Source organism: Gossypium hirsutum, chromosome D12 (assembly GCF_007990345.1).
Source record: "Gossypium hirsutum isolate 1008001.06 chromosome D12, Gossypium_hirsutum_v2.1, whole genome shotgun sequence".
NCBI classification, from domain to species: Eukaryota; Viridiplantae; Streptophyta; class Magnoliopsida; order Malvales; family Malvaceae; genus Gossypium; species Gossypium hirsutum.
The window spans coordinates 52,934,616-53,006,704 of NC_053448.1; the positions used below are offsets into that span (position 1 = coordinate 52,934,616).

A 72,089-nucleotide genomic window follows, 5' to 3' on the forward strand; every position below is an offset into this window, starting at 1 on the left:
TTATATAAAAAACCAAAGATGAAAGTTAATCTATCTCCTCTCTCCTCATTATTATTGTACAAGTTAATCCAATTCAGGTAAAAAGGACAAAAATATAATGAAAAAACTCATTTATTATATTATTCCAAAATTCATAATTTTTTTCGGTTCTTTGTCTTTTAAGAGTTCTAGTCGATTTCTTAGTTTTTCAGTCGACCAATCAATTGAAGTTTTATCTTTTTTGAAATAAATAAATTATCATTATTATTATTGTGATTGGGAACGTCAGTAAAGGGTGATAATACCTTCTATAAGCAACAGGAACAATCCCGGCTTTGTAATGGGCGATTCGTTGGAAAACAGGTTGAGAGAGATCAAAATGATGCAGAGGAGGGTTGCACCAGCCGCCAGCATTGTTTGGGAGTGCACTATTTGGTGGGCAGAAGTTGGTGGCAGTGACCACAATCGAGCCAGGCAGGCACCACCGTGGGTCATTCACGCACTTTATCTCGAAACAAGCTCCACAACTCATGCCATTATTGAACAGCGCAGTGCTTAAAGCCGCTGTATTAGTCCCATACCCTTGGATGTATAGGTTCCCATATCCACACGCCCCGCCTTCAAAATTATCAAAACAATTGCTTTACACTTCAAAATTTAACCCCCCCCCAAAAAAAAAAAAAAAAGAAAAACATCATTGACGAAGTTTGATTAGTGTGATACATCCGACATCCTTACTTTAATGTGGAGAACTAAACCAAAATAAAATTTTATCATATGATAAAATCAACATCAAAATTTCACGTTTATAATTAAGAAAAAAATCATATCTGAAACGTACCCATTGTGCCAGAGGCATCACCACCGCCGTAAAATGTGGCATGAGCATCAACCCATCCCCCACCATATCCATAAGCATAGGAGAAAAAATGAAGAAAAACCATGAAAAGTAGAGGAAAAAGTGCCATTTTCGTGGTGAATTTAAGAAATGAAACTTGAAAGATTGGGTATCCTTTAGGCTTTAGGTAGCTTAGGGAGGAAGAAAGGAAGCAGTGGTAAAAATTAAAGACAAGTGTTGTTTTGAGTAGTGAGGGAAGAAGGAGGAGGTGGGGGGATATATAGAAAGGCGACGAGTGGGAACGTCACACCATCTTGGCTAATGAGGTGTGGGGGGTGCAAGCGGTTTCTTCCACCCTGTGGACCCGAACTCAGCTTTCCATTCAAACCACGTTCTTTTCTCTTTTATTACTCTCGACGGTTGATGCATTCGATTTGGGGGAGATGGAGTTCATTATTATAAGGTTTAATAACACCAAAGTTGTTATTCGGGATGTTTGACTGTGTAATATAAGGTTTTATATTTGATGTTCTCTTTAATACTTTTTTCTTAATTATGAGATCTTTTGAATTATTCGATTTTATCATATTGATATACGGTGAAAAAGTTAAAGATAATACATTTAAAACATAAAAAATTAGTCACATCATCCCTTGCTTTTAATTGAAGTAGAGCCAATCTCATAGGTAAAAAGACACATTTAGTAAGTAAAGATTGCTTAGTGGGTGTGACATTTTTCCCTTAAGACAAGGGGATATGTTTCGGCAGCCTTATGATCGATTGAGAGTAGGGTAGGAATGACGACAAGCTATGTTATTAATTTAAAATTATTTATTATCTTCGTTGTATTATTATTTAAATTCAATTTAAATAAATTTATTTATGGATTTTTACATCTACTAAATATAAGTAAAAAAGAATTTTAATAAATAAAGCCCAAATTTAATTCAAACAATGAATTTGAACATTTAAATATGTTATCTGCAAAATGAAGTGAATTTAGATAATATCCTATAATTAATATATGTATTTTGCTTCAAATCCAATATAAATTGTAATTAAAATATTTAAATATAAATCTCATTCGGCTCTATAACTATCCAAAATTATTTTTAAAAAAAATTCAGATTTATACAAATATCCATATCTATATTATCTATTGTCATATCTAATTTTAGTTTTGATAAAATTGGATTTTATAAAAATTAAAATGATTATAAAATATTATCTAAAGTTTCGGGGTTAATATACAATTTTACCACTATACTTTTAAGTGAAAATCCACTTTACTTTATTTTAATGGCTATTTGTCATTATTCTTATAAATTTATCTTTATACTTTAATTTCATGTTTAATTTAAACTAATTTGAAAACAAAACTTAATAATAATTTTTATATTTTACTTTAATATTTAACAACAATAAGCTAATTAATATACTGGAATTAAATAAAATGGTTATTTTATAAAAATAATCATTTTTTTAATTTTTTAAGTTTTTATTTCATTGTATAGAAATTTTAATTTAATTTATTAAGTTTTAATATTTATAAGTCAAATTATTAAAATAAAGTTGTTTGAAATCATAAAAATTAATATTGAGTGGTAAAAATTGAATTTAAAAAAAATAGAGTTGATAGCAAAATTTAATAAACGTTCAAGTTTAGTAGTAAATTTCAATCACATAGTCATATTTTTCAAAATATAATGGGAAATGAGAAAAAAGCAGCCTACCCTATTTATAAGAATAAACAATAAAGGAAGTTATAAATATTAAAAAGGAAAAGGAATAAAGGCTAAAATCGGTAGATGATAAAAGAGAAAGGATTGCACTTGGAATCCCACCCAATTTAAGAAAGAGAGTAGTGTAATGCAAAATAAGGAATGATGTTATCAGTCTTCAATAAAGTTTAGTAGACATAAACCATCGATATGAATCCGTCTCTAGTTACGTACATAACCATTCAATGTCATTTTACCCACATATATATAAATCATTTTAATATACTAAAATTATTTTTTTTAAAAATACATAAAATAGAACAATTTTAGCTTTTGACGACATGCTTTAGTTCTGGCTTTGAAGAAAACTGATAATCGAAATGGAAGACGGGTCAAGTTTTAATTGAATGCCAACAAAATCTGTAAAGGATGAAGCTGACAAGCAGGGGAAAGGGTGAGGCTGCGCATGGGTGGTGCTGGTATCGGGGAAATTAAAAGGTGGTTACATCGGGAGGACCAAAATAACCTCTTTCTCATTTATTATTTTATATTCTTCAAATGCTAACTTACTTCTCAGCTTTCGGAAATTCTTTTTTAAATAACTTAATTTAATTCATTAATTACCAAAATATTTAATTTTACAGTGATAGTAAGTGTAACCTGACATACCGGCGACACCATCTCTCAATGATGATCCAATTATCTTCTTTTTAAATATAAGTATATTTTAAGTGTTCTTATTGTATTAGACGATACTAGTATGTATTTTTTAAAATACTTGTTAAATATACAGGTATTCAGGGAGGAAAACTATTTAATGGGTGTTGCTGGTGTGTCAGGCGGCACCAAGGAAATTTTTGAAACAAAAATTGGTTTTGTCAAACGGTAAAAAAATTCAATTTTTTTTGGTGTTGGCGGTGTGTCAAACGGCACTGATGGTCACGTGAAGCTGTCAGGCAACACCAAAAGCCTATATATACATCATCTTTGGTGCAAAATATGTATATGTTGAAGTAAATGATTTTTTTTCTTAAATTCTATTGAAGAGAAAAAGGAAAAAGAGAAACTTTTGTGATTAATAGTAGGGGATAGAACAAAAAAAAATATCAATGTTCAGAACAAGGGGTGATGAATTTTTTCTTTGTGTTTGTGTTTTAGGGAGAAATTGTGATAGTTTTAAGATATATTTAATTTTACGGTAATCTGGTGGCGCTTAAACACGAATAGATTTCATATGCCGTTTGGGGAGTGCATCATCACCTTAGAAAGTGGTTATGTCGCATTACAACTCGGGTTCCCAGTTGACAGTTATGTGGTCACTGATTTAAATAAAAATAGGGCTCCCAATTGAAAGTGGTTATGCGGTGACAAGTTCAAATTGATTATGTTGTTAAGGGAACCCAGTTTAATGGCACCAAAATAGGATGCTTTATTAACTCCATAATAAGTTTGAAATTATAATCATAGAGAAAATTTAAACTTTGTTTGTTCTCGAGTCAACTCTAAAGCTTAAGTAAACTCATATAAGACTCAGGAAAAGTTTTAAATGATATTACATGATGGAAATGATAAAAGTTAATGAATGGTTTGATCCGAATTAGTGGTGTAATATGATGTGATGAAATGCAATATAATTGAATAAATATTTATAATATTTATAGATGATGATGGATGAAAATTAAATTGTGTATGAATGGTCATGGTAAGTTAGTATGTATATATATTGAATATTGGAACTTATATGAATATAAGCATGTTATATTGTATTGGTCAGTGTTAGAATATAAAATTTGATAATGATATTTAACATGAGTTGCAATTGCGAGAGATTATGCATAGCGGGTTATGATCCGGAAGGTTGGGATGAATTAATCGACTCGATTTGGAATATAGTATGCTAACATGTTATACTCTTGAACTAGTTTATGGAACTTATTTAAATGAACTTAAGTGGAATAAATGAGGTACTTAGTAGTATGTTTTGCATAGGTGTAATTATTGAGTGTTTTTATTAACTTATTTGTGTTGATATTGAATTTGTAGAAATACCATTGAGTTGATAATTCAGCATACGGTTTGTTTTGCATTATAGAACGCCTGGATGAGAGGCGACCTTGCAATCCTATTTGTTTAATTTCACGCCATTGATCCACTACCAACGTTGGTACATGGAGAACGAGTTGCATTATTTATTTAGGGTTTAGGATTCAAGTTTAGGGTTTAGGACTCTAGTTTGGGGTTTAAGGTTTAAGTTTAAGATTTGAGCTTGATGTTTAGTGTTAGGTTTAGGGTTTGGGGTTAGATTTCAATATTTGAGGTTCTGGGTTTGGGGTTTAGGGTAAAAGATTACCAATATTATGTATCAATGACTTGAGAAATTTAGTGAAATATTGTTAAATAATTGAAAAAGGACTATGGATGATGTGGTGGGAAGAGGTCATAAAATAATTTCTCCTGTTTCAAATGCCTTTATTTGATAAGATAATGATAAACTTAGCAACTTAAATATTTCTACTTCTTCAAGTAATAAAAGATGATGCTGATGAGTTTAAAGTGTTAGCTTGAAATGTATCAATATCTGGTTTATCAAGCTACAGTCATAGCCCATAGATGTCAAACATACCAACCAATGAACTTTGTTCTAACATGCTATGAAATATTAGAGTAGACAAAGTCTCCAACAATTATTCTTAGTATTGTTTCAAGTAGGATAAATTGTTTGGTATTTAGAATAATATATAGTTAAATAGAGTAAATTGATTCGTAATTGTTTGTTTATTCTAATAATTAGAACAAGTTAGCATATTAAAGTGATCCCTATGAGAATGAATGATCAAATTTAAGTGAACTGTTGAAAAATATGAAATGACTCAAATGTGTCTGAGGAAGTGCTCACTTCTTAAAACATTACGACAAACTGGCCTGTCTCCATATTTATGTGATCGACAATTTGCTGAACTGGATTTTTTGGGTCGTGGTGACATTGTGTATTGTATCTAATCATCAATAAATATCATATCATTTGAAAACATGTTTAAAGGATCGAATCATGTCTATTTAATTCCTGAGGAAGTTAAATCAATTGAAAAGAATGCTAACCATCCTTGTTTACTTTATTTATTACATTTATTTTTACCTGAATGATTTTATTATATCTTTGTTCATAACATGGTCGTCATATTAGGTGGACAGGCTGAAATGGGAGGGTTTGAGAAAAAAATATAGATTTGATAAATGGGTTTAAGGAAAAAAATAAGACTCATTTAGAAAATGGGCTGGGTTGGGCCTTGGGTAAGATATTTTGGTCTGGGCTCGACCCAACCTGAATTTTTAATTAAAAAATCCTTGTTGTTTTCCCACTTTTTGTCACTATTTGCTATCATTTTACTATTATGTTGCTACTATTTTGTTGTTAATTTTGGATATTGTATAACACTTGTTTTATTGTTAATTTTGTTACTTTAGAGGCATTTACTACTTAAATACTTTTTTTTAAATTTATTTTAAATTTGTTGGGAAACATGTATTCTAATATTTTTAGTGTTTTTGGTGTATTATATTTTTTAAAATTTTTAAATAAAAAATTAAATTAAAAAATCAATACATGTAGGGCCAGACTCGAATTTTAGCATTTTTATTTAGATTGGGTTTGAAAAAAACTAGACCCATTTTTTTGGGTCGAGCCAGACCTAAACTTAATAATCAAGCCTAAATTTTGTTAAGACTTAATCTGACCCGGCCTATAGACAACTCTAAAGCTAAATTTTACATTATTTTGAATGATTTTCATTAGTGTGGTTAACAATTTTACTGACTTACATTATTTTAAAAATACAAAGTTAACTAATATAAATTTCAAGTAAAAGAAAAAGTTATTGCTCACAGGGACCGACTAAATCTGTTGAATCACTTGATATATCAAATTCAACAATCAAAGAGTTAATTTTATTAGAAACTATGATATATCACTCGATGTATCGATATTTAATTTCATCGTTATTGTTATTTTTATATTAATAACAAATAAATGCGATTCAAATCCATATTTAATCTAAAAATTTATGTGTTTGAAAGTTATAAATTGATTAAAATAAATGTGATATTTTTCTATTTTGTTGATATCAATCTGTCCAAATCGTTAAGTAGACATCAAACAATAACCATTGTATTTTAACTTTCTACAATAACAATTCTATCTTATTACTATTATTATTTAAATTCAAAAATAAAAAATAAAAAAATTAGTGTTCCATTCTACTCGGAGGTTGAATACATAGAATGCATTATCATATTCCACTCTTCTATTTGCTGCTTTATTCAGAACAACTCAGTGGCTTCGTTCTAGCCTTTATTCATTTATCGCAAGTAATTAAGCATTTATTTCTTTTAATGGAAGCCAGACGTGAATGAGGAAAATTGATTAAACAACATCCTTAATTTTTGTCCCCAATAAATATTTGTTTGATAGCTTAAATAACTAAAACAATATAAAACCATTATATCCATGAAAAATAATATAACATAAAGTATTACCACATTTATGGTAAATAAACACTAAGGTTTCATTTGGACGGGCGATTGACTGCGGTGTGGTGCGTTTAACTTACTTTTTGTCTCACGCTACAGTATCGCTACAGTATCTAATCTCACCGCCACCGCTGTTTTTACACTAACCGCAGCTAAACGCACCACCCATCCAAACTCACCCTAAATCCATAACTTACAAGCACTAATAACAAAATTTGACCCAAATCACTATCATTTCCCCCATTTTCGTTTGATATAAAGAAAACATGATGAACCAAAAGTCTTTTGTCCCATTCATCTTTTACTGGTTTTACTTTTATCATCACAAAGTGAAGTGAGGCTTCAGCAAACTTTTATCACTAATTTAGACCCAGCAATTCATCTATTTTATTCTATCATAAGTGTATTTGAAAAGATTCATATTTTACTTTAATATTTTTTATTATATAGAGCTTTTATTAATAAAAATAAAAATAAAGAATTACGGGAGTTAAGTGAGATTGTATGAGTCTCTCTTACTTTAACCAGTAGTTGAGAGTTTGATCCTCATTTTAAGTATGAAATAACTTTAAAACTCGTGGCCAAGGTCACTGAGCTCACTCCAATGAATACAAAATTTGAACCCGTGTCATTTAAATATTAGATGAAAACTCATGTCAATAAAATAAAATGATTTTACTATTAAATAATAATTTAAATGAATCAAAATTATATAGAAAAAGAAACCATATTTATGGTCTGAATTCGGATTAGACCTAATCACAAATCTGCAACCAGTGTAACATGAATAAGACAGTGCCGTGAATAAGAAGCCGAAACATAACATCCATTGCTTCTTCCTATTAGTTGCTATCATGATATCTTAAGGATTATGTTTGAAAGATGACATTAAAGATTTCGCTTTCAAAAGGAACTACACAATCAGGCCCTAACCTTTCCTCATTTTGTAATATTACACAATATGTCCCATGGGATGGGGCCTATACCTATCAAAAGCCCCCATCTTGTAACTGGAATCGACCAGGTGAACACCTTTAGATGGGGCCATGGAAGGGGGGGGGTTCAAATATCTGCAGCTCCTTTTGATTTTGGTGGTGAAATAATGTGAATCTGTTCCTGTCCCCGACATGATGGTGATGGAATAAATGTCTTTTTGCTTTACCATTTCCAAATTGCAGCCGTAAACTGAAATGAAAGAAACCTTGCATTAACATGAACCATCAATTTTTTTTATATGCATTTGACAAGAGTTTTAGGACTTACTCTTCTCCTTGGTTTGCTTGTTTTTACAAAAATATTAGATAGGGATATGATCAGGGGCAAAACCAGAACAATTTTTTAGGGTTCGAATGAAATTTTAATTTTTTATAGCCTATATCTTTATAATTTTTAAAAGATTAAATTGAATTTTTATAATATTAGGGTAGCTAAAGTAAAATTTTACTTTTACTAATTTAAACTTTTAAAAAATTTTAGAAAGTCTAAATGATAATTTTTCATTTTAGGGGGGCCAAGGCCATGCCAACCCTTTAGAATTGTCTTTGGATGCGATTTAGGGTTTAATTGTTCATCCATCAAATTGAATTCATAGATTATATCAATATCTTATATATTTGATTAAGTTGAGCTTGATATATAAACCTCAATTTTAGTTCACCAAAATTCATACACAAAACTTGTTTACTCTACTCATAATTTTCTAAAAACACTTCTTTTAACCATTGATAATTTATAATTTTCCTCTTGTCAAGTTCTTAAAGTTCAACTACTCAACATCTCTTTAATATTTAACTATTATATGATTTAAATCATATATAGAATAATATGTACAAATAGAAGTAAAAATATTACATAAAGATATTCTTAAATGTTAAAATAAAAAGTATCTGTTCTTTTCATAAAAGAAATATTAATTATATAAATTTATTTTTTTGAGTTCAAAAATTTTGTCTAGGCTCAAAGAGGTATAAGGTACACAAATAGAGATGATTAAATTGGTTTCGATAAAGTTATGAAAAGGTAAGCAAGTGAGGTCACATCATAGAATTGGAATAGGCCAAATTTAGAAGATGATTCAGCATATGCACAAGGATACAAAAGATTGAGTTTGGTTTAACTCAATGCGTCATTATATTAGATTTGTTGGTCAGTGCTCCATCATCCACTTGGCATTTCTTCAAATTCCTTTTATCTCAGCCTCTACCATGTATATTATGATCCAAACTGAGATTATCATAAATTATTCTAGATACAAAATAGAACCATAGATATCTACTTTCAACACTGGAATAAAATGTGTTAGAATTTTGTTGTTGTTGTTGAAAACTGCTCTCTAATTCAGTAATCATATTTGCACGTTGATTTCCCTTGTGATAGATATGTAAAAGCGAGGCTTTCTCAAATTTAGATACAGGCAACCTACAATCGTTTACATGTGCAACAAGAAATTTATTGTTAGTCCAATCATTTTTAATAAATTTAATCATTGTTTCACTGTCAAGCTCAATCTCTAAATTAGAAATATTCAGTTGTAGTGCTAAGGAAAGTCCATCTTTGGGTGCCCACAACTTAGTCTCAACACTGGTAGCCGATGGAATGTGCCTATACGACACTTAATTTCCTTCCTCATTTCTGATGATGGCATCACCTCCACCTTTTTTGAGGTTACCCATTGATGATTCACCGGTGTTGAGTTTGAATAAGCTCACTACTGGTGCACACCACTTGACTTGGACCATCTTAGGCAAAGATTTAGATAGCAACCTACCAAACAAAGCAAAAAATTCTCTTGTTTTGCTCATAACTTTATTAATTATGTTAAACTTCCTTTGGTTACTCCTAAATACTATAGAATTTCTCGACAATCATATTTCCCAAATAAAGAAGCAAAAAACAATATACTTTTGTATTCTATAGACTATGGTTAACTTGTACTAGTTTTCAAATGCAAGAAATAAAGTATGAGCAAAAGTGATAGTAGAAGTGGGCACTTATGATGACATTATGATAAATAAATAAAAACATAAGACAACAAATTTTTTTACACAATTTGATTTTCCTACATTTGTGGAGCATAGCTTAGTGAGATGAATTCATTATCATTGAACTTAATACAACAAGTAATCCTAGTTCTAGCACACCTTAGTGAAGAATCTTCACTTTTGTACTTTAGCGACTAGACCTCTCACCACTAAATTTCCCCTTGAGATCTTACTTTGTAAAACCAATAACAAAAGGTTTTACAATCTTAAATGCACCCTTACAATAGCTGTAATGGCCCAAATTTAAGGTTATCGGAATAGTGGTTTTGGGACCACAAATCCGATAAGGAAAATTTTATTTTTCTTATATTTTTATGGTCTACAATTTCACAAAATGATTTCGTGAAAATTTCGTTCGAAAATTTTGACGTTTGGGCACTCAATTTAGTCAAAAGGACTAAATTGTAAAAGTGCAAAAGTTGAGTTCTACATGTTAGAGGTGTCCAATTGTTATGAAACTTTAAATTGGAGCTACTTATATGGTAATTAGACCATTGGTTAAGTTGGTAGACAAAAATGGACATGAGATAAGTGAAATAGAAAATTTTTAAGTTAGGGGCAATTTGGTAATCTAGTAATTAAAATGAATTAAAAGGGAAAAGATGACAAATTATGCTCATCTTCTTCATTAGGATGAAATCAGAAAGGGGGGAAGCCATAGTTAGGGTTTTCAAGCTTTCAAGCTCCATAGTAAGTGATCTCAAGCCCCGTTTTTAATGTTCTTTACGTTTTTGGAGTCCCGGTAGCTTAATTTAGCTTATTCTAGCAAAATTTTAACCTAGGGTTTATATTTGGAAAAATACCCATAGGTGAAAAGTGTTTATTTTTATGTTTTATGATAGAATATGAAGTTATAAATTATGTTAAACAACTTTTGCTAAGTGATTTTAAGTGAAAACGAGTAAAACGACATAATCGGTAAAAATACCTAATGTTCATAAGTAAGTGTTAGAGTGGGAATTTGATGTTGCCATAGAAGGGGAAAATGTTCAGCATGTTATAAAACATAAGAATAAGAGATGAAGTTTAATTTCCGAGCCTTGGGGCAAAAATGTAATTATGCAAAAGTTTAGGGGCAAAATTGTAATTGTGACAAAATTAGAGTCGAGGGCTGTTTTGATGAATGTGAGTATTAAATAAGTTAAATTTACTATTTTAGATCAAGAAGAACGAAACTCGAGGTTAGACAAAGGGAAGAATAAAGTTGAAGACTAAGTTGGTGAATTGGGCTATAGTTGGTACCGAGGTAAGTTTACGGTAAATAAATACACTATTTCAATAATTATTATTAATATTTTTATTTTCCAGCAATTATGCATTTATTTTATGAATTTATTTAATGTTGATCCAAGCATAAAATGATAGAGAATTAAAATTAAAAAGTCTCGTTGATACATAAGGATGGTACTGGATATGAATGTCATGACATTTGGGTAAAGAGATCCCATGTAAGACCATGTCTGGGACATGGCGTTGGCACCGAGATGAGAGGTCCCATGTAAGACCATGTTTGGGACATGGTGTTGGCACCGAAATGAGAGGTCCCCTATAAGACCATGTCTGGGACATGGCATGGGCACCGAGATGAGAACATCCCATGTAAGACCATGTCTGGGACATGGCTTTGGCATGTTATTATCAGAAGAGACCTGAGTATCCTTATAATTCCAATGTAGCTCAACGGGCTTGTAAACGAACCGTGTTCATGAAAGTTCAGTTTAAAGCATAAATGGCAAGCTCAGGTAAGTTATAAGAGTTTAAAACTTATTATACTATCAATTGATGTTCAACGATGCAGCAAGAGATGAGTAAGTTATGCACACAAGTATTCTAAGTAAATAAGCAAGAGAACTAGAATGAGATTAACTAAAGAGTAAACTAGAGATTTAGTCACTTGAGTTTAATTATTTGTGCTTAATGTTGTTATTTATTTGCTAGTAAACTTACTAAGCTTTACACTTACTTCTTTTATTTCTCTTCCTCGTATAGTATTGCAAGCTACTTCAAGGATCCTAAAGAAGTCAGAGATCGTCCACACTATCAACCACAACTGCTCGATATTTTATGTCAAAACACGTTTGAGTTATGGCATGTATAGGGATTTAGTTATTTTGCATGTTTGTAATTATGATTTTGCTAAAGAATGATATGTAAGTATTTGATGATGAATGGTTGCTAAAATGGTTAAGTATGAAAGTGTTTGTTGTTATAAAAAGTCTAGGTGGTAAACTATGCATGAAAATCATAGAAGGGTAAAATTTTGCAAATAAATAGAATTCAGGCAGCAATAGTGACGTGAATTTGAAAAATCACCTAGGATAGGACAAAATGAATTAGAGGGTGAATGATATATGGAATTAAAGCTTGTTGAGTCTATTTTCATGGAAAAATAACGGTTTAACAAAAGGAATTTTATATTTTGAGATATGTGAATTTTAGTGAGATAGGGTCAAATCTGTTTTTGGAGTCCTCTGTTTTGAGTTTAGAAAATCATTGAAAATTGTAAAAAAAATAATTATGAGTTATAGTTTATATGTATAGATTCCTTATTGAGTCTATTTTCTGTAGAAATAGGTAAGAACTTCATATGAAAATTCTACAGTGAGAAAACTTATTTTTAGTGACAAGAGGTCAGGACTGTCAGTTGGTGAAACAGGGGATACTTTAACTAATAAACTGTACTAATCGGCTGAACCAAAAATTCTAAAAATTTTATGGCAAGTAGATATATGAGTCTAGTTTCAAGGAAAATTTAAGGAGTTAAATTTTGAGTTTCATAGCTCAAGTTATAATTAATTTAGTGACTGCTGCGCAATTGGACAGCTTTGCTGTAAATAGTGAAATTAATTTGCAAAGTAAATTTTTATGCTCCGAATTAGTAAGATAAGTTAAGTAACGCCTGTGCTCGACTCCGGAAACAGTCTCGGGTAAGGGGTGTTACAATAGCGTTCCTCAATGAATTGATAAGTGCTCTAAAAACTACTTAGTACATAAACCTATTTAGGTTTAGGGATGATTTAATAAAAATTAATTGTTAATATTACATAGATTAACTCTAATAGCCTTCCTTCCATGATTGGTCTATTGGTGAGTTTTAATTTCCGGTACACCTTCACGTTATTAGGCCTATAAAATGTTGAAAAAAATATGAAAACGGTTGTCTTGCACAACAGAAAATCAAAATTTTGAAAATCAACCTAGTTTGTGATATTTATAGCAATAAACCCTAGACCGAAATCGTACCTATGTTTTCGGATAGAAGGATCCTTGTCATTCCCGGCTTTCAACCAAATGATTTACTCCACTATTCTCGTAACATGAATTGCCTCGAGTGTGGGCTCGACCAAATCAAATCAAACACAGAAACTAGAAATAGTTTTCTTTTCTTTTAGTGTGAAAAAGAAAGTTCTCTTCTCAAAATAGAAACCTACAGAATCATTATTCAGGAAAAATATATTTAATAGTTAAGAAGAAATTCTCTCTATTTTTCTACAGAGTAATAACATCTTAAAGTTGTGTCTAAATAGCCTTATTGGTGCCATCTATTTATATGAAGAGAAAGTAGAACTCTTGTTGAATTGTAAAGTTTATTTTCACTAGAGAAACAACTTCTTACATAAAGTAGGAGTAGGGTGAACGACATCCCTTAGTATTCCTACTAGGGTTGCCGTCTCTCCATATTCCATGTAGGGATATTGGAACTCTCTCACGCTGGGTCAAATTTTGAATACTTCTTAAACTTTTCCACCCAACACTTTGTAACTTGATTCAACCAGATTCTGTTTTTCTATTTCCCAATAAACTTCAATATTTATATTCAATTAAATAATTTTTTCATCCCAATTTTACCCCACTAAAATTATGATGATTTTACCCCTGGTAAAATTTTTGAGAAAATATATTTAATATTTTACTATTCAACTTGTTCACTATAATCAAATGATTTATTTTCATTTTCAAACATTAAAATAACTCAAAAACATAAACTTAGTATTCCGATCATTTCTGAGTAATCTATGTTCATTTGTAAATGAATCATTTCTCATTTTCATTTCCATTTCCATTTTGAGAAAACCATATTCATTTCCAAATGATTCTATTTCTCCATTTCAAAGAAATCCATAATCATTTCTGAATGTTTTTCATTTCTCTATTTTACCATTTCTATTCATTTGATTAATCATGCAATTCATTTTTGGTTTCAATGAGCTAGCGAAGGGACCAATTGAATATATATAATTGAGGCTCAAATTATTTATAGTTAAGTTCTAGCTTTTCACCTATTAATTATAAACTCATTTAGTCGTGAAGTCATTCCATTATAGTATCGTGACTGAGCTCTCCCCAATGACATACCATTACGAAAGGAACTTGATTAATGCTCGTCCAATGACCTTGTCATAAGTGTGTTATCCTCATAGGATATCCTTAATCTCTTTGGGATAATATTCATTCTCCCAATATGATCCTATTTTATCTCAAAGTAATCGTTACATCTTCCTTCATGAAAAGTTAATTACTATTAAATAGTGATCAAGTCATCCATCACAAAGACGAATGACCTGTGACCACGTTTACTTTTCATCAACCATGTAATGCCAATAAGAGGATATCATTTACCCATGTTTCGGACTATGAATTTCACTGTTGTGAATGACACTATATACTGTTGAAGTCATACACCAAACACACCAGCTTTCAGTTCCTTATCTATTTGAACTCAGGCTTTTAGTTGCATCAAAGTGTAACGCATGCATATTTCGTCATGCACTCAAGATTTAGGTATGTCACACTATGAATGTCACAAGTGAATAAATCCATAAAGAATTCAGGGTCTATTCTACTTGGGTCCTGTCCGATGTATTGTCATTCCGGTCAGTCACATTTATGTCTTTATCCTCTAGGAGTCATCCGCTCTGATGCACAAGACAAAACATCTCCCCGATTAGTCTTTTAAGCAGTTTGCTCATTCCCAATTAGACTAAGAACATGTTTAGGTTCACCTACTAATATAAGTTATCTTTCTGTATTACGATCCGACCACGTAATACTGCGTAGTATTAGTTAAACATTAAACAACCAATGAGCAAACAATTGCTTCCATTTTGATTTACGTGCAAAAAACATGTGAAGACAATATACAAAGTATTAATGTAATTCACGAATAATTTTATTAACCAATCTTTTTAAAAAATTACAAGTGTACTTAAACGAAAATACTACATAATTTCCATTTGATGTGAGTTGTGACACTGATAACAAATTCTTCTTCATGTCGGGCACATGATACACGTTTTATAATTTCACCTTGTGTGGACTGTAACGAGGGATGTGTTGCCTCTGGTGCCCTAAGTGTAGTATATTTGTTTTGTATACTTATATTTTTCAAACAAATTGGTTTAATAAAAATATTCATTAATTACATTAATACCATTTTTATATTGTCCTCAATGTTTTTGCACGCAAAGCAAAATGGAAACAAATATTGGCTCATTGGTTGTCTAAATTGTAACAGCTCGTTTTCAATGAAATGGAACAGTGGTTTCGGGACCATAAGTCCGAGTCCGAAAAGAATTTTTTTTAATATTATTTTATGGTTTGAATTATGATTGGAAAATCATATGAAAATTTTGTTAAGAAAATTTCACCGATTACATGTTTAATTGATAAAAGGACCAAATTGCATAAGTATCAAATAGATATGGAATTCAAAGTTTTAGGTCCTTATATGGAAAATAGACCATTAAGAGAAGTTAGTAGATAAGGATGATGATTCGTCCATGGGAAATTGAATAAATAAAAGGACTAAATTGGAAATAAAAGATATTAAAAAGACCATAATTAATTAAAAGATGAAAATATCATCTTTTTCATCACCTTTCCCAAATTCATTCCATGGTAACCCTAGCTAAGAGAAAATAAGCTCAAGCAAGCTTTCTTGGTTTAATTAGGTAAGTATTCAAGTCCCGTTTTTGGTAATTTTTATATTCCCGAGATCATAATAACCTAATCTATCTATTTTGGGGATCAATTTGCAAAGTTATTGAGGTTTTAATCCATGGATGAATGTAGATGAATTATGAAGTTTTATGGTAGAAAATGAAAGGTTGTTGATAGATAAACAACTTTTGTTAAAAGAATTTTGATAAAAACATGTTTAGGGACTAAATTGAAACAATGTAAAATCATGAAAAAAATTATAATTTTTGTGAAATACATGGACTGCTGTTAATACATGTAAAATTTGGCTAGGCTTGGAATAAGGATTAAATTGCATGAATTTCATTTTTCGAGTCTAGGGACGAAATCGTCATTAATTAAAAGTATAAGGGAAAAATGATAATTTTGCCCAAGATGTGACTTGGATAGAATTGAATGTAAATTGTATTAAATTGATGTTAAATTTACTCATATAGATCAGGATAGATAAAAAACGGTGTTAGATCGTGGAAAAAAAAAAGTATTGGATTAGTAGTTTGCAAGTCACGAACAATTGTCGAGGTAAGTTCGTATAACTTAATTGTGTAATTATATGTTCAAATTGATTTGAATGATTTGTATGTGAATTGTGTATTGGCCATGTATATGAAATCTGATCACATACCCTGAAATACTCGATAAATGTTAAATTCCGTTTGAATGAATGAAATTCGATTGGATATAGGGTTCTGTTTCCTGAAATGGTAGTGTTCTTACATATGTTGCGGACGTACCATAGCTCGAAAGAGCGTCCCGTTACAAGCCCTCTCAAGCTTCCCGTTATAGTGTTCTTGTGAGCTTCCCGTTAAATGCTCTTCGGAGTATCCCGATCGGTTGTGACCTTACATGTATTGTGGGCACACCGTAGCTTTTATGAGTGTCCCATTATATGAATCTTCGTGAGCTTTCCGATTAAAGGCTCTTTGTGAGCTTCCCGTTAGTGCTCGTTTGAACTTCCCGTTATATGGCTATCTGGTGCTTCCTGATTAAGTGCTCTTCAGAGCTACCTGTTAATTGCTTTTTGGAACTACCCATTATATTGTCTGGATAAGCTTTCCGTTACAAGGCTCAATGAGAATCCCGTTATAGTGCTTGAGAGAGAGCTTTTTGTTTAAGTGCTCATAAAAGCACTCCCAAATATGAATTGACAGATTTATAGTATTATACACTTCAGTTGTACTACCCAAGTATTCATCGAGATTTCAAATGATTCAATGGGTGAAATTTAGACATGAGAACATGTGAAATCAAAATGAAAATATTATGTGTATATGCATGAAATACTTGGAAACTTGATACCTGATAAGCTCATCCTTATTCTTGTTATTCATATGAAATGCATGACTAATATGTTTGTTGAGATTATGTGTTAGGCAAATGGCCAAATTGCTTTGGATGCATTTTGTATACTTTCTTTATGTATAAATGTATGGTAAGTTAATTTCCGTTATACGAACTTACTAAGCACTAAGTGCTTACTCAGTTGTATTTCCTTTGTTTTATAGTATTCGGAAGCTCGTAAGGGTTGGAAGCTTGGCAGAGATCACTCACACTATCCACTGGCCCATTTTCAGTACAAATATGAAACTAATTTTGATTAGAATAGTTGATCGAACTATTCTTTACCATTGCTTGAGCATGTTATTCCCGTGGCTCCTCAATCTATGATATTGTAATTTGTTTTCCAACATCATCTACTATTTCACATAAGGCCTGAAAATCCCACTCTTCCTCACTATCATCTTTTTTAACAGTAGCGACACTTTCATTGTTGGAAGTTGCGATGTTTCCTTAAACTTTTCTTATCCTATAATCTCCAGCAAAGTGTTAGGACTTACCGTAATTATAACAATTCCTTACCTCCTGAGGGTATTTTTATTCTTTCGATTATCTTGCTTTGACTAGCTCTCCCTACATTTGTCTCTTCATCTATTTTGCTATATTTGTTTACGGCCTTGAGATACTTGTACTTTCCTCAAGCTTGCCTTACTTTGTTGACTTTGTTCTCGAACATTTCGTCTTTTACTAAACACGCTTTTCCTCATTTTTAATCAAAACTTTAGACATTTGATTATCTAAAGCCAGTATGATTTCCTACTTGATAATCATCAACTCTTTAGACTAACCTCTAATAGCCGTTAGAAGACCATTATACTTTGGATTTAAGCTATGAATTATTATTCTTCGTAATCTGGCCTCATTGGGCATTTCATCCAGAGCCAATTTTGTAATTCCACTACTAATAAACTAACTTTGGTAAAGTACTGACTTATCGACATGCTTCCTTGGTTCAAAGTCATTCGTTGGCAGAGTGTCCCACATTTCATTTGGTGCCTCGACATCCTGTATGTGCTACAAATATTCATCATCTACTGCAAAGATTAGACTGAACGTCGTCTTCGCAGACTTAACCTCCCACTTTTCCATGTCATTAGCTTCAGTTGATGCTTTAACCTCATTCCCACCAACTACACTCCACAACTCTTTCCTTTTCAGATAAAACTTCATCTAAAGGCTCCACATGTTGTAATTGCTCTCGTTGATCTTCTAAATTGTGTTAGCTTGCGCACCAAAATATGTCATTAAGGATTTATTAACTCTTGTGCTACCTTCGCTATGTTTAGTCCCAAACCATAAATTAATTCCAGCCCTGAACTGTAAAATTAGTAGCACCTCCTCTTATGAGTGATCCTTGATTAAGCTAGCTCATGTTTGCAATGGTCCCAATCGCTATTTAACTAGCTCTGAGATCACTTATTGCAGCAATTGAAGGAGCAATAACACTAAAGGAGACTTAAGAAAGCATATACTCGACTTTGATTGCTTTCTAACTCACATATACATATGAAGAAATTCATAACCTATTTATAAGCTTCCCTAAATCGATTTAAACTTAGATATCTACAAATATTATTATTTTTATTTAGTTATAAATAAACTTATGATCAGATAAGAATAATGATTGATGAAGAAAGATCCATCGAGAGAGAAGCCAATGACTTTAACACATTGTTGTTGTGTCCATAAATTTTTTTAATTTCTTTTATAATTATTTCACTGTTTTTTCTATTTGTAAATTTTAAAAATTTTAAAATTTTTCGGATAATGACATCATTCTAACGTTATGCTCTGATAAGTGGTGAATAATGAGGGACTGGAAGTTGCAATCAACAGTTTTTACACCGATGGATGAATGATAGAAAACATTATGTCTTAAACATAAAAAAGGAAAACTTTAAAGGCCAAAATAGAAATAAACGAAATATCTTACAAATCTTGAGCAAATCTTTAAACCCGATTCCCCAACCCAAGGCTCCAACTTGAATCAAACAGCTTGATTTGTACCTGCACATTTCTGGGCCGAAGAGCTCAAACCAATGTGCAAAATATATGGGCTGCATTATGTACATTAGCCCATCAGTCGTCAAACATAACCATTAACCTTCTCTTCTCACCTCTCTATAAATAACCCACATAAACCTAGAATCTTGCCTTGAAAATAAACCCTAAGTTCTTTGGGTTGTACGACATCCTACTCTACCACTTTCTCTCCCTGCATTTCTTACAAAATCCTAACCTCCATTTCTTTTTATCTTGTTTTATGCTTTTCTCTGTTTGCCTATGATGGTATTAAATATACTTTGAGAGATTCTTTTTCCTCATTGAAAAAAATCAAATCTGAGGCAAAAAAAAAAAAGAAGAGAGGATGCTTTTTAATTCTTGACATTACATTGTGATTTGTTGTTTAGTTTTGATTATCATAAAAAAGGGGGGGTTTATCTCTTTATATATACTGTATACATATGGAAGTGATAGGCAGATGATGATAAGAATAGACAGGGACATCTGCACTCCCTTCTGTGGGTGATTGATGACTTAGTCTTAAATGAGAATCTCTCTGACGCTTTATCTTATTTCTTTTCAGTTACCCTGCTCTTTTTGCTTGTTTTGTTCACTAAAGTTTAAACTTGCTTTGTTTCATAGTTACGAAGACGGGTTTTTATATGTATAAAATCTAAAAATGGTTTCACATCGATTTGTTTTGAATTGGAGTATAGATTTTGGTAAGAGCTCACAATGTTCCGCTTTTTATATATATTTTTAATCTTTTAAAGTAATTTATATATTTGTATTTTTTTGGGAAAAAAATTATCACACCAACACCCAAAATATTTATATTTATAAAAATATATGGGAGTGATAAAATTGTTTTATATGGTATGAAATATTACTTATTATCTAAAGTAAAGAGTATTTAATAATTTTATTGCTGCATGAGCATTGAATAAATTATATATTTGTACGTAATAAAATTATTTAATTTTTTATTTAGTTTTTCACTAATACGTTATCTTTTAAGAAATTAAAAGATTACTTAAAAGGAAAGGAAAGAGGGGTTTTAAGGTAACTTCCTGGTTATAGGTTATGACATTCAATATGAGAGAATTTTTTTACCAAAAAATGGTAAGATTTGAAAATGAATTTGGCTTCATCTAATATTATATTTAAAACAACTTGATCTCAAATCAAAATCTAAAAGCCTAAATTCATTCATCACCTAAAAAGACCTAATGAATTATCTTTACAACATTAACATAACTCTGCGCCGGCACCTTTACTCTCAAACTCTCGTTTCTCTTTTTTATTTGGGTAAATTATATCATATGTCAAATTAAAATAATATTGTTTCTATTTTGGTCATTTTAAATTTTTATTATTACTCTATTTAAGATAATTATTTGAATTGGTCAATATTATAAAAAATTTCTTTAGTCCATTAATGTGTTATTAATGTGGCATTGTTTGACTTTTGACTAAAGTTAAAGGGCCCTTTTATAATTAATTCAAAGCATTTTGTTTGGTTTATTTGCAACATTAGAACCACCAATCTTTCTCACCACTTATCCTCTATGCACCGTCTTTATTGCTCCTCACTCATAGGAATAATGTTTCATCACAAGGGTGTACAAAAAGCATTGGTTGCATTTTGACCATCGTACAAATTACAATCGGACAAACTTTAGGCCGGTTACTACTGGTAAGTTTTAGGTGAAGTTGGACTAAAAAACACGAGTTGTCATGTAAAGAACTTAGGGTGTTGTTGGATCTTGCCTAGCAGTTGATGAGGTGACAAATTTTTCGATTCCGGTGTATTGAAATGATCAATCTCATATATTGCAAAAATGACAGTATGTTTACATTTTATAGACTATGTTTAACAAACTAACTAACTTGTATATAACTGATTCTGCTAACAACTAATTCTGCTAACTACTAACTGTCTTAACACTCCCCCTCAAGTTGAGGGTTGATATATATCTATAACCCCTAACTTGGACACTAAGTACTCATGTTGCTTGATGCTTAAAGCTTTTGTCATCAAATCAGCAAGTTGCTCAGCTGTCCCAATATGCTGCATCTGAATTGTTCCATCCTTGACTTTATCTCGTACAAAATGACAATCTATTTCTATGTGCTTCGTCCGTTCATGAAAAATAGGATTAGCAGCAATTTGCAACGCTGCCTTACTGTCTAAAAAGATCAAGGTTTTCTCAAATTGACTAGGACTAACTTCCTTCAATAAACCATTCAGCCATACAACCTCTGCTACAACCACTGACATACTTCTATATTCAACTTCTACTGATGATCGAGAAACTGTAGTTTGCTTTTTTGACTTCCACGAAACAAGTGATTCTCCAATTTTAACAAAAAACCAATCACTGACCTCCTAGACATGGGACACGAAGCCCAATCAGAATCACAAAAGGCAACCAATTGTGATTTGCTTCGTGAAGATAGTAAAATACCCTGAAAAGCAGCTTCTAAATGTGATTTTTTTGGTCTGTGCATGAACTGACTCAAATGTTGAACCACAAACATTATGCCTGATCGTGTATTTGTCAGATATAATAATCTTCCTAACAACCTTTGATACATCGTAACATCCGTGACTAAATCATCCCCATCAACCTTTGTTTGTACATACTCATCATATTCAACTGATGTAAGTTTCTGATTCTGCTCAAGCGGTGTACACACTGACTTTGCATCCCCTAATCCTAAATCAGCTATCAACTCCAGGGCATATTTTCGCTGATTCAATACAATTCCTTTGTTTGATCTCATCACTTCTATTCCAAGAAAATACTTCAACACACCTAAATCTTTCATCTTAAAATTTTGATGCAAAAGCAATTTTAACTCATTTATCATACTAACACTACTGCCTGTAATTAACAAATCGTCAACATAACTGAGCAAAACAACCATGTTACCTCCATCCCTTTTCGTAAACAAGGAATAATCATGTCTGCTCTGTACATATCTTCCTCGTATTAAGGCCTCGGTTAGCTTCAAATTCCACTGTCGAGAAGCTTGCTTCAAACCATATAACGACATACGCAGACGACATACACGAGACTCCCCCTAGCTGCGAAAACCAACCGGAAGCTCCATATAAACTTCTTCAGATAAGTCCCCTTGAAGAAAAGCATTGTAAACGTCCATCTGAAAAATAGGCCAATCATGAATAACTGTCATGCTGATCACAGTCCTAACCGTGACATGTTTAACCATCGGAGAGAAAGTATCATGAAAATCAATCCCCGCCTTTTGATTATACCCTTTACCAACAAGACGGGCCTTAAAACGCTCCACCGAGCCATCAGAATTGTATTTAATTTTGTAAACCCATTTGCAGCCAATGGGAATAACACTAGCAGGCAACGGAACCACCTCCCATATACCGTTAGCCTCCAAGGTTTGGATTTCTTGTTGCATGCATCAACCCACCAGGAATCCAAGATGGCCTCATCATAAGTGTGGGGTTCAATTAAAGAAGAAACATTGGCAGCAAACAATTGAGTGTGATTAGGCAAATAATAAGAAGAGTAAACACTAGCAATAGGAAACAAACCTGTGGCATAAGAAGTGAACGATTGATTGGAGCAGACGTAATCCTTCATCCAAGTAAGCGGCTTAACAGACTTTGCAGTACATCGTAAAGGGATATCAGAAGGTACAAGAGCCATAGGAGAAGAAGATTCGGGTTCACAAGGTAAAGAAGGGGAAATAGGTATAGAAGAGAAATGTTCAAGTTGAAGGAAAATAGAAGTGTCAGCATCAGGAAAAGATAAGAATGGTTTAGTAGGAAATGTGAAAGGAAATACCGTTTCCTGAAAGACAACATCTCGGTTCACAAAAAAAGTTTTGGTTTCAAGATTGAACAATAAGTATCCCTTTTGTACAAGAGAATAACCCATAAACACAGACGGAATAGCCTTAGGTGAAAATTTATCATTATAGCTAGGAGTAATAGCATAAGCAAGACACCCAAACACTTTCAGTCGAGAAAAATCAGGAGCCTTATGATACAAAAGTTCAAAAGGACATTTCCATTTCAAGAGAGGAGTTGGAAGACGATTAATCAAAAAATAGGTAGTTAAAACATATTCGCCCCAAAATTTACTCGGCATGTGCGATTGAAATTTTAAAGATCGAGCTACTTCAAGTAAATGTCTGTGTTTTCATTCAGCAATTCCGTTTTGCTGCGGAGTGTAAACACAGGAACTCTGATGAACCACTCCGGACATAGTAAAAAATTCAGTACATTCATTATTAAAAAACTCAGACCCATTATCACTACGAACAGTTTTAATCGTAGTAGAAAATTGATTTTTAACAAAACTAAAAAATTGTTTGAGACATATAAACGAATCACTTTTATTTCGTAACAAGTACACCCAAGTCATACATGTGTAATCATCAACAATTGTTAAAAAAACCTATGACCACTATGAGTAGAGACTCTATAAGGTCCCCACAAATCTGTGAATAAGGGAAAAAGCAACAGTAACACGAGAATGATAAATAGGAAATGGAAGTCTAGTTTGTTTAGCCAGTGGACAAACAGAGCACTTATGAATACTGTCAACATTTCTCATTGTACAAGAAAAATGAGGAACCTTATTGAGTCTTGAAACCGATGCATGACCAAGTCTATTGTGCCAAAGAAGAGATGAGTCTGTAGAAGCAACAGCAACAACAGAGGAAGGTAAAATTGCAGAAGTCTGTTGAGACGGATCCAGGATGTAAAGACCACCTCGTACTTTACCAATCCCCCTCATCTTTCCACTGGAGCGATCCTGTATGAGACAGAAATGAGGATAGAATGAAACTAGACAATGAAGATCATTGGTAAGTTTGGAAACAGAAAGTAAATTATAGCGAAAATTGGGAACATAAAGAACTCTTGTTAATGAAAGGTTAGGCAAAACTGTGCAATTTCCAATATGAGTAACCGAGACTGAAGAACCATCTGGAAGTTGAACACTCGGTGATTCTAATGCACATGCAACAAGGGATTCCAAGAGATGAAGGTCTGACAATATATGATCAGTAGCCCCGGTATCAATGATCCATTTGTTACCAATATCCACCATACCTGCTATACTGGTAGCAGCTTCAATCACAGCAGGTTCCTTGTTTAGCAGATGCAGAATCTGATTATACTGTTCTTGTGTAAACACTGGCGCTTGTGAACGAGACCCACGGGAATCCATGACTTCATTGCTACAAGCAGAATCAGGAGTATAAACACTATTTACTGCAGAGGCAGAGTTACTGTTTACCTTATTTTTTGTAAACTTAAAATCTACAGGATAACCGATCAACTTGTAACAGGTTTCCCTTTTATGTCTTTTAACCTTGCAGTGATCACAAATGCCAGTAAATCTTTTTTTCTGTACCATCTGAATTAAAGAAAAAGGAACCAAATCATCCCCAATATTACTCGAGCTATGCTTCCTATGCGACTCCTCTTGCATAATCATCGAATACGCATGATTCACAGATGGTAATGGACTCATCAATAGAATCTGACTACGCACAGTACTATATGACTCATTTAATCCCATAAGAAACTGAAATAAATGCCGCTGTGCAATGTGAGTACCATTTTGCCTAGATTGAACACAACCACAAGAAGATGGAGGTACAAGCGCCTCATACTCGTCCCAAAGCAACCTTAACTTGGTAAAATAGGCAGATATGGAAACAATACCTTGTGAATATGTGGTAATTTCACGATGCAGGAAATAAATCCTAGAACCGTCGACCTTTTTGAACCGTTCACTAAGATCAGTCCATACTGTCGCTGCACTAGATGCAAAGACAATCCCTGCAGAAAGCTCCTTATTAATGGTGTTCAGAATCCACGAGAGAACAATCGCATTGCACCTCTCCCATTGATGACCCATTTCCTCCGGTATCATATCTTTAGAACAAGTTCCATCCATAAACCCCAACTTGTTCTTCGCCAGCAACGCAATTCTCATTGTCTGGCTCCAGACGTTGTAATTCTCGACACCAAGCAATTGATGGGCTACTAACAAAGTACCCAGAGTATCTGAAGGATGAAGATAACATGGATGATTGAAGTCAATAACAGACTCGGAAGGATTCATCGGCTCTGCTGCTAGAAGGACGGAAAAAATAGAATACCCACAAATAGAACCACCGTAGATGCTGGAGAGAAAAAATGAAAAATGCCCTAATTTGCCAACCTAATTCTACTGGACCAACCGAATTTGGGCCACAAAATACCAGCCCAATTAACTATTCTATGAAATTAGAAATCTACCACACAAAGTAGACTTATTTCCAGAAAATCGACTGCCGTAGCTCTGATGCCATGTTAAAATGATCAATCTCATATATTGCAAAAATGACAGTATGTTTACATTTTATAGACTATGTTTAACAAACTAACTAACTTGTATATAACTGATTCTGCTAACAACTAATTCTGCTAACTACTAACTGTCTTAACACGGTGAATAACTTAAACCCAATATCCGTAATCTTTTTTCGATCATCTTTATTGAATAGCTTGGATTTTTCACCACAATTTAAGAGAACCTTTTCAATTGGGACATGGTCAACATCTAGGACAAGGTGAAAGAGATGCAGCAAAGAGGCCTAAATGGTAAAAAGCTTGGGAAATGATTGAGTAGCAAATGAGTTCTTCATAGATTTAGTACAGGATCCAAGGAAGGAAAATATATTCAATCTTTAAGAACAAATGAAAAACCAAAGGAAACCCAGAATTTCCTTGCTAGAAAAGAGCAAATATTCGTGAGATTAAGAGAGAAAACAAGAAACTAGCTAAAGAAAAATAAAGGGGACAAAAGCAAAAGAGAAGAGCTTTGAAATAAATTTACTTATGAGGCTTTGCTAAAAAAAAATGACAACACTTTTACTCAGCAAGTGATTAGAGGCTTAAGGCTCAATTTTAGGCCCATAGACGTGTAAGGCTTACACTACCTCAAGGCCCAATAGCAAGGTCAAAGACAAAGCAAATCAAAGTAAAATTGAACGAGACCATACAAGACTTCGTTACAAAGGCCCGATAGTTAGTTAAGTTAGTTATTTGATAAGTTGTCATGCTTAGTTAGCATACATCCAATCCTATTAGGATTAGGAGACTAGTTAGGGATTGGGAAGCTAAATATAGGGTGTGGTGTCCCCTATTCATTCATTGATCATTCAGTTTTGAGTTAATGAAATTTTCTTTTTCATTTGAAGAATTTCTCCTGAGTTTTTTTTTAGAAGAGTTTAAACAATTTTTTTTAGATTGCGGGAATCATCTTCAAGTTTTGTCTTGCCAATGAGTGTTGCTTGGAGGGGAAATTTGAGTCGTTTGAAAGAGATTGTGGGTTTGTCTTGTTTCCAAGGCTCTCCAGGATTTCTACACGCCACTCTCATTTCTTCCATCTCTCTTCTTTCTTTTCTTTCTTTTCTTTGTTTTTTCTATTCTATTATTTTTACTTTGAACCTAACCTTTGATTTTAGTTAAAAAATATATTTTAAAAATGATTTTATGTTATTTATAAATATATTTTATTTAAAAGTTAATTCTTGTTTAAAATATTAAACTACGTTGGTAAATGTATCATGTTTAATATTTTTAAATATTATTATTTTAATTTCAATTTTATATTAATTTAATATATTGGAATAATAAATTTTAAAAATTTAAATATAAAAGAAAAATTTTATTATTTAATTAAAAAGTAAAATTATTATTTTTAGTAATATTTTAACCAAACAAACAACATTGAAACATTATTACTCTATTCCATTTAATTAATCAAACCATGTATACTAAAAATCTTATCACACACGTATGCGTGTAAAAATTATAAATATAGAACATAAATGTGTATTTAAAAATAGCAAACAATAAATAACGAAATATATGGCTTGAAACTAATTATTAATAATAATTACACATGAAATATGTATGATACTAAATTTAAAAAAATAGATTTAATTTAAGAAAGTAATAAAGTGTGCATAATTAAAATTAAAATGTATAAATATATTAAATTAGGGCTTTAGTTGAGTGGTAAATAGAATGTTTTATTAGTGCAATTGGTTTTGGTTCAAATCTCACCGTATGAACATTTTTATTGGTTTTTTTAAAGAAAAAAACTAAAGTACTGTAACACCCCTTACCCGAGACCGTTGCCGGAGTTGAGCACGAGGCATTACCTAACTTAACTTACTAGTTCGGAAAATTTGCTTTTAAAAAAAATTAATTCACTCACGTTCATTCAATATGTCCCTAAAAAGAAATCTCGAGACCCTAAATCATACAATAGAAACATTTCGAGTCCAAACTGGGAACATTAATAATTTTTTAAAAATTAAAACAATTCATTTCATTATTCACAATAAAACTGTCTACCTGCGCAACAGTCACTAATTTAATTATAACTCAAGTTACGAAACTCGAAATTTAGATTTGTAAATTTTTCCTGAAACTAGACTCATATATCTTCTTACCATAAAATTTTTAGAATTTTTAGTTTATCCAATTAGTACAGTTTATTCTTTAAAATCTCCCCTGTTTCACTATTCGACAGCTCTGACCCCTCTTCACTAAAAATTAATTATCTCACTGTACAGAATTTGGATAAAATTCTAGTTTGCTTTTATTAAAAATAGACTCACTAAGAAATATAACATATAAATTATAACTCCAAATTCTTTCTGTACAATTTTTAATTATTTTCTAAAGTCAGAACAAGGGATTTCAAAAACTATTTTGACTCTGTCTCACTTAAATTAAAATATCTAAAAATATACAACTCTTTTGCTTACTATATTTCTTTCATGTAAAAATAGACTCATTCATCTTTAATTACATATCTCACTCAACTTCTAATTCAATTTCCACCATTTTTAGTGATTTTTCAAAATCACATCAATGCTGCTGTCCAAAAACTGTTCCACTGCAAATTTTTACTCTTTTATAATTTCTTTGCATTAATTATCATTTAAACGTACACAATACCAAAACACAATACCAAAACACATTCTTATATAGCCAATTCAATAGTTAATCATTATCAAATATTTACTTGTTACTTCTTAGTCATATCATAAGAATACACACAAATTGACCAACTCCCGATACATGCCATATAAATCAAAAAGTTGTTTAACAAAATCTATCGGAGTAAATCTAGATAGTGTGATCGTTGATGTAGATCCGATCCTATAAAAATATATATATGTCAATCTACAAGAAATAATAAACACACACAAGTAAGCTTACAAAAGCTTAGTAAGTTCATAGGCTCATAATAAAATCTTACCAAAATTTCACTAACAACATTAATAAACAAATAAAAATTAAACATTTCCTGCCAACCACAATCTCAAACAATGAATCTATCCAATCGAGCTCAGTATCAGATGTCAACTTCTATTCCGACATTTAGCTTCAATTGCACTTACAAATACCTGTCAAATTAAGGATCGTCTTACGGAATTGAGTACATCGTTTGCCCAGTGCCACAATTTGCTTGAATATTTCACAAGGCTATAACTCAGTATGATTTTCTTCACAGAAATACCATACCTACTTTTCACGACTCAGTATGGTTTTCTTTATCGAAATACCATACCTACTTTTCACAACTCAGTATGGTTTTCTTTACCGAAATACCATACCTACTTTTCACAACTTAGTATCGTTTTCTTCACTGGAATACCATACCTACGCTTCAAACTTTGCCATGGATCCACCGTGGACTTATTCGTCAATTCATCACTGGTTTTCGAACGTATGTACTCAATCCTGCATATCCTTTAATTTGAACTAACAATCTCATTTTATTTTCATTTTTACCATAATCATAATTCAACAACAATATATAGATTGATACATTATATCATTCCCACATTAAAAATTAATCATAAAAGTTCAGTCGTATGAACTTACCTGGGCCAATTCGTAGAAGTTGTAAAAGTTCAGAAACTAGTTCGATACTTTCTCTTCTCCGCGTTTATCTTCGGATTCCCGATATGGTATAAAAATATGAGAAACCAGCTTGTTTCAGACCTCCTATGCCGTTTTTGCTGATAAATTATGAAGAAATTTCTAGATTTTTCACTTTTATCTTTGTTTTATATATTTAATTTGTAAAATTTTCAATTTTGCCCTTGTTTCTCCTTACTTTCTTGCTGATTTTTCTTGCCCAACCATCCAGCCCATATAATTTGGGCCTAATTGCATTTTAAATCCCTCCTTATTAGTCACTTAAGCTATTTAATTACAATTTAACAAATTTTACACTATTTTTAATTTAGTCCTTTTTAATTAATTGACTATCCAAACGTTAAAATTTTCTAACGAAACTTTTATACTAACTCAATGACACTCCATAAATATTTATAAAAATATTTATGGCTTGGTTTATGAACTCGAGGTCTCGATACCTCATTTTAGACCCAATTTACCTATTAAATTCTTTTTTAAATCACAAAATTCAATAAGTCACAAAATCCACTAATTCAAAAATTCTTCTAAATCGACAATTGACCCATAATTATTAGTTTATTAAATTTTAAGACTCATTGGTCAGATTTAGTGATCTTAAATCACTGTTTCTAACACCACTGAAAATTAAGTTGTTACAAGTAACCTCAAATACTATAACTTAGTTTAATTAAGAAAGACTATTTTCGTAATTTAACAATTGAATTAATGACCCGATTGTGGGTGACCTAGATAATACATATGATATCTTTTACCTCATTCCCACCAAATTACTATTATTTTCTTACTCTATCCAAATATAGTAAATCAAAATTCTAAAGTGGTGAAAAATTTATCCAATCTGGAGAATTGAGATGGAGTTTTTAAACTTTAAAAATAGAGTTAAGGATTGACAAAAGGTATATAAAAATATAGTAAAATATTAAATAAATAACATAAGACAAAATTTAAAATTTACTTATAAAGTAAAAAATATATATTGTGCCAAAATACAAAGTCTGACATTATTGATGATACAATTAGATAATTATTATCCAAAAAAGAAAAGAAAGGGGGCAAAGGCAATGTCAAGTTGCCGATTCCCATACGCATGGATAAATTGGCAAGTGGGGTCAAACTTTGATTAGGAAACCGAGTAATCCACGTCAGTTCCACGCTTATTTGACTCCTTCCGGATATTGATTGCTTGCTAGGTCTTACATATTTTCCATTCAGATCCCACACTGTTTTCAACTACAATTTTATCTCATATAAATTATCTTTTAAAAACTTTTAAATTATATAATACACATCTCTTTTTTCTCATTTGTAAAATTCAAAATATTAGGTTAAACTTTATTATTAGTCCTTGTACTTTATGAAAGTCGTGAATTTAATCATGTACGTTAATTTTATAAATTTTAATGCATGCACTTTTCGAATTTTAAAACTTCAGTCTTCACTAAACAATAATTGTTAAATTTATTAAATTTTTTTTTATTTTCAAAATCTAATGCAATAAACATATTATTATATATATAATACCACGTCAGCTTGTTATTTTTATACATTACTTACTACAATCCCAGTTAATGAATTAATGATTGTCATTTATGTCAAGATTGAAATTTCAAAACTCAAACAATAATTGGAGAGTATGGACTAAGTCCACAACTTGACACATTGTACAAGATTAGTATTTGAACTTAACCAAACAAATTTAACTACTATTGTTTGAGTTAGGACTAAAATTTCAAAATTCGAAATGTACATGGACTAAATTTAACCAATTCGAAAAGTACATGAATTAAATTTGATCAAATTAAAGTACAAAGACTAAATCCACAACTTTTGAAAAATACAAGGACTAATAGCAAAATTTAACCTTTATATTATCATGTATTAAAATATATGTTTTTGTTAGAACATTTTTAGTCATACTTCTAATATGCAAGTATGTTGCAATAGACTTTCTATTTGTTGTTTGCGTCTGGCCTAAACCAATTTTCATATTTTGAGTGTTACTTATTTTTTATGTGTAAGATATTTATTGAGTGATTTTTGTCACAAATTTTATGCAACGAATTAGGAATTTTTATAGGAGGAAACTAGCATAATTATGTAGTTTTGAGAGTCCTTGAATTATAGGATTTTTTTTTTTTGATTATCCTTTGACTTGAATATGAGACTTTGTAGGAGGTTATTTGGAAAGAGATCTAGATTGTGGAGGATTATTTGGAAAGATATTGAATGTGAGATTACGTAGGAGTTTATTTGGAAAAAAGTTTGTTCCTCCAGAGCGGTGTCGATTGGAGCTAATATTGGAAGGCACTATTTTGTCTATTTTGAAAGGCTTTCTTTGTGCCTTTTGCGAGAGCTTATTATACACATATTTGAGTGTGTTTATTAGCTTTATATAGGGAGATTTGGGTGGAGAGTGAGTGCCCACAATGTAATACCTTGAAAATTTATTACAGTAAGAAAGTAATATATTATCCTTGATATAGTAAAGTAAGAAAATAAAGTGACAAAATAGGAAATTTTGAGTATTTACTCTTGAGTCACAAAACTTTTCTTACTTTTGTGATTTAGTCATTTCTTGAATTAATATATCATAATATACTTCAATGTAACACCCCTAATCCGAATTCGTTGCCAGAATAGGGTTACGGAGCATTATCGAAATTTATAAATCAAACAGACAGAAAATATAAACATTTCATATCATATATCATCCATGTCAAGAACTCATCAAAAGCATACATATTGTCCCTTATATGAGCCTTCAATGCTCAAATTACGCATCAGAAACAAATCGGGACTAAATCATAAACTCAGAAAATTTTTTAAAAACATTTAATATTTTCAACACTGCAAGGGTCACACGCTCATGTGGTCAGGCCGTGTGGAAAATTTAAGCATACTGACTTATGCAAATTAAAAGATACAGGGGGCACACGATTGAGACAGACACCCGTGTCTCTACCCGTGTGGACGAAAATAGACTATTTTACAAGCCATATTTCTCACCCAATTTTGTGTCAACCTACAATCAACTTTGTACATATCTACAAACCATAATTAGCCACCAAAAACAAGTCAAAATCAAGCTTTAAAAATGCACTTTTATCTAACATTTTACCTTTCATCATGCAATCATAAACCAAACCACACATCAAACATTTAAGACAAATATGCACCAAACTAATATGTGCCAAAACACAAGCTAAATAAGTGGCTAGTATTAACAAAACTCATATAGGCCAACATTAACCAGAATACCTATACATGCCATTAGAACCAAATCAAAACATTTAAAAGTACCGATAGAACCGATAGATAGTGTGATATAACTCCGACAAAATTCTAACTCGATCGAGCTTCCGATAATCTAAAAAGTAAAGGAAAACAACCACGTAAGCAACGAATGCTTAGTAAGCTCGTATAAACTTTAATCATATTAATTCATTTCAAATATGAAATCTATATGTATCAAGAATAACCCAATATTGATACCACAATACTCATGAAGCTATATTCATCAATTCACAAGGTGAATAAATCCTCAGTATCACATATACATATCATCCCAAGCATAGTAGGATTTTATATAACTTTAACTTTTTCAGATTTCTTTATTTTCATTTGCATTTATTTACTTTCCACATTTATTCCATATGCATGACACACAAGTCATAAACATATCATTCAACTATGGTACAAGTTAGTGCATTTAACCAAAACATTTTTCAAATTGATCACATGATAAGTCATTTCATAAGAAATTTCATAATTTAAAACCTTACCACTTTTTCATGAGCACTAGCATATTTTCACTTAAATACTTACCAATTCAATACATCTTATAAATAATCATATTACCATTCAACCAATAGCTTGACACTTGCCTAAGCATCAAGCAACAACACTAATTAGCGTACTTACACATATTACATATAAATTCAAGATTGATAAACTTTTTTTTTCTCGACATGCCACACTTGAGTTTATTACTAGTCTCAACATACATAATTTCCTTGTTGCATGTGATTAAAGAGCCAGTTTTAAAATCCTTTGTGACTATGTATATTTCACATGATTTTCATCTAATTCGTTTTTGTTGTTATCCTTGAAAGGGGTGACAACCAAAATTCGATAACACCCATATTTCACATTGATGGTGCTAGACCCCTATGATGATTTTACAACCCCTTAAATTTGATACCCATAAATATCAAAATAACCTTAAAACAATATATTCTAATAAATAACTTTTGGTTATTTGCATAAATAATATTAAAAAAACACTATATTTGGGTAAAATAAACTACACTCTTACGAGTTCCAAGAGCTTATTTTAACAAAAGCAAATGAATAAAAAGAGAAGAAGTAAAAACATAATAATATTTTGATTTCATCCGATGTGAATGGAACATTAAAAAGACACTTATTATTAATGTATTGATTTTTTTGGTTTTACCTTTTAGCCTAAAGTATGTTATATTTATTACCAATTTTGATACATTAAATCGTATTTTCTTTTAATGTTATATTTAATATTTTATTATAATTTTTTGGGGATTCACTCGTAAAAGGTTGGATACATTTGAAGTAAAATTTCAGTTTCTATTACAAAAAAATTTATGGTGTTTGAAGTACTTAAAAGAACAGTTGAAACTTTACGTGAGACAAAAGATTTTGGTTTTGTGTAAATTTGTGGTATGTACATTCACAGCCACATGAAAACCAAGTGGGCTCAAACAAAGACTAGGATCCCACTACATCTACTCACTGCCACGGCATCTGGGACCTGCCTCTTTTGTTCCTTAGCTGCTATGGTAATCAATTAAGCAAATCTATGTTGTTATTTATTGTTATTGTTATTAAAGAGAAATTTATCTATTTTTATTTTTTTATTTAAAAAATTAAAAAAATGTTTAATAAATAAAAATAAAAATTTATTCTTCATAATGAAAGATATTACGTGCTCAAGTGCACTTACAACTTTAAGAAATCTACAAAAATTTCAGACTCAATTCAAATACTTATCAATGAAAAATGCTTTTGCCATCAACGGTAAAAGCATGTAGATATTAATTTTGAAGTCTGTACACCCAATGCAAAGACTACTAGTGCTTATTAAAAAATATTTGTTTTATTTATGGTGCATTTTCCTCTCATTCTTACTTAAAATTAATGAAAATTTAATTATGTTAAAGTGTTATAAAATTAAATTATGTTTAAATTCAAGTAAAATTAAGTATTTTGAACTTGATGAATTCATTAAAATAATTGTATATGAGTATATCAAAATAATTTTATAAAAATTATTGATTAAAAATAATACAAAAACAAAATTGAAGTACTGATTTGAAAAAAGAAAAGAACCAAAAAACAGATCCCAAATTAATGTTTTCTTCCTTCACAAATTTGTGGTGGTTGATTTTAAATTTATTGAATGTATCTTTCGAATTTAGTTTTTAATTTAAAATTACAATTAAACTCAGATTTATAAAAAATGAAATTGAATTTTGGAAGCAGTTAAATCAGTCTCCCAAAGGTTTAAAACATAATAAAATCAAGGTAGAAATATAAATTCAAATACTCATATTTGTTACCTCTACACTTACCTAGTTTTAAATAAGCCAAAAAATTGCAGTAAAAATAGTAAATCGTCTCCAAAGTGGCCTCTCAATGGAACCCAATAAATGGTTTAATTTTCTTTTCTTGAAGGAACAGCACAATAATGCTCTTGGTTGGCCTCAACCACCGCCGATTATACTATCGAACACGTTCAATCAATATGATTACATTTAATACATATAATTTATTATCATGTACACATTGAAAACAAAAATACAGGACACATCAATAGCAATCATTGTAGCATTTGCAGGATTCAATTAAAAAAAACACCCAGAAGCCTGCTTATGAATAACCCAGCTAATAATGATAATGATGTATAAAAATGGGGAAATTGAGATCTTCCAATATCAAAATTGGAGGGTGGATCCATTTTTATCCACTTCCATAACAAAACTCTTAGATTAGTTTCATATCAAAACCTATAGCAGAGCACCCTCTTTTTGGAGCATTGTCCGATTATTATCTGCTTTGCTCAATATACCAGACAGTTCCATGGTTCTCATGAAGATGGAATCGTTCAAGGAAGGTGATTGTAAACTACTTAATGATAATTCACCAGCTGATACTAGTTTCATCACCTCAGACTCATCCAAACCTTTGGCAGGGCCAAGGCTGCATTCATCCGATCCGTGCTTTGCCAATGCAGCTTTGAATTTCTTGATCTGCAAACATAATATATGTCAAACACTTACTAATACGAAATGAAAGAATGCTATACCGAAAAGCTTACCGTAGCATTGGTGCAGCTGAAGCTGCTGACTCGCCCTTCAGCACCTTTATAGAACCTAAAGAAGGGTAAGACATGAATATTGAGACATTGACACATCTTCTTCAGTTCTTCATAGTTAACTTCAAGGAAAATCGCATTTGGATTCTGTTCAGCCAGTTGACAGATCTGATACAAACATAACCCAACCACCAACAAACCTTACACACACGGAAAATAAACCAAGACTTTTTTTTTTGTTAAAAATAATACACACAAAAATACCTTAGGATGGAGGGCTTTGCAACCACCACAACCGGGTGAATAGAAGTCGATAATGACCAATCGATCACCAGCATTTTGTAAGGAACATACAAGTTCTTGAGCAGAGTGGATCTTGACCATGTTGGGTTTAAGATTTTTTTCCCACCATCTAATACATCGGCTCACACAGTTTGTTTCAGCCTGGGAAATAAAATCAATTGCTATAAACATCAGCTTCCAGCCCAACCTATTAAAATAAAATGAACCCAGAAAAGAAAAACCTTTGAAATCCAAAAGTAAAGCAAGGTTTGTTGACATACTTGAACCGAGAATTTGTTTTCAGGTTTGGTGGTGCAGTTTCTTGAACCATTCTGATCTGGGACAACAAGTGGTTTCCCCCAAAAATCAAAGGTTAAAACAGGAAACTTTTTTGATGATGAAGAAGCCTTGGAATCTAAAGAAGTGGATGATGTCGAAAACCAGGAAGCTTTCTTGGAATGGGAGCTAAACATAGTCTCATTGAACCCAGAAAAATATGAACCACACTTCAATGAAGAAGAAGCCATTACGCAGTTGTCAAAATGAACCAAAAGTGAAGATTTTGAACAAAATAATGTGCTCTGTTTTTTCCCCCTCTGAAAGTTGGGATGGTTGAAGAGAGAGAAAGAGAGAAGGTTGAAAAGGAGGACGGGGGGTGTTGGTGTGGATATAAAACGGGAAGTGAGTGGAGTGGGGTCAAAATGATTTGGATTTAAGGTTATCCAATTTGTTTTCCTTTTCTTTTTCATTTAAAAGAAAATCATAATCCAATTTGTTTTGTAGTGATTGAGAAATATATAAACCAAATATTTTGAGGATAATCAGAACTACTTCTTTTTAATGTTTAATATCAAATTTTGGATCACATACTCCAACTCTTTAAGGAAAAATAACTATCCATTTGCACTACAATTCCCAAACTTTAAACACTTCTTTTTTTGCTTTTAAATGCAGCTGCTCTGATTTCTCAACATTATTTCTCTCCTTTTCTTTTTATTCCATCCAAATATAAATAAAAAAAATTTCATTTTAACCTCTCAAAATAGGTTTGTTGTTTAAGCACTCACGTTATATAGTTCTGTCATTTTGGTCACTTCCGTTAAAATCACAAACGAACATATGAGTTAAAAAATTGGTATAATAATAAATTTATCCCTTAACTTTTACATATTATATCAATTTAGTTATAAATTTTTTAAAAAAAATTTACAAATGGTGATCTTAATTCTAAAAGAATTAAAGGAATATATAAAAATACATAAATATTTTTAAAAATATAATAATAAATTTTAATTTTATATTAATATTAAATAAAAATAATTATATTAGTATTAAATAAAATAAAAATCCCCCACTCAAAATAACTTTGTATTATTATATTTTTTTAAAAAAATTTACATATTATTATATATTTCTTTGAATTTTTTAGAATTATGACCAAATTGAGACTATTCATAAATTTTGAGAGTTAATTTTTTAAACTTATAACTAAATTGATATAATATGTAGAAGTTAGGGCTAAATTTGTTACTATACTGATTTTTTTAATTGCCACATCAGTTTGTCATTTGTGATTTTACCGAGAGCGACCAAAGACCGAACTATATACCATGAGTGCTTAAATTGTAAATTTTTTATTTCGAGTGCCTAAAATAAATTTTTTTTATAATTAACCGACTATTTGTGTAGTTGACCCCATTTTATCCATTATTAAAATATTTTTTGTTAGGTTATGAGACAAATCAGCGGTAAATCTTATCCATTTTTCAGATGATAGTTTAACCATTTGATTATATCCCAAAAACAAAATCATAGCTCAGTTACTTCAAACCATTTTTATTTTTATTTTTTGCAGTTATCTAAATATAGCTTAATTCATAATTAAATTACCTTATTTTTCTAACTTGGCACTTTTTTTTTTATCTTCAGTGATACTTAAACTAATTTTTTCTCAAGTTAGTATCTTCGTTAGTTAAACTTGAAAGTCTATTTAAAAAAGAAAACTTAACCCACAAATTAGTATTTAAACTATGCATTTTTATCATTCCCGTACCTAAACTTTTTTTTTCATTCAAAGTATCTAAATTTTTTGTCCCAAGGTGGTACCTTTGTTAGTTCAATAATTAGTTAAATCGTTAAGTCTATTTAAAAAAAACCAATTAAAAATTGACATGTGATAGAAAAATGACAAAAAACATTATTTTTTATATATTTTTTTCTTTTTTTTCTTCCTGTAAAACCAAAATGATGGTTGAACCAGTTAGACCGCCAATTCTCGGTTTGATCATATAAATTATTAAAAATTTATAAAATAAAAATTAAAAAAAAAAGAAGAAGATAAACTCAATTCAAATGGTTTTTATAGCTTTCTTCAATTAGTTTGTATCGATTTGTGGGTCAATTGAGTTCAACCCTTATCTCTAAACCAATACCTTAACTGGCTCTTGGTCTAGTCGATCCAGTTTTGAAAACACTAGTTTTGATCGGTGAAATAATTTTTTCAACCCCGTCAAGTTAAGCAAATAGGCAGTGAAGTTGAAAACGAAATTAATTGCCAGCGTCTAGACCTCAGGAGGGAAAATTTCGAGCAATGCTGGTATTGCTAGACATTATAAAGGAATAAGAAAGGAAAGAAGAGAACTAATGTAAAAGGAAAATAAAATAAATTTTAAAAATATTTTTTAAGTTTATATTACGTGGTCATTTATTATTGGTTGGATTTTTTTTCTACAATGGGTACCAAAAGAATTTGGTAATTTTAAAAATATTTTGGTGTAAAATGGGTAACAAAAGAATATTTTAGGTACCACTTGTGATTAAAAAATAGTTTAGGTATCAACTTGGAAAGAAAGATATAATTTAGGTACTAATTTGTGGCCCCTTTAAAATAGATTTGTCGGTTTGACAAACTATTGGACCAATGGACGGGAAAAAAAAGTAGTTTAGGCATCCTTTATGACCGAAAAAAAGGGTTAGGTACTAAGATGAGAAAAAATAGTATAATTTAGGTACCAATTTGTGGATTAAACCTTTAAATATAGCTATTAATTTATAATTGCAGCCAAACAACTATATTTTATAGGGGTTATATGTAGCTTGCTCCCTTGAACTTGTCCAAAAGTTCCTAACTGGTACCTAATTTTTTTTAACCTAGTTGGTAACTGAATTTGTATTTAGTCACCCAAGTGGGTGTCTCCTCACTGACTTGACACTAATAGCCAATCAGATAGTGATACGTGATAGCCTCTCAATGTGTCATGTGATAGACATGAGTTAAAAATGTTACAATTTTAAAAATATATAAATTAATAAAAGGAATATATTTTTCATATAAAAAATGAATCTAAACATATTATTGTCCGTCACGTGGTATATTGAGAGGATGTCATGTGTCATCATAAGATTGGCTATCAGTGCCATTTGTGAAAATTTAATCGAAACAAATAATATACGAAATAATTAAATAAAACTATAATATTTTTAAAACAAGCGTATTGAAAAATTTAGAACAAAACTTGAGAAAATTGAGAGAGTTGAGAGTTTAGAGAGAATAGAGAGAGTTGGATTTGACTGAAAAGAATGAAAAATTGTTTGATATTTATAGAAAAAAAAGTTATTGTTGGCCCTTAAAAATTTTATCGTTGCCAACGTTCAAAAAGTCATTGGGGAAATGATCGTTGGAGCTGGACGCGTTTTCACACACACTCTCCTAAAATGATATATTTCTTTAATTTAAAAAATATATAAAAAACGAATTTAAAAAAAAACATATATATATATTTCTAACTTAGCTTAACTAAAGAAAATAAAAGTTTAGAGATATTTTAACCTAAAATAATGTATGGCACTAAAAAAAGCCCATTTTTTAAAAAAATTACCGGAATGAGCCCTGTAATAAATTAATTACCGGAATGACCCAATTCTCCGAAAGCGCATACACGTCAGCGCGATGTCAGGGTACGTGGCAGGAAAACGCTTCCTCAAGGAAGCGCTTTGCCTACGTGGACCAAAAGCACGCCCTCAAGGACGCGTTTTCCTGCCAAGTAAGTGCTCCCCTGGGGACGCGTTTTGCCCGCGCGTGAACAATACCAACAACTAATTTTTTGACCGTTGGTGACCCCCCAACGGTAAAAAAAACTATAAAACCCCCATTTCATTTTTTTTCACAACTAAATCCTTTCTCTAATATTCTCTCAAATTCCTCTAAAATTCCCCTCAATTTACTCTCAAATTTCTCTCAAATTCTTATTTACAAGAGCTTTAATCTTTTAATTATTTTTAAAAAAGTTTTAAATTTTATTTTGTTGAATTTTTTTAAACTGTAAAAATTTGTACGAATTTAGCAATGGCCGGAGAATTGATTCGTCTTGATGACAAGCAGATATCCGTCGAACAAATCAAAATGGTAAGTGTTAAATTTAATTTTTAAATATTATTTAAGATTTTTTTATTTATGCAATTTTAAATAATTATTAATTTATTATTTGTTATAAAAGTCTGTAAATCGGATATTGCAATGCTATATCCGTAATATGCAAGACCCTCCATCACCGTTGGTAGAGAATTACCTGTGGGAAACAAGTTTTTGGCACGTGACGACTGTAGGCCGGGGATGCAAGTTGGACCCGAAACTTATCAGTGTGTTGATTGAGAGGTGGAGACCTGAGACGCACACATTCCATCTTCCATATGGAGAGTGCACTATCACTTTGGAAGATGTCAATCTGCAATTAGGATTGCCGGTGGACGGGTACCTAGTCACTGGGTCTGTTCAATCTGGCGATTGGGGAGCGGTATGCTACAAGCTTTTGGACGCTATTCCAGAGAATATTAACGGAGGCCGGATCGAGATGGGCTGGTTACGAGACACATTCCTGAATCCGGATGATGATCCAACCGAATTAGAAAGAATCTGATATGCTCGGGCATACATTCTTCAGATAATTGGAGGCTCTCTGATGCCGGACTTGTCACGAAACCTCGTACATCTAAGATGACTGCTGAAACTCGTTGATTTTAGAGTAGCTGGTGAATTGAGTTGGGGGTCTGCCGTTTTGGCCATATTGTACCGAGAGATGTGTCGGGTGACGCGACCAAGTAAAGCGAAAATCGGATGTTGCCTATCACTACTGCAATCATGGGCACGGTTTCGCTTTCTATTTTTACGTCCTCGAGTGGACCACCCATATACATTCCCACTCATAACGAGGTAAATTTTATATTAGACTTTACAATTATTACGTAGATTTAAAATATAATAGTATGCTAAAAATTTATTTAATTAGGTGGAATCATCTAGCAAGTTATGCTAGATTACCTAGCTTTCTTGAAGATATACGGCTTCTATTAGACCAACAGTCGGAAGCATAAGTAAGTATTAAATAAAATTGATATTTCCATCATGAGCTAGTCGATTGGTATTTAGTATTATGTATTATGTATTATGTATATAACTAATATTTTCATCATGTTCACATAGTTTTAATGGACACCATACGAGGATCTGGCAATTCGGGCAGTAATTCCGGATGAGTACCTCCAAAATCCAAACGCTTGGCACGCGAAAGTTGCATTGGTCAACTATGCGACCGTGAAGATGCACCAATCAAACAGAGTATTACGACAATTTGGATTCCAACAACCGATTCTCGTGGCACCTGAGGTGTTTGATGATCATCACAAAATCGACCTACGACAATTGCATATGGATTGACCGAGATTCTGGTAATACTACATCCAAACGTGGGAAGATCAGTATGATTATATACCTAATCGGGAACCGATCATCGTTCCGGAGTTAGCGTGCGTGCCGGAATACATGCCATGATTTAAGATCCATGGCAAGTCGTATTTACTGTCGATAGAGGAGAGGCAGCGACAATTACGTGTCCAAAAAAAACAACGTGGCCCTTTAAATCCAATACGAATGGACGACGACGCAGGCCCATCAACGAGGCCTAGACATTCACTCGACCCATCATCAGCGGCCATTCAATCACCAGGCCCAGCAAGAGCACTGACACATTTACCCGGCCCAACAGTTCAACCGACGATGCCCACAGCATAGCCTTTTTAGATGATGCCAGGTGCGTATCCTAACTCTTTTATGTATCCTAACCCTTATATGTTTCCTTTTCCGAGTCCTATGGCAGGTTGGAATCCATGGCTCAGTTCATCTCTATTTTCCATTACGCCGAGTGGACCGACGATGTATATGCCAGTGCCGCACGAGGGATCGCACGAGGGGCCGTCAGGGAGCTCTTCTTTTTACCAATCTCCATCACCGTATGTGTTTCAAAAAGCTTCACCGTGGGTGATGCAAACACCTCCACAGTCACTATTCTATCAAGGTGGCTCATCGTCCCAACACCGATAACCAGATCCCCTATCGGAGGAACCAGAATCCCCACCGAAGCAACCACAACCCCGCCGGAAGCTGGACAAAAGAGGAATCCACCTCGTAACAGTCGATGGTCGCCATATGGCACTGAATCCGGCGGGCACGGAGATTGATTTTTATATGAATATATTTGTACAAACATTTTGAATAATTTGATATTATTTGATGTAATAAAATAGAAATTCTTATATATTATTTCATGTACTAAAATAGAAATTTACTTTTAAATTTTTAATATAATAGAAATTCTTTTAAATTTTGTCTTATGTTGAATATTTCTATACTATTTCATTTAATAAAATAAAACGTTGTTTTGAATAAAGTAATTACAATTTACTTTAATATTTTTAATAAAATAGATTTTCTTTTATATAACTCAATATTTTGAATATTTGTACCAATTTTTTATTTTAAAAAATATAAATAATACAAACTTTTTTACAATAAAGTTCAACTATTGCGATTGGGCATGATAGGCTTGTATGACCTGGGTTCCTACACCATTCGCACAACTTATGTTGACTGGCTGTTTCTCGGATATCCATATTGTTACGTATTCTAGTCGAGCAAGGTCGACCCTTTGGTTTGCGACGCAATTCTCTATCCGGTAACAGCTTAAAGGGAGCAAGCGATATACAGACAGCCACTTACGTTCATCTGGGACCGGTGGGAATACATGTCTCCAGACGTTGTACATGTTTTCTAATTTGTACACTTCGTCGACATAGCTCATCGGATCCAGACGGAGATTCTGACAAGCTGCAATTACATGAGCGTATGGATAACGAAGTGCGTCACACATCCCACAGTCACAAGTCTTATTTCACAAGTGTACCCGATATTGCCCGCCAATAACACCTTGGTGCGGTCTGTCAAACTCTGTCACGCGAAACCATAAGTTGTCTCGGTCGTAAATAACAACACTAATGCGTTCACTTATCTTCAATTTCTATCATTCTTAGCCTCTCTAATTTTTTTTTCTGTAACTTATGCAATTTAAGGGAAAATTTTCCTTATTTATAGCCTCAGGCCATGCGCTACTGTAGCAAAAGCGTATCCATGTGGGAGCCTTTTTCAGAGGCTACTGTAGCAAAAGCACGTCCATGTGGGAGCTTCTTTCAATACTTCTGCTGACAAAGCATCCTGCTTAAAGTGTTTTTGACACTGTTTGCTCAGAAACGTCTACTCGAAATTATTTTTCAGGGGATACTGTAGCAAAAGCACGTCCACGTGGGAGCTTCTTTTAGTACTTCTGCTGACAAAGCATCATTCTTAAAGCGTTTTTTACACTGTTTGCTTAGAAGCGTCTACTCAAAATTATTTTTTTAGGACCTACTGTAGCAAAAGCGCGACCACGTGAGAGCTTCTCTAAATTAATAAATATATTAAATTAAGTAACCCTAAACCCCAAACACTAATTTATTTGAGTTTTTACTTAAAAACCCTAAACACAAAACCCTTAACTAATTTATTAAAAATTTATAATTAATTTACTCAAGTAACTCTAAACCCTAATTTATTTGATTTTTCCTTAAAACCCCTTAACTCTAAACCCTCATATGATGTTTAAAATTTTTTAATTAAATTACTCAAGTAACCCTAAACCTTAATTTAATTGATTTTTTCTTAAAAAATAATAAACACGAAAACTAATCCAATTTTAAAAAATTTATAATTCATTTAATTGACAAACCCTAAATCCTAATCCCTTATTTATTTAATTTTTTTCTCTTAAACCCTAAACTTAAAAACACCAAAACCCTAACTCTAACCCTAAACCAATAACCCAAAACCCACTGTAGGAGACACGGGCAAAACGCGTCCTTGAGGAAGCGTTTTGCCTACTTGGACATAAAGCGTGCCCTTAAGGGAGCGAATTCTGTCTACGTAGGCAATACGTTTCCTTAGGGACGCATTTTTCTGCCACGTCCCCTGACATCGCGCTGAAGTGGACTCGCTTTCGCGAAAATAGGACTATTCCGGTAAATAATTATTTATCGGGCCCATTTTGATAAATTTTTTAAAAAATGAACTTTTATATGTAATTTGCCTAGGGTACACTAATCCAATTTTGGATTAGGAAAATACACATAGCGGGACTCCCAAAGCATCATTGGCACATATAGCAAATGTTAAAATATTCTTAAAGAAAAAAAAAACTTACAACCTAAAAAAAATATTTTCGTGGGGATCTGAATGGAGACAATTCAAGGGACAAATTATGGAAGGAAAGAAAGAAAAACAAACCCTCAAATTGAGCATTTTTTAATAAGAAAATTATTTTCTTGTCTAGGCTAGCTAGTGATAAATTTTAAAAAGGTTTTACGTTTATAGAATTATATATATATTAATAATTCATATTATATAAATAGTAAAATATTTTATATATTAATGTGTTTTGATTAATTTTTAATTTTCTTTTGGTGTCATATTATAAGATAGGCCAAATATTATATATAAAAAAATAAAATCTTGATTGGGAACTAAAAGTTCCAAATCAGCCACATTCGATGAGACAGAGGAAACTATATGGTATTCTCTGTGAAAAAAGAAACACTCTCTTTTGCCAAAGATGAAGATAATGTCAGGTTTATTAGTATTTTAATAAAATTTCTATTTCTTTATCTCATCTTCGTTTATCACAGAACTTTAACCACTCATAGCATCTCACAGCCACATGATTGTAATTAGCATTGGAAGAACAAAAATATTAATGTTCAGAAAGTCTGATTGTGTGTATCATAGTTGTTCGTGACTAGGATTGATTTAAAAAAAAAAGTTAATTTTTATTGTTTGAAAAAGAAGTAAAATATTTTACATCATAATTAAATTTACTAAAAATATCACTTTTAACAAAAAAAATAATGCGGATGGAATCTAAAAATTTAAATAGAAAATATATTGTACTTGTGAAACCGTCTTTATTAAATACGCAACCAATTAAATTTGTTGAATTTTAGTTACAATCAAAATTAATTTTAAATCGATTGAGTCTTAATTCGATTTGCATAGGTATCGTTATCAATGCAAAATGATGTGATTTCGAGTGTGTTGAAGTGTATTATCCTCCTATTTATGAGTTGAAGAGGGACTATGAGTAGTTCTAGATTTTGTATCAAAAAAATAGATATAATCAGAACTTATAATAAAATTTAAAAAATATATATAATTTTTTATTCTAAAAAATTTTGGAATGTGTTTGGTTAAATAAAAGTTACATTTTTCGAAACAATGTGAGATTTGATTATACCTTTAGTAATGTAAGATTGTTTTATAAGTTTAGCTTATTTTTTAAAGATTTTTATTTATTTTGGTCCATTAATTTAATAATTTCGCACATTTTGGTATTTATATACTTTTTTTAAAAAAAATTGATATATACTCGATAATTAACTTCATTTTGATCTTTCAATTTAGATTTCATTATATTTATTTTCATGTCATTTTAGTAGTATATCTACGTAGATGATGCTAACATTATACATTAATTTTTGGAGAGAGTTTATAAATACAAATACAATATAATATAATTATAAATACATGCCTGAATAATTATAAAGTAAAATAAAATTAATGTAAAGTATAAAAAAAATAAAAAATCATAATATAATTAAAAAAATTCACACATAATAATTACGCATTTATACATAATAAACACATAATAATTATTCAACAATCCTAAAACTTCATTCACTGCCATCATACATTATTAAATTAACAATGATGACTTGATAAAAATATAAATTCGATAATCAATGGTATTTGATTTTACAAGTGAAATTAATAAAATTTTAATTAAAAATATCTCCTTTTATAATTTCAGAATTCGCAATGGATAGAAGCAATTGAGATTAGGATGGGGATGCTGCTGCCATATCTTCACATGGGACTAGATTGAAACAGTTGAAGAACAATAGAAAGAGGATTGTAGTTCAGCTTTTGTTTCTGAAAGCAGAAAAAAGCAATCCTTTTATCCACATTGGATAAAAAGATATTGAGGTTGAAACCCATGCCTTGACCACCAAGGGACTGCATATGGATATTTATTTTAGGATTTTGGATAAATAAATGTGGGGTAGCTTTTAAAGTATTGCCCACGGATTTTGGGATTTTCTTCACATACATATTATACCCATTGTTTTGGAACCCTAGTTTTGCTAAAACCAAGGCTAGCATTGACTTTGAATTTTTAAACCAGTTTTTGCAATATGTGTTTGTTTTATAGTTTTAAAATTATATTAGTTTATTTTAGTTTTATATTATTTTAATAAAAAGATACATAACTTTATGATATATTATAATTTTAAAATTATATTCACCAACAAGTATTGACTACAATAGTAAGATATATTATGTTTTCAAAGGGAGAACAATGTTTAAATCTTAAAAACAACATTGTTAGGAGGGGCAATCATGAAACCTGAACATTTTAAAAAATTATATTATATTAATTTATTTAATTTATCATCTTAATAAAAAGGGTAAACTATGCCTAAAGTCACTAAGCTATTAGTAATTTTATGTTTTTATTACTCAACTTTTAAAAGTTACAAAATGGTCACTGAACTATTTAAAAGTTTTCATTTAAGTCCCTAGGCTGTTAAAATCGATGTTGTATAGCATTCTTTGTTCACACCGCCTGTACCAACTGAAAATTCTCATTTCCCAATTCTTTTCTACAGTTCAATTGTTTTTTTCATGAAACATCTTTGAACATCACAAATCTACAAACCAAAATCCAAACAACTTTCTTCTCTGATCTCCAACAATGACTGTCAAATCGGTTTGGATCTAAGGTATGTCCTTTCACTCATTGATGGGTATTGATCCACTGTACTAATCATCGAATAGTCTCTTGGAGCTTGTTAGCTGGACTTTAAAAAAATTAATAGCCCAATGACTTAAATAAGAACTTTTGAATAGTTCAGTGACTATTTTGTAACTTTTTGAAGCTAAGTGGCCAAAACGTAAACTTACTAATAGTTTAGTGACTTTGGGTGTAGTTTATCATAACAATAATAAAAACTAGATTATGACATATCCATAATGTAGGTGAAACAAATTTATAAAAAAAATAGCATGAAAACTAAATTTGGTTTTTATTAAAATGGTAAAGTTGAGATAGTGACAACCAAGTTATTTTAATTTCAAATATCATAATTCCCATCACGTGTATGTATTTTTCTAGATTTATCAAAATATAAAGACAAAATAATATTCGTGGCTTTGTAAGTGGAATGAGATTTTGATAAATTTACAACCATGATAATATGTGACACTAACTCAGCCGAACACATTACAATAGTACTAGATTTTGTCACATCCATAATGCGGATGTTAAAAATATTTTATTTTTTGGAAAAATTTTAGAAATTGTCGACTTCTAGCAGTTTTTTCAACGAAGATGGCAATGAGAGGATTGTCAGAATAAGGAAGCAGATTCAGATGTGGTGATGGCGGTAGAATTGGACTCAGACTCACCATTATCATGGAAGGAGGGGTTGTTAGGGGAAAGTTCTTGTGTTTTGAGAGAGAAGAATGGTTCATCAAGCATAAAAGAAGATGATGATTTTACTTTCATGGAATGAGAAATTATGAGATCCTTTGTGAATGATATCCCATCAATTAATTTCTCGGAGAGAATTAATTAGTTGTTAATTAAGGATATGGCTTTCACGGTGGTAGTGAAGCTCTTAGGCAGGAATATTGGGTATGCAACGCTTTAAAACAAAATCTATGCTTTGTGGAAGCCAACTCAGCCTTTCAATTTGTGGTTTTAGAACGTTCGAGTTCATGTTATTTGATTTGTAAGGAGATGGAGATTAGGGAAGAGCTTGAAATTGTTCTTTATCACAAATAAATACTTTAGAAGCAGAAATCCCGATGTGAGTAGCTTAATTTGGGAGATTGGAATACTAAGTTTTTTCATTATCGCACAATTCAAAGGAGAAAGGCTAATCGTATCATCGCCTTGCAAAACCAATTAGGGGATTGGATTTATGATCTAGATGATATTTTTCAAGAGGTAGTCAATTTTTTCCAAAAGTTGTATAGGGAACAGTCGAATCCTGGGGAAGTTTCACCTTCTAGTTCATTTCCTCAAATTAAACAATGTGATAAAGATTTTTTGAGGAGAGCAATTTCTGATGAGGAAATTAAAACTGCTCTATTTGATATGGCCCCTTTAAAGGCTCTTGGTAGTGATGGTTTCTATACCTACTTCTTTCAGAATTAGTGGGATGTTATTGGGGATCCTATTTTTGATTGGGTTAAAGGTGTCTTTAATAGAGACTCTATTTATCAAGAGCTTAATAATACTTTCATTGTTCTTGTGCCTAAAGTTCCTAATCCTGAGGAGTTTTCACAATTTCAACCTATTAGCCTTTGTTCCGTTTTATACAAGCTTGTTATGAAGGTAATAGCCAATCACTTCCGGATAATCTTCCCAAAAATCATTTCTCATGAGCAGATTGATTTTATTGTGGGAAAAATTATTTCAGATAATATTCTTATTGCCCAGAAGGTCGTGCACTCTATGAAGGCTAAGAATAAAAGGTAGATGGCTGTTAAAATAGATCTTGAAAAGGCTTATGGTAGGTTATAGTGGGATTTTATTGATGCTTCCCTTCTGGTTGCTGGCGTATCGAAGTTTCTTAGGAAAGTAATCATGTCAGCAGTTTTGAACTCTACAATATGAAATGGTTAGGACATGGTATGCAGTCAGCCATTTCTAGCAGCAAGCGGAGTCTTATCAGATTATTTCATTCAGGACTTGATTTATCCCACTTGTTCTTTGTAGACTACTTGGTTATCGTTTCTAAGGTGGATTTGAAGCATGCTTTGACCCTTAGGGATATCCTTAAAAATTTTTGTGGTATCTTTGATCATCGAGTTAATGCTCGGAAAACTATTATCTTCTTTTCTAAAAAAGTGGACATTGATCTTAGTGATATATTGAGCAACCTTATTTTGTTTCAAAAGGTACATAATCTTGGTACCTATTTGGAGATGTCGTTATTCCATGACAGAGTTATTTGCTTTACTTTGAGGTTTGTGGTGGAGAAGGTGCGAAGTAAACTAAATCAAAAGGACGTTAAGCAGTTGTCACTAGTAGGTAGAATTAGTCCTTCTCAAACTATTTTTCTTTCTATCCCTAACTATTTTATGCAGTCTATGTGGATTCCTAAAGGTATATGTGACGAAATTGAACACTTGGCAAGACAGTTTGTATAGGGTTCTTCTAATGGTGTAAGGAAGATGTCACTGGTTGATTGGGATTTTCTTTGCCAACCATGTTCTTGTGGTAGCCTCAGGTTTCAGCATTTAAAGGATAAGAATTCCTCTTTTTTTATTTATTAAAGTTTGCATTTAATCTTGTATCCAAAGATGATAAACTATGTGTAATAGGCCCAATTTGCTCGGCTCGTTAGTAAAATAAACCAAATGATAAAATAAAATAATAGTCCAAAACCATAGTGTCCAGATTACAAACCAAGCTAAATTAAGCCACACCCGTTTACAAAATCCAAAAACCCCTAGCCTAATACCCTAGCCCAACTAGCCTAAACACCCAATGGCCCAATGGCCAACACCTAAAGACAGTTAACAGAAAACCCTAGGCATTCAGCCCTAGCACGAGCGCCGCAACAGCAACCTCCAGTGCCGTTCTCCCACGCCACGCACGCCCCCGTACAGCTGGCCTTCGTACGTGCTACGTCTCTGACACCGTACGCCGTACCTGCACACAAGCAACAAAACAAACAAACGCATACACGAAAGGAGCAGCAAAAAAATGACAGAAAAGGGGCAATAAAGGGGATTTTTGGGGATTTTCTTTTTCTTTTGATTTCTTTTTTTCTTTCTGTATTTTTTGCTATAAAAAGCCAATACAAACATTATAAATTTTTAAGCATATACAGAGATTGAATGAAAAAGAAAAAAATATTCAGAGAAAAGAAAAAAAAGATTCGAGTAAGTGATTCGCCATTTTCATTTTTATTTTTTTCTTCTGCATTTCTCACTGTTTCCTTTTGTTCTTTTTTATACAAAGAAGAGAAAAAAATAAAAAAAGGGAGATGAGCGAGCTTACCTGATGGCCGATCTTCCTTCTGCTCCGTCGCAATCGGAGTCGGATGGACGATGGAGGCCCGAAGCGGCGTGGGGAGAAATCCTTAGGTTTAGTTTTTTTTTAGTTTTTTTGTAAATGTCTGATGGCTATTTAGTTTAGGGTTTTATTTTGGCCCTTATGTGATGTATGAAACGACGCCATTTAGAATCTGATTAGTGACTCCAAAACGGTTCCGTATTGACCCAGATCCGTGAGCGAGCCGACCCCCTCCATGGGGGATCCGCGTGTTTTGATTAATGGGTTATTTATAACCCCAGTCCATCCGCTTTTCAAATGCGCTTCAATTCAATCCTTTTATTTCTTTTTAGATTTAATCTCTCATTTTGTTTTTGTTTCATTCTAATCCACATTAAAGCGCTGCATTTTGGGCAAGGGATTATTTCCCTTTTTGATCCCTAATATTACGCGCGCGTTTCAACACAGCCTTTGGACATCTCGAATTGCATTTCTCATCCTTTAAATTTAGTTTTACTTTCGATTTAGTCCCTTTTTTACCTTTTTTATTATTAAATTTTTTTTATTATCCTGGTTATCATTATTATTATTAGTATTATTATTTATATTAGTTTATATATTTATCTACATTTTTTTATGTATGTACATTATTATATAATATTATTTTAGGTGTTAACATTTATATAAGATATTGTTTTATACATATATGCAATTATATTAAACCATTTTGATTATATACATGTATACATAACATATTATTGATTTTATATTATATATTTTATTTATACATACATTTTTTTTAAAAAGAAAAAAACAAAAAAACCTACTTTAATATATTTTGCTTATTTCAACTTTTGTATATTATTGTGTATATATTATCATTAAAATTTTCCTTCCACATGTACTATTTATTTAAATTAATATATGTATGTGATTTAATGCATTTTGATTTATCTTTTTATAGTATTTATTTTGAATGTTGATATTTGTGTTTGCATGATGTGTGTTTGATATTTTTGCCCGAATATGTATTATATTATTTATTTGTATTTATTGGTTATCGATGATTATTTGTATACTTTAGCCTATTGTTTTGCGTTATATGTTAACATCCCATTGCATTTTTTTTAATATTCGGTTTCACTAAAACCCCAAAATCATTTTTATTTCATAATTTTAAAAAAAGGGCATAGCGTTTATAATTCTCGAGAGAATTGTGCCCTAACTTACTGGGTTCCAATTTGTCTCGATGAATTAGATAGCCATGTGTTTCTTTTATTAAAACACAAATAAAAAGCTCATTCTCGAGAATTCAATATGTTGTGTGTCCTAACGTATTGGATATGACATGTTATTTTCTCGAGACGAGAATTCTTCTAAATAAAAAAGGCAATATTCGATATTTAGGAATTTTGTGAAATTGAACCCTAACTTACTGGGTTTTGATTTTTCATTTGACCCAAATAATCAGATATCCTTCTCAAAATGCATAGGTTTTAAAGGTCGAAAGATGAACTTAATTTTGAGGATTTGAAATATTGCGCTCTAACTTATTGAAGTGTGACAATCTATTTCCTTGAAATAAATGAGTTTCATCCTCCGATTCGTTTCATTCAAATTTTTTATTTAAAAGGATTGTATTTTTAAAATCTTTTCAAAATTTCCACTCTAAGACATTAAACAATCAATTCGGTACCAATTTTGGGCGTCACGAGGGTGCTAACCCTTCCTCGTGCGTAACCGACTCCCGAACCTGTTTTCTCAAAATTCACAGACCTAAAATCATTTTTTTGGTGAACCAGTCACACCTCGATAAAGGATTGGTGGCGACTCAAATTTTCATTTTTTTGGTCGACAACTAAATTTTTGCTTTCAAAAAATGGTTTCGACACTATGGGTTCGGGTTCTCCGAGAAAAATACAGGATGATGAAGAAGGTACCCAAAAAGATAGCGTAAGGAAACTGTTTAGCTGTCTGGAGAGCCATTGTTAAGGTATGGCCTTTATTGCACGAAAACTTGGTTTGGTTAGTGAGAACTGGGAACTCTATACATTGTTGGAAGGACCCTTGGATACCTAATTTAGGTCTTTTGATTAACTATGTACCTACTCATAATAACCTCATATTGGATAATTTGTTGCATGACATGGTAACTAGAGATATGGCTTGGAATCTGGACTTGTTTAGAATATGGTTGTCAGAGGATATTATTACAAGAATTGTTGGTATTCCCCCCTCCGTAGTCCTTTGTAGGGGAATATAGAATAATTGGATTGGCACTTCCATTGGGGCTTTTTAAGTGAAAAACGTGTATAGATCACTTCGAGAGAGTTCTTGGCATACTAAAAATAGATGGTGGAAGGTTATTTGGAAGTTTTCAGGACCTCAATGTATTTAACTATTTTTATTGTTACTCTCCAAACAACACCTTCTAACAAATATGGAACGATTAAGGAGGGGTATCGTTCAACATGGCTCGTGTTTGTTGTGTTGGCATGGCGATGAAGACTGAATTCATGTCCTTAAGGATTGTCCGGCAACTAGCGAAGTGTGGTGTCATCTCGTACCAGTGGAACTACGAAGCATTTCTTTTTGCAGGGGATCTAATGGAGTGGATGGAGATGAATTTATTTTGCTTGATCTAGTTACCAGATGTGTGTAGTTTTTGGGCAAGTCTTTTTGGTATAATCGCTTAGTGCATATGGAAGAATAAAAACCTTTTTATCTTGCAAGGAAAAACTTAGAACTCCATTGAAACTATTAAGTCTTCTGTGAGTCGGGGAAAACAATATTTCTTAGCTCACACAGGTAATTCGACAGAACATATTGAAATTGCTTATGATTTTTCCATGATAAGTAACTGGATTCAACTATACATTGATGAAATTGTTAAGATGAGTGTGGGGGTCGATTCTTGGATTTAATTGATATTTGGGGGTTTGTTCCGCTTTTTATGCTGAACTATAGGACATTCTAGATAGTTTGGCCCTCACCTAAGGGAAGGAATATCACAAGGTTGTGATCCACACAGACAATCTAGAAGTAGTCAAAGTCATTCAAGATATTCATTTGGCAGTTTCTTCTTGAGCTTTGTTACGAAGGATACATATAAGATTACAAGATATACAACATTAGAGATAAGGCACATTCCCAGGGAGAGGAACTAAGTCGCAGATTGTATGGCAAAGATGGCCACGACAAGAAGTACAAATATGCAAGTGTTTGAAGACATTCTTGAAGATCTACCACTTGTTCTTGAAATTGATAGAATTGTCAATTTTCGATCATGTTTGTTTAATACAGTCAGAATGTTTTCCATACAAAAAATATTTCTTTTGAATTTATTTAATAATGAATATAGGTGAAGTGGTAATAAACTTTTATTATAATACTATTAAACACATGTTCGATTCTTGAATTTGTAATTTGTAAATCTTTTGTTTAAAAATGATATAAAAGTATGGAAAGACAAATGTGTCATCATAATAATATTAATTATAATTTAAAAGAATAGGTATTTCTTTAATTTCATGAATGAGTTGGCTTAGTAAAGTGCTTATGTTATATTTCTTCAATTTCATTAATGAGTTGATGACCCAATTAAAGATGGCATAATATATTTTTGGTAAATTATTTTAAGTCGTATTTAATCAATTTATGACTAGCAACAACAGTAACTAAACAATTTTCTATCACACTTGTGAATATGTGGTACCTAGTAATAGGAATAATAAAGAAATAAAAAAGTTGAATGATTCAACTTTGGAAAGAAAAGCCCACGTCCAAAGTGTATTAAACTCCTTTACAATATATATCTAATAAATAAATATAAAACTCCTTTGAATAATAAAAATCATAAATGAAGCTAAACACCTCCGTCTCAAAGAATATAAAATTTATGGTTCTAAATAAAAATTCATGTACATTATTTTATTAAAAATATATAAAATTGAAATAAGGTATGAAAAGATGAATACCTTTTATATCTGTTATTTTTTATTATATTTATGTACATATACCAATTATGAAATTTATCTAAAAAAAGATCTCATTGTTAAAAATGATACTAAAACAGTTTGGATAATTTATATATGAAGTTCTAAAATTGTAGTTAGTTAAACTTGTAAAACTAAGGATAAAGTTGATTTATATTACCAACCTCATGTTAAATAAATGGATGGGGTTTCTCATTTTAACGAGGCTTTGGGTTTGGACCAAATGAGATGGCATGCTTTGCTTCACACGCCCTTCCAGTCTTATTTTATGGTTTTTAAATATTATTTGATAAATTTTCCAAGTCAATAAAATCCTTCAAATCCTACTCCTAAGAAATCTATTGCATGTGGTTTTCCAAGAAAACAGACCGGCCTGCTTAACAAAGCCCAAAGTCATCCATGTCGCCTCATCACCTTTCCTCCACATTCTCAGATATTAAAAGTGACTTTAGTGGGCATAGCAACACAATTAAGCCAGCTGATCAACAAAACATACGATACTGCCATTAAAGCCACCAATGCCATCAAAATATTCATCCCAAATCTATACAAATTATTCAGCCTCTAACTAATGGAATGGAAGGTCACCAAGAAAGGGCAAATGGCTGCTAAAGCTGACAAATCGAAATTAGATTGGATTAAATAAATAGAGTGGCATCATGGTTAGGTATTTGAGATTCAAAGTTCATTGGTGAGTAGGGTTACCAGGTCCTTTTCCAATCTACGCATCTAAACCACCAGCTTTACTTACTTTAGAATCTGAGAATTTTTGTGTGATTCAAATCTTGATTCGAGCATTTTGTCATAGTAAACTCAATGACTTGACTATGATGTAATAGGGTTTTGCCTGTGATCCTCGAGGAGTGGGGATCTCATACACCTGTGGTTGAGGGTTTTAGAACATCTTGTGTAGAATATTTGAGAGACAAATATTGTTATTTATAGAAGGCCAGATATTGGTTTTCAGTGGACAAATTTTACCATTCACAATATTTAACTTGACGAGATCCTCGCACACAAATAAAAACTCAACAACTTTATATATTTTTACTCTTTAAATAGTTATAGAATAATTATTAAATCGTTGGTAAAGAGTAAAAATATATATATATTTGAGTTTTTGATGTGTATAGAATAATTATATGTTAGAATGTTAATATTTTTCTAATTTCACAAATCAACTTAAAATATTGTCATTTATCTCATTTCTTTTATGTATTTAAACCTTACATTCACTTTTCAACTTTAATATCAAATATTTTCTCGAGTAAAAATGTTAACCTTCTCTACCACTCGTGGAAAAGTCAAACCCAAAACTGAAAAAGGACTGCAATTTCCAATCCAATTTATTGCTTGTAATCCATGAAGTAAAAACTTAAAATTTCACATTACTTAAAAAGGGAAATTTTACTCAACACATGTCAAGTTTCATGGAAAATTAAGCAACCATCTCTTTCCTGTTTTTACCTTAACAATTTATCCACTTCACTATATGATAGGTGTGTTAGAAAATATGATTTATATTAATAAATACCTTTATTTAATTTTAATTTAAGAAAAAGTGTAGATGTATGTAGAAGAGAATCTCATGTTCATGTTTTATTATAGGTAGGTTTGCTTCAATTTTATATTAGATTTCTCCAATTTATGTTTCATTAATTTAATAATTTTTTTAGAGCATCACAAATTTATTTTATACTTATAAAGTTATAATAAAATAAGTATCAACAGTAAATAAACAAATCGATTTTGGATTCAAAATCTGACCCATGATTCTAGCTATAATGGGTAAATGAGGATTTATATTAGATTGATTTTTGTCTATATCATTATATATGGAGTCAAATTAATTCTAAGTATTGGAGAATTAAAAATGTACCCAGGATAATTTTAGCTATGTAGATAAAATAATACTCTTTAATTTATTTCAACGTATAATATTCAAAAGGGTAAATTACGCCATTAATCACTAAACTATGAGTAAATTTTTGTTTTGGTCACTTAATTAAAAAAATTACAATTTGGTCATTGAATTATTCAAAAGTTTTCATTTAAGTTACTGAACTATTCAAAAGTTTGTATTTAAATCATTGGGTTTTTTTTTAAACGTCCCACCATTGATCTTGAACTCCAAGCGACTGTTTAGCGATTGGTATGATGGATCTAATGGTCAATGCTGGAGACCAAAGAAAAAAGTTTTTTGAATTTTAATTCGTACATCCAAGACATCCAAAGTTATTTTGTGAAAGAAATTGTACTATAGAAGAGAAGGGGGAACAGAAAATCATACAGTATCGATTGTAACAGCTCAAACTTTTGAATAATTTAATGATTAAATTTAATTATTTTAGTTAAGTAACCAAAACAAAAGCTTTCATATAATTTAGTGACTAATGGTATAGTTTATAGAAAATAAAATGAGAAGCGTTGGGAAGGAAGAGAATGACGTTGTATTTGTTTCATTTCTGCAAGCATTCAAAGACACGTCCCTTGTAACTTCATTATTTTTTCCCTCATTTTCTTCATGAACCTTACTTTTCCGATAGGTGTGGTTAGATTTAATAACTTTGAATGGAAATAAATATTTAGGAGATGATTATAGTGAAGGGCAATTTCATTTATTTCAAAATAAACATGTATTATTCGAAAGTAAATAAGAGTAATTGTAATCTTTATATTAATTTTAAATAACAAATAAATAAAGCTGAATATAACATTAACTATGTACATAGATGTTAAATGAAGAATTTACATTGTTGGTTAGTATCAAAGTTTAAGTTTTATTATGTGCGTTTTCGATGTGTGGATCTCCAAATCCAATATATATGTTTTTCATCGATGAATTTTGTTCGATTCTTTCTAATTTTTTATCCACCATGCTTTGTTTTAGTTTAATTCTATTTTATGATCGATCATATTTTATTTGTAATTGTAATGATTTGTAATAGTAAAAAGTTATAAAAAAAACTATTTATTTATAGAAGTAGGCATGATAAATATTTGTAAATACTGTCGATCTCAATTGGCATTATTGTTGTTGGAACAACGAAAATGTATGAGTTTAAGCATTGTTAAATCGGTATTGCCTTCTTTGAAAGGTTATAGACGGTAAGAATTTATAAAAAAACTTGATTCATTTCTAAAAATAAAAAATATATGATAACAAAAAAACTAATATTCTCAATAGTATTTTTTTTTTAGAAATTCATTTTGATGACAAATATTATGATTTTTAAATTGAATGAGAAGTATATTATATGATGCAAAATAAGAGAAATAAAAAATATTTCCTCAAGACCTAATACAATTGAATTGACTATCAGCTGATATGTGGTTTCGAGATATTTCTTTCTTTTTAAATCAATATATTTGCAAAATAAATAAAGAATGGGAAACATAGATCGCCAAGATCTCGTTAATTTGTCCCTTATAACATATTATAATTTTAATTGAAATATTTTGAGGGTTTTTTTAATAGGAGATTCAAATCTTCTTTGAAAAAGAGATGTATAAACTAATGTTGATTATAAAACAACTGCTAAATTGTTATTGTCGAAATTAGCTCGATAAGGGGTCCATTGCTTTCTTTATCTTGTATTCCCCCCCCCCCCTTTATGCATATAATAGGGAATATGCTTTTCTTTCTCAAGCCACAACTTGTCACCATGTTGAAAAGCAAGCTTTGTAAACCCTTCAAAACTCGACAGTAGTTCAATTGTTCATACGGTTTTTTCTAAGTAGCCTTCAATTATTTTAGGATTTGGATTTCAAAATCTACAAATTCTTCTCCTATCTCTTAAGTTTAAAAGTATTCAAACCATACAAAACAAGACCAAAAACAGAAGGAATTCTAACAACATTAAACATGTCATGAATATGGCATATGACAAATTAAGTTAGAGATTCTTACAAATAGTCGTGGAAGCAACAAGGTTCTCTCCTAAATAGATTAGTTTAATCATGACTTGTATCTCGTAAGCTTTCAAGTGTTTGTTAATGGTGATCAAACAATGACTCATTTATCCTCAAAGAGATCTTTTTTCTTCATATTTATTTATATTGTGTCATAACATCATAGACCTTGCATTAACAAAGGCTAAACATGAACAATAGATCTATAGTGTAGTAGGAAAAAGTTTTTGAAATAGTTATTTATGTGTCAATGGAAGTGGTCACTTGTTCACTTCGGCTATCATTGTGCTAAGCATATAATTTGTCTTATTTGTTAGCATGTTTGTTCAAAATATTTTTCTATTTTACTTAATTTTTTGAGGACTTTGTGCAGCCAATTTCATATTTATCATTGGAAAAGAGATTCAATCAAGTAAGATTGTTTTCTCATAAGATTACTATCCGCAATAAATGTATTTTCTCACAAGGAACAAGAGATGGCTTAGAAATTAATTTAATTTCTTTGGGTTTTTATTTAGTTGGATGTAATTAAATAATTGAGTCCAAAATAAAAATTAAATAAATTAGTCATCACAATTTTGCTGAGGTTTTAACATGGTAAAGTTTTTGAAATATCACTTTTCCGTTGCATTACTATGTGAAAAGTTTTTGAAATATATATATAAAGTTTGGAATTCAACTTTTACAAAAGTGGTCCTTAAAAAAATAAACTGATTTTTGAAAGAATTTGTACTTTTTGGAATCTCACTAAGTTAGTCTACTAAAGTAAGCAAATGCTTTAAAAAGTCTGTTTAATGAACTTTGATCGGTTACTAGGCCATTTCGGTGACCCATGTAATCTTTCGAATTCGGCCGTAATGTCTAGACCAAGTTTGGGAGGTTACACAACCCAATTAAGTAATTAACTAAATTAATTTTTCAATCAAATTAGTTTATCATTTGATTATTTATGCAATTCATTTCTAGTTTCAACGAGTTAGAAGATGGACTGATTGGACATATATAATTAGGGCTCAAATGATTCATAATTAAGTTATAATTTTTTGTCTATTAATTATAAAGTTATTTAGTCATAAAGTCATTCCACAATAGTATTATGGTTGAGCTCTCCCTAATTACGTACCATTATGAAAGTTACTTAATAAGTGTCATCTAATGACCTTGTCATAAATGTGTTACCCTCATAAGATATTCTTAATCTCTGTGGGATAAATTCGTTCTCCTAATATAATTCTATTTTATCTCATAGTAACCATTACATATTCCTTCATGAAAAACCAATTATTATCAATTAGTAATCAAGTCATTTATCACAAAGATAAACAACTTGTGGTCACGTTTACTTTTCATCTATCATGTAATGTCGATGAAAGGATATCATTTACCCTTTAGTTGGGCTATGAATTCTACTATCGCGAACAATGCTATACACTGTAGAAGTCGTATACCCAATGTATCAGCTTTTGATTCCTTATCTATTTGAACTCAGGCTTTTATTTACATCAAAGTGTATGAGCCACGCATGCATAGTTCATTATCCACTCAAGATTAAGCTATGCCAAATTATGGATGTCACAAATGAATAAACCTATAAACGGATATAGGATCTATTCTACTTGGTTTATGTCCGATATACTGTCAGTCCAATTAATCACATCCATGTCTCTGTATTCTAGGAGTCATTCACTCTGATGCTCAAGATAAAATATTTCCTCAATTGAACTTGATAAATGACATATTAGTCTTTAAATTAATTTACTCATTTCTGATTAGACTAAGGGCATGTTCATATTATCTACTAGTACAAGTCATCTTTCTGTATTACGATTCGACCATGTAATATCACTTAGTATTATTAGTTAAACGTTAGATAATCAGTGAGTCAATATTTGGTTCTATTTTGTTTTGTATGTATAAACTGTTGAAAACAATATATGAAGAATATTAATGTAATTAATGGATATTTTATTAAACTAATTTGTTTGAAAACTACAAGTGTACAAAATAAATGCACTACACTTAAGGCACTAGATCCAACAAGACGACCCCTATGTGGGCTTTGTAACTTCATGAAAAAGGCTTCAAATAAGACTTTGATGTATGCGTTGGCTCCTTGAAGTTTTTAATTTCTACATGCCTATGGGCTTTCTTAAATAAAGTTGATAATTTTTCAATTTCTATTGTAACTTCATGACAAAGGTTTCAAATAAGACTTTGATGGTTGTGTGTTGGCTTCTTCAAGATTTTCAATTTCTACATGCCTATGGGCCTTCTTAAATAAAGTTGATAGTTTTTCTAGTTGGTCATTTATTATAGCTTACTTAAAATGTTCGGGTGCTACCCTCGCAAAAAACGACTGAATCATGCATTTATTTGTCAACCTCTAAATATTCACGGTCTTTTTGCTTAATGGAATCGAGGTAAGCTAGGCTTTACTACAACGTTTTATTAGAGAGAAATCTACTCATGAACAAGTTCGCCAACTCACTGAAGGAATGTATGGAGTCATTTGGTAAAGATAAGTACCAAGCCCTTGCTTTATCTTTCAGAGCCATTGAGAAAGCTCGATATTTCACTACATACGAAGCACCCAATATGTTCATATGATTGTTGAAGTATGTCAAATAGCCGCGGGGGATTCCTTGGTCATTATACATTTGTTTGGGCAATTTGAAGGTTAGAGACATATATTCTCCTAATATTTTTAGAGCCAATGACTCATTAGAAAAGTCCCACTAGAACTTAGTAGATCAACCTTTGTAAAAAGTTTGCATTTATTTCCTAAAGGCTTTATCTTTGAGGATGTTGCATTTACAACTGATATGGGAGGTCAACCTCTAGATTTCTATTAGGTATTGGGCTCCTCTTTCGAATGGGGAAGTATTGAGTTTTCTTCTCCTATTGTACTTTAGGTTAGGGGGGCTATGTTGCTGAGGGTTTTTGTTTGTTCTGAGTTCTTTTATGATTTTTTTTCATTTTTTTAAGGTTCATGTTTTCTTGTTGTTGATAAATTTGTTGCTGCATGGAAATTTGTTCATCAAGTACCCTTACTCTTTCTTACATCTCTATGAATTTTTGTGAGATAAAGTTCAAATTTTATGAGGTTTTCTCACCATTAAAGGGCATTAGGTGTCCTTGAGGGGGTGGCAGTTAGGCTTTTTTGGTTTAAATGCTGAGTGTAGTATTTAACTGGGGGCATTGTGTCAAACTTACATGATACGAGTAATAAGGTTCGTATGGGTTATATGGGTCGTAATGACAACTTCATGATGACTATTGTTAAGTATATTACTTGCTTACAATGGTTTGTGGTTGAGTTTGAGTTGTTTGGGTTGAAGCTAAGCTTGTGGGCACTCATTCTTTTTCATTAGCGGGAATGCCTTGACCGAAATGAATCCTATCTATCTACTCTCATCGCACCATTTATTAATACAAGAAAGTGGAGTGAAGGTTAGCTGTAAGGTGGAGATGGTAGAGTTGGATAAAGAGGAAAGAGGAAGAAAGGGAAAAGAAGACAGAAGGTTTTGGTTGAAAAAAATAATAAGAAAAGAGAGATCCATTTGTTAAGAGGACTTTTATGGTATGTTTGGGAAAAAAACACATACTAAAATCTTTAACGTTTACCAAAATTTCTAGCGTTATTGGTATAACGTTAGAAATTTTGGTAAACGTATCACACAGTAAATTTTTTGCTTTATCAAGTAGTATGAGAGGTATATAGATGGGTTGCCTCCCCCACCTATGCCATCTGGAAGTTCTTAATAGGCCTATCTATAATTCATTGGGTTGCCTCCCCCACCCATGCCATTTGGAAGTTTTTAATAGGCCTATCTATAATTCATTGGTCTTTTGTTAGGTTAGCAATGTCATGAGAAGGGACCAGGATGCAGGGTATGCCAGTGACAAGTGATAAGTGTCTTATGAGAGTGACTAGGTGTTAAGGGTAGTTGACTTACGTACTCCTAACAACCTTCTAAAATAGTTCCCCTGGAAAACTAGGCTAGATGATAGAGGTGGTAATCCAACAGAGTCAAGTGTTGCAAGTACCTAGACAAAGGTGTCTCTAATAGCAAGGGTGACCTTAACAAGATATGTGTAACAAGATTAATAAAATTAATAAAAAAAAATCTAGTTTAGAATGTGCCATAGGCCCTCTAGTCTTTAGATTTCAAAACTCAAGTCCAATTATTAATAGTGTTAATTATTTTTGTTAAATTTGTTGGTATACCATTTTATAATAAAAAAATACACACTTGATAGCCATGTAACTAAAAAATGTGTTGTAATAAACAATAAATTAACAATATAATTTTAATAGAGTTAACAATTGGACCTAAAATTTAAATTATGAAAAAGTAGAGAAACTAAATTATTAGAAAAAAAGAAGTATAGAAACTAAATTGTAATTTACAAAAAAGTATAAAGACTTATGAGATATTTTAACCAAAAATCTATTTCACAAACTAACTCGTTAATTCGATTGGAATCAAACTAACAGTTGATTTAAATCAATCAAACAGTAGGACATTTCATTTACTTTCGTTCTTAAAACAAGTATGGTTCAGAAAAACCGATAAGAAGGTGTCAAGTGGCAGCTGCTGGGGCAGAGAGTATCAAGTTTTCAAAATTTCTTAATGATGGCATACGTGGCAGTATGGACCTTTGATTTTATGTGCCAAGATAATTCCATAAAAGAGGCCAACTTTACACGTGTCTTCCAATTATTGGGTTCTTCTTTGAAAGGGAATGGTTCTGTCCCTACTATATTAACATAAATAGAATGGATATATTCTTGAAATAATTACAAAATAATTAAAAAATTATACTACTAGATAAGCAATTCTATTTTGCCCCATATGATTAGATACCCTAATTACTCACTAAATTATTAACAAATCACAAATCATTGATATTTGTTTATGTTTACATCTACTTGGATGATCTTAATCTTATTTCGGTATCAACAATATAATTTAATGCAATTGACTACAATTAAAATTTTATTTTCAAAACTGCAACAATAAATTATGTTGATTTTTGTATTACAGTCTCTTTACTCCTATGCTCATACTACCCATTTTAATTATACTTGTAGGAATAATGAGCAATTGTGTAAAGTAAAAAGTTGGTAGTTTTCCATTTAAGTAAGAAAGAGTGCGTCTCAGACAAAAACTAGTTAATTATTATTTTAAGTAAAACTAGTTGAATTTAGAGTATTCTTTTTTGGTGAATTGCAAGAGGGGGGCGAAACTTTAATAATACATGCTTAGCGCGATTTGAGCCTAGGTGATACTTAAGGCAATAAACACCCCAACGAGATTCTCAGTTTAACTTCAATTTTTTCTTTAAACATTGAAATTAATTAAGAATTTTTATAATACTATGGATGTTAAAAAATTTAAACATGAATAGCATAGATTGATAATGGTGTAATTAAAATGACGCTAATTAGTCAATTTAAGTTGAATAAACAAATTTATCTAATTTTTGGAAGCTGAAAACTTCAGTTTCTGTTATCTTTCCATGCATTCACACTGCAATTTATCTGAAATTAGAAATGAGAAGTATTTGAATGGAAAAAGCTCTGCTCCTTTTTCACATTGAAAAATAGAATAGTTTTATATCTTTTTCTCACTCATTTTTAATATAATTACATGTTGGGTGTTTTTGGATTCCAGATGAAACAACACCTCTTCACAATTATTAATCAATTATTCTATTCCCGATTGCTGAAAATGTTTTTAAATATTCACTAAAAACATAATTACGCTATTATTTTATTAATTTTAATCATATATTAAATATATTTTTTAATAATCATTAAGTAACTATGCCTTAATTGGCAATATAATTAAGATTTATGTCGACTATAAACTATGTAACATTTTAATCCATCTCAATCATCTATATGGAATAAAAAAATCAAAATTAATTGAAGTATATATTTTCTAAAACTAAAACATATAAAATGTGAAAAAAAAATTATATTTAAGCATTTTATTGAATTTGTGTTACTTTTAATTGGGCTTATAAAAGTATAAAAATATATTTTTTAAAATTATAATTAATATTACAAAGACATTTCTTTGAACAATCTTATTATAAGTTCTGATCATATTTGCTCTGTTTGACACAATATCTAGAACTACTCGTAGCTCCCTCAACCCATAAATAAGAAGATAATGCGTTTCATCGCACTCAAACCCACGTCCCCTACATTGACAACAATACACATGCCAATGAAGCTAAGACTTAATCGGGATGATAACACTTTTGTGTTTTCATAAGTTTATATCATTCTTAAGAAAAATAAAAAAAAAATTACAAATATAAATATGTTTAATAGTATTAAAAGAATATATTTATATTATAAAATATTTTCTTTTATCCCTACGATGAGAATGACAAAATCTGGTATTAATTATGATATTAAATTTTCAAAATACTTCTTCAAGATTAGCTTTCGTAAAATATAATAGAATTGTAATTATTATTAAAAGTAACAAATACATATACAAAAGTAAGAGTGGGACCAATTCATTATAAGTTGTTTTGAAATGTTCAATCTTTTTATAAGTTAAATGAGGTGTAAATGAATCTTTAATTAATTGGGTGATATATTAATAATTTTTATTTTTTTAAGAATCTATATTCTTATTTAAACCGTAGTTAAGTTGGTATCATAGTTCAACTATTACCAACTCAATAAATTTCTTTTTTCTTGTTTTATTGTACTTTTAAAATAATAGTAGTAAAACTTTTGCATATGATCCAATTTGAACCCATACCACCAACATTTATAAAAAAATTTATCACTTTAATCAAAACTTTATTTTGATTTTTTTATACACACTTTAGTGTTATTACCCAAATTGTTTCACTCGTATTTTTTTATTGTGTTATTTTTAAACACACATTTGTGTTCTAAATACATAGTTTCCACACATATATATGTGATAAAATTTCTAGTGTTGATAATGTCATTAATTGAGTTAATGTCTCAAGCCAACTCGATACAAGTCAAGAAAAATGACAATTGGAGTATATTTAGTATTATTAATTTGATGCATTTACCTATTTAAATTTTCTTTTACGGATAACTTAAACAAAATTTTGTATATATTACACATGTTATAAATATTAATTTCAAACCTTAAATTTCATTATTTATTATATAGAATTTAAATTTCTAATAATTCTTATTATTTACACCTTTAGTGTCATCATATAATTTTAAAATTGAAATCATATCTTATTTATTTTTTGTGTAAAGTATTTTAATTGTGTGTGTAATAATATTGGAAATGCCTAAAACAACCAAGGAAGTTGCCTTAGGAACCACGTTTCTTTCTCCCCATACACCAGTATTTAGGGGGGCTTTGTATCTCATGCTGCCTTTTTCTCTCTTAAACACCCTCTCTTATCTTTCAGGTTTACTACTTTTTTACTTCCATGGCTTCTCCCTTTTCTCTCTCAATCCTTAACTTTATCATCCTTTCCCCCAACTTCCCTTAGCTTTATATAACCTTTCTTCCTATCTCTTTTTCTTCATCACTTTCCATTTCAATTTGATTTTGTTTTCTCTGTTGCTTGCTTTGGACATTAAGAACTTCACCTGTCTGGTCAGTTCATACATATGTATACACAGATACATATATTTAGACAGAGATTAAAAGGGTGTGTTTTCTAAGGACTTTCAACTGAAAATTGTGGGGGTTCTTTTTTTCCTTTTTTTTTTTTGCAGATTTTGGAACACAAGCTTTAGTGTTTAAGGTTGTTCCAGGAATGGCAAACATTGGTGCAATTGGTCAAGAAAATGATCAAATGGATTTGCCCCCAGGTTTCAGGTTCCATCCAACAGATGAAGAGCTTATTTCTCACTACTTATACAAGAAAGTTCTTGACGTTAACTTCAGTGCTAAAGCCATTGGAGAGGTGGATTTGAACAAGTCTGAGCCTTGGGAATTACCTTGTAAGAGTTGTTAATTTAACCTTTTTTGTCAAACATGTGACTGTTTTCTTGAAAGAAATTTCTTATGTGTTGTTTGGTTGCAGGGAAAGCGAAAATGGGTGAGAAAGAATGGTATTTTTTCTGTGTGAGGGACAGGAAATACCCTACGGGGTTGAGGACAAATAGGGCGACTGATTCAGGGTACTGGAAAGCAACGGGGAAAGACAAAGAGATTTATAGAGGGAAATCATTGGTTGGGATGAAGAAAACACTTGTTTTTTACAAAGGGAGAGCTCCAAAAGGTGAAAAAACCAACTGGGTCATGCATGAATACAGACTGGAAGGCAAGTATTCAGTCCACAATCTCCCTAAAACTGCCAAGGTAAAACCATCAATTTTCTTTTCCTCTGTTTTCCTTCTGTGTTAAAAGCAAGTTAAATCAATGGAGTTTTTGATGGATCTTTTTGCTTGTTTGTTTGTAGAATGAATGGGTTATTTGCAGGGTGTTTCAAAAGAGTTCTGGTGGGAAGAAAACTCATATTTCAGGTCTGGTTAATATGGGTTCATTTGGAAATGAATTGGGTCCTTCCGTTCTTCCACCATTAATGGATTCTTCTTCAAGTTTCAATGCCAAGAAAAACCCTGTTTCTGAATCGGTTTACGTGCCCTGCTTCTCCAATCCCGTCGACGTTCAACGCATTCAACTCGACACAATCGATCATTTTCCCGAGAATCCTCTCCTCCTCCCTGTTTCATCGAATCCAACAGATATTTTCCCGAGATTCCAAGCTCCAAACCCTTTCTTCTCGGCTCAACCCGTCACTTTCCCACCCAATCTTCACCTCCCTGGCTCTGTTTTAATGCAAGACCAATCCATCCTCAGGGATTTACTTGAAAACCATGGATCAAACATGAAATCAGAGAGGGAACCAATGGTTAGTGTTTCACAAGAAACTGGTTTAACCACTGATATCAACAATGAAATCTCTTCTGTTGTGTCCAATCTGGAGATTCGAAAGAGGCCATTTAATGATCAACAACACCCTTCTGCTTCAACTGGACCTCTGGATTTCGATTGTTTCTGGCATTACTGAAAAAAAAATCCCATTATTGTCTGCAAAATTAGAGTTTATGTTACTATTATTGTCTGCCAAAAAAAAAAAAACACCATGGTTGGAGTTTGTGTACGAGATTTTCATTCAAGTGCTCTAAAATCACAACTTTGAAAGAAATTGAAGCTTAAAATCATGTAATATAAAATTATAATTAAATCCCAATATTACAAAAAAAAAACTTTTAAACTGCTCTTCTTTCTGAGTTTTGGTTATTTCCGTATTTAAAAAAATATTATTTTATTGTATGATGTAATATTATTATCATTATTGTCAATTTGCATAGATATAGTATTTGTCAGATATGAGATTCAATTGGTAGCAAACTGATGATTATTTTTCTTGATTTTAATTAAAATAATGGCAATTCAGCCTGTAGGATGTTACTGCTTACATCAATGGTGGCATGAGTTTCATTCTTATATTTCTTGTTTTATTCCCTAAATCTTCATCTTATATCACCATATGCGGCTTTTCAATCCAATTTTACTACTATTCATCTTTTTCTTTCAATTTTGTAATTCTCAAAATATGATTTATATATTTTTATCTATTATTTCTTTTATGCTTAACTTTTTTTTTAAAAAAAATTTCATTTGAGCTCTCGGACGTTAGAATTTCTATCAATCAAGTTCTTTAACGGGTCATTTTAATGGTTAGCTGTTAAAGTGAAATGATTTGTCGTTTTCTATTTTTTGGTTGAGTTAATTGCGTAGATATTCTCAAATTATGATTTTTTTTTTAAATTGGTCCCAAACTTCAAAATATTTTAGTTACCTTCTTAAACTATCAATGTTTTATCAATCAATGTCTTTTGTTATTAAAACCATTAAATGTCACATTAAATCTTATGTAACTAAGTTTAAAATGAAAGTTTTAAAGAAATATAAAATGTTGCCGCATAACTTTTAAAAGCAAAAATAAAAAATAAAGTAAAGAAAAAAAGAGTGAACAATAAAGCTTTTGTAAAAGTTTTGAAAACCTCAAAATCTATTTTTTACAAGATTAATTTTATTCTTAAATTTTTTATTTTAAATTATGTCACATAAGATTTAACTTATTATTTAATTGTTAAATTAACAGAAAAACTTAATTAATATAACTTAGATAATTTGGGGATATAATTAAAATAATTTGAAGTTTTGAATATCCAAGATTTCAGTATAAAAACAATAGAAAATTTGGAAGGAACAAACTTATCTGTGAGCAGAAAGCTTGGATATTGCTGTTGCAAGCTGTGGTAAATGATAATCTTAGATTTGGAAGACTAATAGCCTAATAGGTGCCGGTGAGAATAGCTTAGAGATTTATATTAAAGAGTTAAATTCCCTAAAATATTCTTTTGAAATAGTGAGACATTTTACATTAAAAAAAAAACAAACAAAGAAAGAAACAATTTCCCATTGACTTAAACAAGTTTTTAGATTGAACCATTTTGTTTTCAAGAAATCACAAAAAAAAAGTAAAATATTTTACATTAAAAAAACTAATTCTTAATGTTTCATGTCATTCCGATGTGCACATGAAAAAGAATAATAAAAAAGCAAATCCCATTTAGTTTGCTAGGAATAACAGTAAATATTAGTATGCACCTCGTCATTAAATTAAACAAAAAAAAATATAGAGGACTAAAAAATAAATACTAATATTCTTATTTAAATATAATTAAATATTATTTGTAACTATTATAAATAAATATTAATAATTTTCGAATTTAAGATTTTAGGTTTAAAGTTTAAGATATTGAGGTTAAGGTCTAGGGTCTTAGGGTTAGAGTTTAGAGTTTTAGCATTTATTTATAATGAGTTATTATTTATATTCAAATAAAATTGTTAGTATTTATTTATAAGTCCTCCATTATTCTTTATTTTATTTAATGATGAAATGTCATGTTATTATTCATTAATGATGCATAAAACTTATGCGTTGATAGTGCATCAAACATTCTGCCTTTAATTTAATCATGCGCTTTTATTAAATATATAGAACTACAATATATTTATTGAAAATATTTTTAAAATTGGCATAATGACTTATTTGGCCATCTAGTTTTTTTAAAAAAGGCATTTTAGCCCTCCATTTTAATTTTCGCCTCTTTCAGCCCTTAAACTTGTATTGTCTGTCAAATCACCCTAAAAATAGATAGAAAAGTTAATATTTATTAACTTTGTTAATGTGACAGTCCATGTGTATGTCACATCAACAATTAATTATTTTTTAAAATTAAAAATATTTTTTATAATTTTTATACTTTTTAAATAATTTTAATTTTAAAAGAATACTTTTTATACACTTTTTGAATTTTTTAAACTTTAAAAAATTAATTAATTGCTGATGTTGCATCAATGTGGCAATCCACATGTATGCCACATCAGCAAGGTTATCAAACGTTAATTTTTCTATTTATTTTGGATTGATTTGACAAATAACACAAATTTAAAGACTAAAAGAAATTAAAAGTTAAATAAAGTGCTAAAAATGACTTTTTATAAAATTGAAACAACAAGTAGTTATTATGCAAAAAAATAAAAATAAACCATTTAATTTAATAATGCACTCTTTTTAAATGTAGAACTATAATATTTTGTATTGAAAATATTAAAAAAAGTGAAATTGAGATTTGTAAAAATACTCCGAATAACTTAATCCTAGCAAAAACAAATACTTATTAACCAAATATTGATTATTGACCGACTAAAACTACCAACACTTTCCATTCAACTTATTGTGCAACACTTCTTATTAGGGCAAATTTTTTGCACACAAAATAGAATTACAATTTTTTAAAGAATTTACCTTCTTTCCTTCGTCATTTCCTTCTTCCCAATGTTGTAACATGATAAAAGATAAAACAGTTACAGTTTTAAATATTAAATTTTAAGGTTGTATTTCTGTTTTGATCACTCAAATTTAAAATTTTTATTTTAATCACTACTATTATCGAAATTTAATATTTTAGTCAATCATCTGTTAAATCACTAATAAAAACCTTTTTTATTAGCATAATGAGAAATATAGTCTTCTGGTTCTGCTCATGATTCTGCGGCCGATATGATAGTTTAAAAAGCCATAAAAAATGGGCAACCGGGACGGTAAGTTATTATAGTAAAAGTCATTGCCACAAATGACAAGTTAGCGACCATCATCACCGGAGATCAAATCCGAGATAGTCAGTATTTGTTATGTGATTTGAAGTGTTGAGCAATGTTCGAAGGCGGATAGGATGAACGAGTGGGAATTTAATCCTGAAATTGCATTGCATCATATATAAATTGATTACTCTTTGATTTATTTTATGAACCATGAAGAATGCTTAGTACATTACTATGCTATAAAGTATATGCCTTGTCGGTTTTTTTTTTTTGCGGTTATATACAATGATTTATAATTTAGACTCACACTGAGTCGTTGTAAACTCACTCCTCCTTTCTTGACCTATCAAGTAGTACAGAAAATTAGAACATGGGATGACATCGGAGGACCTTCGGATTAGCAAGTTGTTTTCTTTTTTTCTATTATGAAGTTTTATTTAAGTTCCCTTAAAACAATTTATTTTCTGGTTGTAATTATTATTATTCCGTGTTTTTATTTTAGGTTAAAAGTAGTTTAGGTTAGTTATTTCAAAAAAAAACCATGATAATAAATTAATACTCTGAGATGGTGCGTGCTATTTCAATTTTAAAAAACTATCAATTTTAATAAATGACTTCTGCAGTTCTATTTTTAATAACTAAAGATTTTGATAAACTCTTATCACAAATAAAAAAAAAAAGGCTTACAGGACCACTTTGGTGATCGAATGTAATGCCTTTGACTTAGCTGAAACTCTTAGACCGAGTCGGGGGTGTTACAGATTGTCTAAAAGAAACCTTAATCTTTCTCTAATTGTATAGCATCAATAATTGTAGAGGGGAGGTTGGTCTCAGACCCTTAACAGAAGGGTATTGTCCCATTCAGGGATTTTGTCTCCCGTAGGAAGCGTTTTGGTTGATGTAAGTATTGTTAGGAATATTAATTATGTGTGGGATCGAACTATCAACCAAGTCTTAAATGGCTTACCTTAGCATACGGGAGGCAAACGAACGTAGTTGGGCTTTCATCGGAGTGCAGGAGATAAAGTCCGAGAGTAGGATAATACCTTTGGTTGAGGGCCTGAAACCAAGTTCTCCTCAACAATAATAAATCAAAAAGTAATTGAAAAATAATAATAATGAAAAGTTGAGATTTGTTGTACATGTTACTGTTACCATTAGTTATTCAGGATGCGCGCATCTCATAAAATAGTTGAAATTTCAAGTAAAAAATAATAGAACGTAAATGAATAGAGGAATTAATAGGGATCAAAAAATGTGTTAAAAGACTTTTTTGAAAGAAAAGAAATGAGTGGGATATTTTTGCCAATTTTTTTTATCCAATCTGATTTATTGTAATATAAAAGTTGAAGGGTGATGGATTCTTTTATAAAAATAATAGAGAACTAGATGCTTTCAAGGAACTTGAGTCAAGTAAATGGCATTCACTATTCATTAACCAATTTTAAATCTGGAAATTTATTTGACTAATAAT

General features: G+C 31.0%; 4 protein-coding genes and 2 non-coding genes across 6 annotated transcripts in view; 3 read left to right on the forward strand and 3 right to left on the reverse strand.

Annotated features, from left to right (window-relative positions):
* LOC107946524 (expansin-A1) overlaps nt 1-1,217 on the reverse strand; it is a 2,080-nt gene extending 863 nt beyond the window's left edge. The window contains exons 1-2 of the mRNA XM_016880904.2: nt 821-1,217; nt 285-597 (exon numbers count right to left, since the gene is read on the reverse strand). Coding sequence (XP_016736393.1) covers nt 285-597; nt 821-947 — 440 coding nt within the window. The 5' untranslated portion in view covers nt 948-1,217. The remainder of the gene's footprint in view (nt 1-284; nt 598-820) is intronic.
* An 18,480-nt stretch (nt 1,218-19,697) lies between these two features.
* On the forward strand, nt 19,698-19,775 carry LOC121224856 (small nucleolar RNA Z267). Its single transcript, XR_005922599.1, has one exon. It is a non-coding gene; the product is annotated as a small nucleolar RNA Z267 (small nucleolar RNA).
* Nucleotides 19,776-19,898: 123 nt separating this feature from the next.
* LOC121224857 (small nucleolar RNA R44/J54/Z268 family) lies at nt 19,899-19,993 on the forward strand. The gene has a single exon (XR_005922600.1). It is a non-coding gene; the product is annotated as a small nucleolar RNA R44/J54/Z268 family (small nucleolar RNA).
* Nucleotides 19,994-23,306: 3,313 nt separating this feature from the next.
* LOC107946525 (uncharacterized) lies at nt 23,307-25,724 on the reverse strand. Its single transcript, XM_016880907.2, has 2 exons — nt 24,532-25,724; nt 23,307-24,232 (listed from the first exon to the last, which is right to left on the reverse strand). Exons 1-2 carry the CDS (start codon nt 25,550-25,552, stop codon nt 24,198-24,200), a joined length of 1,056 nt encoding a protein of 351 aa, XP_016736396.1. The 5' UTR covers nt 25,553-25,724; the 3' UTR covers nt 23,307-24,197.
* Nucleotides 25,725-35,222: 9,498 nt separating this feature from the next.
* Nucleotides 35,223-36,748, reverse strand: LOC107946528 (thioredoxin-like 1-2, chloroplastic). The gene is made up of 4 exons (XM_016880909.2): nt 36,352-36,748; nt 36,053-36,232; nt 35,792-35,956; nt 35,223-35,723 (listed from the first exon to the last, which is right to left on the reverse strand). The coding sequence occupies exons 1-4, from the start codon at nt 36,595-36,597 to the stop codon at nt 35,481-35,483; spliced, it is 834 nt and encodes a 277-aa protein (XP_016736398.1). The 5' UTR covers nt 36,598-36,748; the 3' UTR covers nt 35,223-35,480.
* A 29,113-nt stretch (nt 36,749-65,861) lies between these two features.
* On the forward strand, nt 65,862-67,704 carry LOC107946529 (NAC domain-containing protein 100). Its single transcript, XM_016880910.2, has 4 exons — nt 65,862-66,082; nt 66,205-66,432; nt 66,516-66,793; nt 66,894-67,704. The coding sequence occupies exons 2-4, from the start codon at nt 66,246-66,248 to the stop codon at nt 67,503-67,505; spliced, it is 1,077 nt and encodes a 358-aa protein (XP_016736399.1). The 5' UTR covers nt 65,862-66,082; nt 66,205-66,245; the 3' UTR covers nt 67,506-67,704.
* The last annotated feature ends 4,385 nt before the right edge of the window (nt 67,705-72,089 follow it).

Bases quoted from the DNA above. Each gene is read 5' to 3' on its own strand.
- LOC107946525 (XM_016880907.2), bottom strand. From the start codon at position 25,552: ATGAATCCTTCCGAGTCTGTTATTGACTTCAATCATCCATGTTATCTT. The intron at 24,233-24,531 runs GTATGGTGGATA...TGTCTCATACAG, and splicing joins AGCTGCTACCAGTATAGCAG to GATCGCTCCAGTGGAAAGAT.
- LOC107946528 (XM_016880909.2), bottom strand. From the start codon at position 36,597: ATGGCTTCTTCTTCATTGAAGTGTGGTTCATATTTTTCTGGGTTCAAT. The intron at 36,233-36,351 runs GTATGTCAACAA...TTTATTTCCCAG, and splicing joins AAAACAAATTCTCGGTTCAA to GCTGAAACAAACTGTGTGAG. The intron at 35,957-36,052 runs GTATTTTTGTGT...TGTTTGTATCAG, and splicing joins GCAAAGCCCTCCATCCTAAG to ATCTGTCAACTGGCTGAACA.
- LOC107946529 (XM_016880910.2), top strand. From the start codon at position 66,246: ATGGCAAACATTGGTGCAATTGGTCAAGAAAATGATCAAATGGATTTG. The intron at 66,433-66,515 runs GTAAGAGTTGTT...GTTTGGTTGCAG, and splicing joins TGAGCCTTGGGAATTACCTT to GGAAAGCGAAAATGGGTGAG. The intron at 66,794-66,893 runs GTAAAACCATCA...GTTTGTTTGTAG, and splicing joins ATCTCCCTAAAACTGCCAAG to AATGAATGGGTTATTTGCAG.